The 62466-nt window shown below is 45.1% G+C and overlaps 2 protein-coding genes across 4 annotated transcripts in view; both read left to right on the top strand.

The window, feature by feature from the left end:
* The first annotated feature begins 1909 nt into the window (after positions 1 to 1909).
* On the top strand, positions 1910 to 37878 carry LOC144611939 (E3 ubiquitin-protein ligase MARCHF9-like). The gene is made up of 4 exons (XM_078431287.1): positions 1910 to 2713; positions 17484 to 17639; positions 27828 to 28020; positions 37315 to 37878. Exons 1-4 carry the CDS (start codon positions 2321 to 2323, stop codon positions 37635 to 37637), a joined length of 1065 nt encoding a protein of 354 aa, XP_078287413.1. The 5' UTR covers positions 1910 to 2320; the 3' UTR covers positions 37638 to 37878.
* Positions 37879 to 57050: 19172 nt separating this feature from the next.
* mettl1 (methyltransferase 1, tRNA methylguanosine) overlaps positions 57051 to 62466 on the top strand; it is a 15572-nt gene continuing 10156 nt past the window's right edge. For all 3 annotated transcript variants that reach the window (XR_013549597.1, XM_078431276.1, XM_078431277.1), the window contains exons 1-4: positions 57051 to 57200; positions 57996 to 58168; positions 59269 to 59453; positions 61502 to 61615. Coding sequence is in view for 2 of the 3 variants with exons in the window: in XM_078431276.1 (XP_078287402.1) it covers positions 57106 to 57200; positions 57996 to 58168; positions 59269 to 59453; positions 61502 to 61615 (567 nt within the window). In the remaining variant the exon portion in view is untranslated. The remainder of the gene's footprint in view (positions 57201 to 57995; positions 58169 to 59268; positions 59454 to 61501; positions 61616 to 62466) is intronic.

Below are 62466 nucleotides of genomic sequence, written 5' to 3'. Positions count from 1 at the left end.
ACTCTCTCGCCCTTTCCACAGATGCTGTCTGTTCTGATGAGTGTTTCCAGCACTTTTCGTTATTATTTCAAATTTCCAGCATCTGCAGTATTTTTGATAATGCATATCCTCCATTATCTTATTGGGTGAAGGAGAGAAAGAGAGAGAGACAGTTTTGGCATTGCAATATGGTTCATTGGCCACAACCTGTAAATCTTCATCCAACTGTTCCTTCCTTATAAGAGGGAGTAGTGAGATATGAGGTAGATGCATGTATGTTTTTAATCAGTTTGAAAAGCATTAGCTTTTTTAGTAATTTTCTCCATTGCTCTCCTTTCCAAACCTGTTTTAATTTATTCCACCAGGTGGAAGCCCGAAGGAACTGGGGGTAAAGATTGTTTTTAAAAAAAATCTGCATTGGTTTTCGGCGTTGGTGGTAAATATAAGATTGCACCATATCACTTTGGTAAAAAATTCAGAAGTGCTTAACAGAGTTGTGTAAAAAAAAAGACAATAAATCAAAAAGACATCTGGACAGGTGACCACACCCTTGATCTGAGAGGACAACTTTCTGGTATCTTAGAATTTAAATCTCACAGATGCTCTGAAATAAAATGGATAAACTATGAAAACACTCAGCAGGTCAGGCAGCATCTGTGAAGAGACAGTGGACGTTTCTGGTTGAAAACCCATGTCAGGACTGGGAAAGAGAGAAACCAATTTAGTTTTCATATTTGTTTTCTCTTCCCCAGTTCCCGCGACGGAGGAGTCTCGGGACTTGGAACTGCTCTGCTTCTCTCCACGGGTGCTGCCTGACCTGCTGAGTGTTTCCCAGCATTTTCTGTTTTAATTTTTGGTACGATGCTTTGTTCTGCCAAAACCCAAGATCGCAGTCAGTTGCGAACCTGAGAACATGAGATAAGAGCAATTAACCGATGAATTGCTGGGTCCACTAAATCAAATGTCACTCAGGGGATGCGGGTATTGCTGGTGCGGTCTAACCCTGAACCCCGGGTTAAACTGACACGGGACTACTTGAGATCGCGCGGGAAATTCACACGTGGACGACATCAACACGCAGTCAATTTCTAAAGGGGGGGGGGAGTCGGTGGAGGGAAAATAAATCATAAATGTTTATATATGTAGGAGATCTTATCGAAACGTATAAGATTATTAAGGGGTTGGACACGTTAGAGGCAGGAAACATGTTCCCAATGTTGGGGGAGTCCAGAACAAGGGGCCACAGTTTAAGAATAAGGGGTAGGCCGTTTAGAACGGAGATGAGGAAAAACTTTTTCAGTCAGAGAGTTGTGAATCTGTGGAATTCTCTTCCTCAGAAGGCAGTGGAGGCCAATTCTCTGAATGCATTCAAGAGAGAGCTAGATAGAGCTCTTAAGGATAGCGGAGTCAGGGGGTATGGGGAGAAAGCAGGAATGGGGTACTGATTGTGAATGATCAGCCATGATCACATTGAATGGCGGTGCTGGCTCAAAGGGCCGAATGGCCTCCTCCTGCACCTATTGTCTATTGTCTAACACACCTGATGGTATAATTTACACCCGCCCGGAAGATTTTCACTTCTAGAATGCTTGGGTCTGCAGCAATAGTTGAAGAGACCCCAGGGCTTGTTGTCTATTGTCTATATATGTGTCAGTCTGAAGAAGGGTCTCGACCCGAAACGTCACCCGAGATGCTGCCTGACCTGCTGAGTTACTCCAGCATTTTGTGAATACATACCTTCGATTTGTACCAGCATCTGCAGTTATCTTCTTATACTATGTGTAAGTACCGGAAGCAGAGGTGTGGTGCTCGGGAGGTGGCATTGGTTGATTGAGATGTCCGGGTAGAGGCGCCCGGACTTGGGGTGGTGATTTATTTGGGAGGTGGGTTTGGGAGAAAGGAGGGAGGGAGGGGAGTAGTGGCAAGGAGATAAAAGGCAGGGCTTGGTTGCAAACGCGCACACGCCCGGGCTTTCGGGTCGGCGCAGATGTGCGCGGGTTGGAGAATGTGGCAAGAGATTAGCCGAGGGTGGCCCCTGGTGCCAGCGAGGACGCGGGTGGAACGGAGCCGAGCGGAGCCACGGATGAGCCGGTCCATGTCTTGTTTCTCTCCGTTAGACAGCCGTGCACAATGGGAGGCGCGGAGACAATAGCACCGGCTCTTTCCTAACGCGGCGCGGCATCTGGGAGTTCTGCTGCCTGTTTTAGTATCCGGGCCGCATATATTTTATTATCCAGCAATCAATAATCGACTCCTTTACATTTTTTTTTTGTGTGTGTGTGTGTGTGTGTGTGTGTTTTGTTTTTTCTCGCGTATGACTTAGTGCAAACACCAGATGTAAATGATGTTCAAGTATCACATCCGCATGGTTTGCAATGACCTGAAGGTGCTGGTTTTGATGAGGTCTTTCGCGATGCAGAGGAGCGAGCAAGATTTGGAGACGGGCCGGAGAAGGGGAGGAGGGGGAGGAGGAGGAGGAGGAGGAGGAGGAGAAGAAGCGGGAGGGGGGGGACGGCTGGCCAGGTCGGGATGCGGCTGGCCTCCCTTTCCCAATTGCTCGTCCCGGTCCGACGAGGATTGTTACGGGTCGAACGGTGCCGCGGCTGGAGGAGGATACGACGACAAGGAGAGGAATGGTGCGCTCCAAGCCGGCATGGAGTCCGTGTCCCTGAGCAGCAGCGAGAGTGGGATGAGGAGTCCTCTGTGCAGAATCTGCTTCCAGGGACCAGACCAGGTACACAGCGAGGAGAGATGCTGAGATACCACATTCATCTCGCATAGTCCTATCATTCTCAGCATAGCTACTGTACTGCATCTAACGCTCAGAGTTGTTGACAGAAGACTGAAATAACAAAGCTTGGGCATTATTTTGCAAATGGTTATTTGTTACAGATCTGTATTAAGATGTTATTTATTCCCTCGTGCGTAGACTAAGATGCCCAGGAATGATGAAAGGATTCCTTGCTTTCTTCAGGGAAGGCTCCATTAAAATTAGAGTCTAATTTTGGGCAATAAAAGACAAAGGAAGGGGGGTGGGGGGGGTGGGTGATGTTAGGATAGACTTCACACAAAAGGGTGGTGGAAATTTGGAACTGTCCTCTCCACATACAAAAAAAGTCAATTAAAATGTCAAAACATAATTGGGTGGTAGCACTGAAGGATATGGAGCAGGGGTGGAGAGAAACCTAGAAACCTAAAAAACAGGTGCAGGAGGAGGCCATTCGGCCCTTCGAGCCTGTACGCACCGCCATTCATTGTGATCATGGCTGATCATCCACAATCAGTAACCCGTGCCTGCCTTCTCCCGTGATTCCACTAGCCCCTAGAGCTCTATCTAATAGAGAGATGGATTTAAGATCAGTCATAATAGAAGAAAGGGCCGAATGGCCCCCTCCTAAACCAGTATCATCACGATTTTATAAAAGCATAGTGTTGCTATGCTTTTATAGATTACATATTAACATTCCATGGAAAGCAGGTTGAGCTCTTGAGAAATACGTTTGGTGCTTGCCTGCAATCACTGGTTGTAAATGCACAGCAGGTTAAACAGCATCTAAAATGAAAGATCAGGTTAACGGATAATGATGTGCCAGGGTTGGGGAGGGTACCTGGAGGATGAGAATTAGGTGTGTAGAGGAATGGAGTAAGGGGAAAAGCTGGCTGAAGATTGGAGCGTCCGGCTGGAAGAGGGAGAAGCACTTGAGGATGACGTTGTTGGCTGTTAACGATGGAAGGCAATAGGTATTTTGTCCTTTATTGCCCAAAAGTCTTGTTGCAATAGTACAGGGCTTTCGTGAGACCGTGTCTGGTGGACTGTGCTGTTTTGGTCTCCATATGCAAGGAAGGGTACACTGGCCTTGGTATGTAGATTGACAAGATTGATTCCTAGGATAAAGAGGTCATGCATTAGGAAAGACTGACTAAAATTGGCCATAATCATTGGGGTTTCAGTAGAATGAACCAATCTCATTGAGACAGCAGATTTTGGAAGATATTTTGCAGAATGGTTATTGACAGGCCGTTTTCCCCATGGCTGGAAAGTCTGGAACTGGAAAGAGGCGGGCATTGTCTCAGAATAAGGGGGTCACTCATTTGGCAATGAGAATGATAAATTATTTCACTCAGCTGGGGATTCTTTACAGTTCTTCCACACAGAGGAGAGGTTTGCTTGGGTATAACATTTAAAACGTTACCTGAAACCAACCCAAACACAGGCAAGCTGAACCTGACGTGACCGTGACCAAACCGAACTTGGCCAGCGCATGAGGGCATAATCTGAACCTGATGTGAATAGTTGGCATGGGATGGCAGGACTTTCATATGAAGAAAGACTGGATAGACTCGGCTTGTACTCGCTGGAATTTAGAAGACTGAGGGGGGATCTTATAGAAACATATAAAATTCTTAAGGGGTTGGAGAGGCTAGATGCGGGAAGATTGTTCCCGATGTTGGGGAAGTCCAGAACCAGGGGTCACAGCTTAAGGATAAGGGGGAAGTCTTTTAGGACCGAGATGAGAAAACATTTCTTCACACAGAGAGTGGTGAGTCTGTGGAATTCTCTGCCACAGAAGGTAGTTGAGGCCAGTTCATTGGCTATATTTAAGAGGGAGTTAGATGTGGCCCTTGTGGCTAAAGGGATCAGGGGGTATGGAGAGAAGGCAGGTACAGGTTACTGAGCTGGATGATCAGCCATGATCATATTGAATGGCGGTGCAGGCTCGAAGGGCCGAATGGCCTACTCCTGCACCTATTTTCTATGTTGGGTGCTGAGGAGCTCAGGTTGGGAGGGTCTAGAACAAAGGGTGGTTGCTGCACTGGCTCAGGGCTTCACCTTGGGATTCACTGTGGGCACTGCTCTTGCCTGTTTGCCTGAGTCGGTTTCTTCATGCTCTTGCATACCAGTTCAGAGAGAGCCCTACCTCAATGTGTACACACAAATATGCCACCACCTTATAATGAAGTTAAACAGTGACAGTTTGCCTGACCCGCTGAGATTACTCCAGGATTTTGTGTCCTTCTTTGGTGTAAACCAACATCTGCAGTACCTTCCTACACCGTGACAGTTTTTAGTTTGGTCGTAAAATCAGTGCAACCTATCCTGACCTGAACACGAGGATTTTCCATTTTCTTCAAAGCTGAGCCTTCAAACTTTGGGCCCCATTGTGCTTGGATCAAATAGCCAGAGAAGAGGGCTCTCGATGCTCAGCTATTGAATACCAATTAAAATCGATAGATTTTTGGACACAAAGGGAATTGGGGATATGGGGATCAGAGAGAAAATGGATGAAGTAGAGGATCGGCTATGATCTTATTGAAAGGTGCAAGAGGCTCGAGGAGCTAAATGGTGGAATTCTGTATTTTTTTGTTGAAGGCTGTTCAAGAGGCAGATCAAGTCCTGTTCCCTGAATGGGTGCTGAGAGGCTATCTAATTTAAAAAAAACAAGTTTGATCACTTGGTTCAGTGAAATTATATCAAATATACTGAATGTTTCTGCCTGGTGAGTTAACATATTTTGCGTTGATTCTATCATTATTAATGCCTCACTTTGAGAGTGATTGTTCACCATGTACATGGACGGTTGGAAAATTAATTAAAACTGAATTCAGTGCTGCAATTATCATTATGAAGTTTAGCTGATGGTTCTAGTCCCCTGGAATTTTGCTCTCTGTTTATGAGTTGCATCTGCTGCTTAGTGATGGTGCCCCATATGCGGGTGGGGGGCAAGGCAAATTTAACTTCATCGCCAAAGGGCAAATCCATGAGATTAGGTGAAATGTGGATTTTACTACCCTGTCCCTTGCGGAGAGTGAAATTGGACGGTGCAAAACCAGTGCTACACACAATCAACTTCCGAACGGACAGGCGATTACTTGGTTAAAATCTGTACGTCTGACCACAGACGTGAGACATCTGCATCTTGGTTTACAGGCGAGCCGAGACATTCAGTAATGCCCAGCTACCCGGCATGTGGTTGCACTCTCGTGCTCGATAACTCGCGTAACCTGAGGACCAGTGGTTATTCTGATGCTGGGACAAGATATCCTCTTCGGTCATTGTCTGTTGGCGACGTTAGTAAACATGGTGGACAGATTTCCTGCGGTTGCTATTTCCAGCAAAGTTGGAGGTGTAGTTTAAATGCGAGGGTGAAAGGTTGACCTAAGTGTCAGCTGAACGGGGATTTCTTGGTCAGGTTTAATTCTATGGGTAACAGCATGCTCAGCAATGGTAAATAGTAATATTTGATTCTGTAGAACATGAGGTGAAGCAGGGCAAGGTGTTGTCAACCTTATCATTAATGTGAACTTGATGGTAGATCCTGGCTGGGGGAAATGCAAACGCTACAAATAGCAGTCTTGACATTAGCATATTTTTGCTTCTCCATTAATGGACAGGATGTGGCTTTCACTGGCTAGGCCCCACATTGTTCCTTGCACTGAGTGGCTTGCTGGGCCAGTGCAGAGTCAAGCTCGTTGCTGGGCGCCTGGAGTCACACTTAGGCCCAGACTGGGTAAGGACAGCAGATTTGTTCTTATAAATGACATTAGTAAATCAAGCAGATTTGAGGGCATTCGGGTGGTTTTCACAAATATCAGCTTTTTATTCCAATTTATTTAATTACCTGAATTTAAATTTCCTGGCTTCTGTGGGGTTTGAAGTCGCGTCTCTGGATTGAAGGTCCAGACATCTGAATGTGGGCAGCTTAGTGGGGTGGTAGGTAGTGTTTCTGCCTCTGAGCTGGGCTCAGTTGAAATCTCAGTACTATCTATGTGGAGATAGACTGTGGAAATGCATGTCTCATCTGAAGACTTGTGAGGAACAAAAAAGTGTTTTATTCCATTATGTACGACCTATTTGCACTGTGTGAGTGGATTAAGTCAACATGCGGCTCTTTTCTTGAAGATCTGGAATAAGTCAAATTCAGGTTTGGAAACAAATGTCTCCACTTCTGTCTAATTGTTGAGAAGTTGGACCATCCTATTTAACTCTGCTGAAAGTGAATCTGTTCATTTTGCTTCTTGGGTTCAGAGAAATTCTAATTTCTTATCACCCGCAGTGGACTTTACCAGCAGCGTACTCCCAGAACCATATCTCAATACAGCAGAGGAAGGAGCTTTTCAGCTTATCATGTCTGTGCTGCCCAGAGATTTGCAAATATTTGCTTTTAATATTATAGGATTGGCAGTTGTAATAAAATGGCTGCTAAACTGTTTCCAGCCACCCCTTGCAACTTAGCTCTACAGTTGCATTTTGGCTCATAGAACCATGAGGTCAGAATTAGAGTGTACAGATCTAAAAGGACTAATACTGGAGATGGGTGCACAGGGAGAGATAATGCCATGGAGGGATTGAAAATTTCCAAGGTTGGAGAGTTTAATGAAGATCTACAATAGGTCAGCAAGCACAGGAGAATGGGTCAGCAAGTACAGAATGAGAGGAGATCTTATCGAAACGTATAAGATTATTAAGGGGTTGGACACGTTAGAGGCAGGAAACATGTTCCCAATGTTGGGGGAGTCTAGAACAAGGGGCAACAGTTTAAGAATGAGGGATAGGCCATTTAGAACTGAGATGAGGAAAAACTTTTTCAGTCAGAGAGTTGTGAATCTGTGGAATTCTCTGCCTCAGAAGGCAGTGGAGGCCAATTCTCTGAATGCATTCAAGAGAGAGCTAGATAGAGCTCTTAAGGATAGCGGAGTCAGGGGGTATGGGGAGAAGGCAGGAACGGGGTACTGATTGAGAATGATCAGCAGCCATGAATGGCGGTGCTGGCTCGAAGGGCCAAATGGCCTCCTCCTGCACCTATTGTCTATTGGGTGAACTGAATTTGGTGCAAACTATGACAGAAGGCGATGATCACCTTGTTGGGGCCATACTATAGGCCCCCAAATAGTCAGCAGGTATTAGAAGAAGAAATATGCCAGGAGATTCCAGGGAGCTGCGAGATGAATAAGCTTTTCATGTTGGGGGATTTTAACTTTCCAATGTAGGTTGGGACTGTCATAGTGCAATGGGCTTAGACGGGTGGAATTTGCCACATGTGTTCAGTTTCCTCTGGCAATGTGTAGAGACCCCTACAAAGGAGAAGGCAAAGCTTGAACTACTTGTAGGAAATTGGGAGGGGCAAGTGACTGAAGTGTCCTTGGCCGAGCCTTTTGGCACCAGCCACCACTGTTCTATTAACCTTAAAATAGTTACGGATAAAGACAGGGCAGGCACACAAGTTAAAATATTACAAGTTAAAATTCTAAATTGGGGCAAGGCCAAGTTTGGTGCTATTACACAGGAATTTGCTAACGTTGATTGGAGTAGGTTGTTTGTGGGCAAAGGAACATCCGGAAAGTGAAATGCTTTTAAAAGTGTGATGACAGGAGTTCAAGGCATGCAAGTTCCTGTTAGAGTGAAGGGCAAGGTGGGAGTAAGGAAGCTTGAACAATGAGAGAAATTGGGGCTCTGGTCTGGAAGAAGGTGGGGACATGGGACAGGTATGGGCATCAGGAATCAAGAGTATGCCTGGAGGGGTTTCGGGAACTGAGGGGTATACTTAAGAAGGAAATAAGAAGGCCGACACGGTGGCGCAGCGGTAGAGTTGCTGCCTTACAGCGAATGCAGCGCCGGAGACTCAGGTTCGATCCTGACTACGGGTACTGTACGGAGTTTGTACGTTCTCCCAGTGACCTGCGTGGGTTTTCTCCGAGATCTTCGGTTTCCTCCCACACTCCAAAGACGTACAGGTTTGTAGGTTAATTGGGAGGACAAATTTTTTAAAAAAAAATTGTCCCTAGTGTGTGTAGGATAGTGTTAGTGTGCGGTGATCGCTGGGCGGCGCGGACCCGGTGGGCCGAAGGGCCTGTTTCTGCGCTCTATCTCTAAATCTAAAAAAAAATCTAAGGGTAAAAAGGGGGCAGGAAGAAGCTCTGCTGGAAAATTCAAAGAAAATTCAAGGAAATTTTGTAAGTACATAAAGGGAAATAGGGTTACGTTTTGTTCCTCATGTGATGGCGCCAGTGGGATAAATCACTCCCTGTTCCTGTGCAATAAATGAGAGGAGTTCAGTGGAATGAGCTTGAGAGGTTGAATGGCCCCTTCGTGTTCTTGTGCAAAACAACTTACTTTCCAAATTCAGTCTACCCTTTATAACTCTGCTTCTGCTTGTCAAAGGTTATACACATTACTCTCATGTTTGTGCAGTCATTTAAGAATGGGTTCATTGCACAAAAAATATGAACTGATGAAAATTGAATTACATGGGTAAAAACACAAAGACTCCCGAATTAGGATTTGATTGATTTTTATTGTTAGTTACTATTTGTAATCAGCAGAAAATCAAAATGAATTGTCCTTTATCCCTAGTTCTTTATAATTATAGACAATTACTAGTGATTGCAATTGAAACTTACTTTGTCTGGCACTTCATTTTAATGTAAGCTCTGAGCACCAAACACTTGGTAGGAGGAGAGCATTGCATAGTTGCGGTGGGCCCTTCCTCTTGCTGTATAAATCTGCGTGCTCTGGTGAATATAAATGATCCCACATCTGCTACTTTGAAGCTGACACCCTGACCATCATTCATCCCTTAGTCAACATTAGTCAAAACCAAGTGTGTAGGAAAAAAAACCTGCAGATGCTGGTTTAAATCGAAGGTAGACACAAAATGCTGGAGTAACTCAGCGGGTCAGGCAGCATCCCATTCCTTCTCTCCCGAGATGCTGCCTGACCCGCTGAGTTACTCCAGCATTTTGTGTCTACCTTAGTCAAAACCAAGATGGGTCATCTAATTGATTGTATACACTGGAATTTAGAAGGATGAGAGGAGATCTTATCGAAACGTATAAGATTATTAAGGGGTTGGACACGTTAGAGGCAGGAAACATGTTCCCAATGTTGGGGGAGTTCAGAACAAGGGGCCACAGTTTAAGAATAAGGGGTAGGCCATTTAGAACTGAGATGAGGAAAAACTTTTTCAGTCAGAGAGTTGTGAATCTGGAATTCTCTGCCTCAGAAGGTAGTGGAGGCCAATTCTCTGAATGCATTCAAGAGAGAGCTGGATAGAGCTCTTAAGGATAGCGGAGTCAGGGGGTATGGGGAGGGCAGGAACGGGGTACTGATTGAGAATGATCAGCCATGATCACATTGAATGGCGGTGCTGGCTCGAAGGGCCGAATGGCCTCCTCCTGCACCTATTGTCTATTGATTGCTGACTTTTTGTAGCTGCTCGACTAGTGTAGACAAAATATCTGGTCTCATAATGATTGTGGTGGGAGCGCAGTGGGTTCAGAGGCGGTCTAACTATGTGGCCCTACCCAATTTTGGGCTATTGGTCTTGCCAGGGATAGCTCTTCAGGAACTCTGTTGATGGGGTATGAAGAAATGGGAGGATAGAGGCTGTGATTGATTTATCCGTGCATGGGTTTTTTCCGGGATGGAAAGGCCCTCAATTAGGCTTATCTTCACAGATTTTTCAAGATCCTGGTTAACAATAGGTTGCAGGATGTTGAAGATCTGGTTGGGCTGCATGCTAAATGAGGGAAGAAAGGATCTGTGGACTGGCATTATCAGAGGTGCTTACAGGTGGCAATGGCACAGGACGAGTTTGGGACAGGGAGAAAGGTGGTTGACTAACATAAGGGTTGCTCCCAAGAGGTTGCCAGTAACTCAGGTGTTGTAAAAAGCCCAAGGAGTGAGCGGATAGCACAGCAAAGATGAAATGGACCTCAGGACCCTCATGGAGCTGTCCGCAAACCATCTCTGAGTGACTTGAGACTGATACTTTTTGTGAAGTCCACACTTTGGAGTTATTTGGCCTTTAGCAATTAATCTGTTTATTAGCTTGTGGGAAGGGCAAACAAGCCAAGGAAATAAGTAGACACCGAACAGTGTAGTAGAGCAGAAGGAGTTTGGGGTCTATGGATAAGATAATTAAGAAGCCACAAATACTTGCTCCTATCAGTCGAGGCATAGAATACAATAGGGGGAAAACATGTTAGAATTGTATAAACCACTCCATTTCCTTAGTCTGCCCTTTGAGGGTCAAGCGTGACTTGCTTGCATTCCAGTTCTGTGGGTTCTGAGACGGCTGATAAGACCAATGTAGGACCCACATACTCTGACAAAGGTGGGGAAGAAGGTACTTGACAGGACAGTTGGATGGGGTGGTTTGGGAAGTGATGCACTCCATGTTCATTCTTGCCCCATAGGCTCAAGGTTCTCAATGCCATCCCAAACACTCCTTCATTTTGAGTGGTGTCGGGCCAGAGATTCCCAGTGCACTTTTGCAAGGATCTTTCAGTAGACTCTCGCCTCAACATTCTGGGCTGGATTCAAAGAGATGATCTAAGTATAAATGCAGAGAATTGCAAAGTGGTACACATTAGCAGAACAGATGAGAGAGAGATGATAAAATATCAATCAAGCAGTTTGAAAAGTTGTGCAGCAACAAAGAGGCGTGTATATAATATTTTGTGAGTGGCAAGCTGTGCTGATAGAGTGGTGAGTAAAGCGTACAGGATCTTGGGTTTCACATTCAGATCATACAAAAACAAAGTTTGAACCTTTTATAAACCACTACTTAAGGCACATTGGCCTTTCCAGTGTTGGAATATTGGCCTAGTCCTATGTATTAAGCTTGAGCCGCATAACCTCTTGCTGTATAAACAGTTAGAATGACAACATTTTGTTCCTCATGTGAGGTGCCAGTGGGATAAATCACTCCCAGTTCCTGTGCAATAAATGAGAGGTGTTCAGTGGACACTCCTACTCCTGTAGAATGAGCTTGAGAGTTTTTTTTTTAGATTTAGAGATACAGCGCGGAAACAGGCCCTTCGGCTCACCGAGTCCGCGCCGCCCAGCAATCCCCGCACATTAACGCTATCCTACACACACTAGGGACAATTTTTTACATTTTACCCAGTCAATTAACCTACATACCTGTACGTCTTTGGAGTGTGGGAGGAAACCGAAGATCTCGGAGAAAACCCACACAGGTCACGGGGAGAACGTACAAACTCCGTACAGATGGCGATCGTAGTCAGGATCGAACCTGAGTCTCCGGCGCTGCATTCGCTGTAAGGCAGCAACTCTACCGCTGCGCCACTGTGAATGGCCTCTTTGTTTTTTTGTGCAAAACAACTTACTTTCCAAATTCAGTCTACCCTTCATAACTCTGCTTCTGCTTGTTAAGGGTTATACACATTACTCTAATGTTTTGCAGTCATTTAAGAATGGGTTAATTGCACAAAACACATAAATGGATGGAAATTGAATTACATGGGTGAAAATGCTTAAAAGACCCAATTTAGGATTTGATTGATTTTTTTGTTATTTACTATTTGCAATCTGCAGAAAATCAAAATGAATTGTCTTATCTCTATGTGTAGGAAGGAACTACAAATGCTGGTTTAAACCGAAGATAGACGCAAAATGCTGGAGAAGCTCAGGTCTCGACACGAAACGTCACCCATTCCTTCTCTCCAGAGATGCTGCCTGTCCCGCTGAGTTACTCCAGCATTTTGTTATCCCTAGTTCTATATAATTATAGACAATTACTGCTGATTGCAACTGGCACCGGTTTGAAACTTCGTTTGTTGGCACTTCATTTTAATGTAAACTCTCAGCACCAAACACTTTAGTTTTAGTTCAGTTTAGTTTCGTTTATTGTCACGTGCAACCAGGTACAGTGAAAAGCTTTCTGTTGCGTGCTATCCAGTCAGCGAAAAGGCTATACATGATTACAATCGAGCTGTCCACATTGTAGAGATACAAGATCAAGGGAATAACGTTTAGTGCAAAATAAAGTAGAGTAAATTTCGATTAAAGATGTTCCAAGGGTCTCCAATAAGGTAGACAGTAGCTCAGGACCGCTCTCCAGTTGGTGATAGGATGGTTCATTTGCCTGATAATAGCTGGAAAAAAACTGTCCCTGAATCTGGAGGTATGAATTTTCACACTTCTGTACCTCCTGCCTGATGGGAGAAGGGGGAATGTCCAGGGTGAGACTCGTCCTTGATTATGCTGCTGGCCTTGCCGAGGCAACTTGAAACCAAGGCACTGGTAGGAGGATGTTGAAGATCCATTCTGGCTGGGCTGCATGCTAAACAAGGGAAGAAAAGATCTGGGGACTGTGAACTGGCATAATCTGAAGTGCTTAGAGGTGGCAATGGCACAGGAAGAGTTTGGGATGGGGAGAAAGGGAAGGGGTGGTGGTTGACTAACATAAGGTGTCTCCCAAGAGGTTGCCAGTCACTCACGTGTTGTAAAAAGCCCAAGGAGTGAGCAGATATCACAGGGAAGATGAATTGCACCTCAGGACCCTCATGCCAGCCAGGAGATGGAGCTGGCCACAAACCAACTCCAAGAGACTTGACTAAACTGGTAATTTTTTGTTAAGTCCACACTTTGGAATTATTTGGCCTTTGCAATTAATTGATTTATTAGCCTGTGTGAAGGACAAACAAGCCAAGTAAATAAGTAGTCAGACACCAAACAGTGTAGAAGCGCAGAAGGATTTTGGAGTGAGACACAAAATGCTGGAGTAACTCAGCGGGACAGACAAGGTTTTTGGAGTGAATGGATAAAGTAATGAAAGGCCACAAACAAATACTGGTTCTTATCAGTCAATGTATAGAATACAATAGTGGGGAAGCCATGTTAGAACTGTATAAAACATCCCCATATATAAGATAGAGAGCTGGAAAGTGGGATTAGCCTTAATTACTCTTATTGGCCAACATGAATAAAATGAGTTGAATGGTCTCCGGTGCTATAATTTAATTAATCATACCGTCAAAAAAGACACAAATTGCTGGAAATGCAAAAAATGCATGAAATGTGAAGCCAGAGAAAGGTATATGGGTGGAAAACCCTTTCCCCTTCCATCTATATCCTTTCCTCTGGCTTCACATTTTGCGCATCTTCACTCTGTTTCTCACAGCTTTCTATCTTTTTCTCATCTCTAGTCTTTGTCCATCCATCTGCCAATTAAAATCCCCCCTTATCTGCATCCATTTATCACTTGCCAGGTTTTGTCTCTTCCCCCACCCCTCTTCCAGTTTTCTCCCCCTATGACAATCAGTCTGAAGGGTCCCGACCTGAAATGTCGCCTATCCATGTTCTCCAGGGTGATCTGCTGAGTTATTCCAGCATTTTGTGTCTTCCTGGTAAGCCCGCAGCTGTAGTACCTTGTGTCTAATCATACCATTATATCAATATGCGTTGAATGGGTTTGACTCTCGCTCCCCTGCCAGTCCTGGGGCCTTGGATAAAACGGGCAAATACTGGAAATACTCAGCAGATCAGGCAGCATCTGTGGGAGGAGGAATAGAATTGAAGTTACAATCCAGTGACCTTTGAACCTGAGGCTTTTGCCTCCTTCCAGCCTGGCATATTAAGACTTGCAATTAGCTGGCACAGTGCACAACAGTAGATGGCACCATGGTCTGCATGAGTCAGTAGTTGGGCATCCCTGGGGGCACAGCCCAGCAATACCACTCTTGTGCCCACTGTTTCCTACCCCCGTCGTGACCAATTTTTCTTTGAAATGACCACTGCGTTGTGGTAGTGTAAAAAAAAAAACTGCAGATGCTGGTACAAATCGAAGGTATTTATTCACAAAATGCTGGAGTAACTCAGCAGGTCAGGCAGCATCTCAGGAGAGAAGGAATGGGCGATGTTTCGGGTCGAAACGAAGAAGGCTACTTATGCAGAGAGACCTCACAGTGTCTTGTTCAGTTGTCTCAGAAACAATCCCAAGGCCTTTTGATTCCTCTCATCCTCAGGAATCCAATGCATTTGTCAATTGCTCATGCCCTGTGTAGCAAAACGTCCAACATCAGGCCTGTGTTCCTCTTTTTCTGAGTTTTAAATCCACCCATCCTTATCCACAATCTCACCGAGAGTCCCATTGAGCCTTTTCCATTCCCTTGTAGACCTTCTGAATCTCGAGGAATAGGAAATGTTTTGATATATCTCTTCAGAGGATGGTCTCACTGGTAACAGCAGCATTTCATCTCCATTCTTATTTGTCACTGAACTGAGGATGCAGTTAAGTGCCTGGAGTCACATATGGGCCAGACCGGGTAAGGGCGGCAAATTTCCTCCCCTGAAGGACATTGGTGAATCAGATTTTTTTTTCGCAACAAGTTTCTATTCCTGCTTAACGATGGATTTATTTAATTCCTTGAATTTAAATTCCACTTGGGATTCAAGCTGCCTTCCTCATGGCTGACTTTTCTCTGTCGGTCCCTTGAGGTGGGACCTCCAACCCAGGGTCTGGTCAGGGGACGTGGGCCCAGCACGGTTGTAGTGGTCCATTCTGACCACGCTCTGGTTACTATCACTGTCACATATACCCACACACTAACTCACCAGGCTGAAGTTTATTGCCCCTTATTTGCCTTACACACACTTACATACCACTTGTATATGCAGGATTGCCCGTATTTTGGGGCCTGGAATGCGTTACCAGGGGTGGTGGAGGAAGCAGATATGACAGTGGCGTTTAAGAGGCTTCTAGATAGGCACATGCAAGTAATCGAGGGATTACAGAACAAGGGGTCACAGTTTAAGGATAAGGAGGAAGTCTTTTAGGACCGAGATGAGAACGTTTTTTTTCACACAGAAAGTGGTGAATCTGTGGAATTCTCTGCCACAGAGGGTAGTTGAGGCCAGTTCATTGGCTATATTTAAGAGGGAGTTAGATGTGGCCCTTGTGGCTAAAGGGATCAGGGGGTATGGAGAAAAGGCAGGTACAGGATACTGAGTTGGATGATCAGCCATGATCATATTGAATGGCGGTGCAGGCTCAAAGGGACGAGTGGCCTACTCCTGCACCTATTTTCTATGTTTCTATTTCCCCATCCTTATTGAGGATACATTCCACCCCCCGCGGTGCCCAGCGGTCCCAGAAATCCCCCAGGGTGCCCGTGGATAGAGTGTAGTCCCTTTCTATTACCACCCGGGCACGGACGTAACCCCGGAAAAGGGGAAGGCAGTCGGCTCAAGTGCCACACTGTCAGGGTGGCTGCCTTGTTTTATTGTGTTTGTTGTCATGAACCGTTTAAATGATTGTTTCATTGTGGTTGGTGTGGGATTAGGGAAGACAATCTAGATAAGGCCAATGGAAAGCTCGGGAGCATTTCAGTGCCCCCTTCTTTATCACTCACCAAACTCCTGACCCAACCGCTGCCCAGACATGTGATGCTGCGTGTAATGTGGAGTGTTTGATGGCATCAGGCGGGACTGCAATGTATGCCATCCTTGATTAGCCAGACAGCCCTCACTGTCTGCGCTGACACATGAAGAGTGCCTGTTTTGCATTCGATCCCAGTGGAGGTGGGTGGGTAGTGAGGAGAATAAATCTCACCAAAAAAGATCAAGACGAGTGTGTTGCTCGGTGTGATCTCAAGCAAAGAGTATTTTTTTAATGTAGTGTGAGGATAACAAGGCTGGAATGATTCAGGATCCCTGTGGGGTTGTCATCTAATTGTGCCATCTAGAATGGATAATAATAGACTCGATGTACATGTGGGCTGTGTTATCAGAGTCGGTGTGGATCAGTGCGCTCCGAGACATGTTGGAGATGACAGGAGCAACACGGTTTAGCTCCACCTCAGGAAACAAAAGTGGAATCTGCACCATTCAGTTAGTTGGTGTGTATCAGTGTGCCTCACTGTGCAGCACGCCTCCTTGAGTCAGAAGGTTGCGGGTTCAAGTCCCACTCCAGAGACCTGAGCTTCATTGTACAGGGCTGAGAGAATGCTGTGCCGCTGGAGGGGTACTGCTGCACTGTAGGAGCAGTTGTTTTTCAGAATGAGCCATTAAGCATATCTCCCTTCTCAGATGGGGATTAATGATCCTTTCGCTGCTATTTGAAATGAACAAGAGAGTTCTCCCTGGTCCTCTTTCACAATCTTGTTTTGAAAAGAAACAGATTATCAGGTCATTTTCTCACCGCTGTTTGTGGGAGCTTGCTGGGTCCAAATTGGCCGCCACGTTTCGCACATTGCACCAGTGACTGAGTTTCAGTGAGGTATAAGAAAACAACTGCAGATGCTGGTACGAATCGAAGGTGTTTATTCACAAAATGCTGGAGTAACTGTCATGGAGATGCTGGAGTAACTCAAAATGCTGGAGTAACTGTCAAAATTCTGGAGTAACTCAGCAGGTCAGGCAGTATCTCGGGAGAGAAGGAATGGGTGACGTTTCCGGTCGAGACCCTTCTTCAGACTGAAGAAGGGTCTCGACCCGAAACGTCACCCATTCCTTCTCTCCCGAGATGCTACCTGACCTGCTGAGTTACTCCAGCATTTTGTGAATAAATACCTTCGGGTTTCAGTGAGGCATCATTGGCGGGCTGTGACACGGTTTGAGGATGTGATGAAAAGGTGAGCAGTGATTGTGACCCATTACCTTGCTGTGTGTGGCGCAGATAAGGCGCCCGTCGCTTCTCCCTGGCCCTCGGGTGCGTGTGAGTGAGCTGCTGTTTATTGTGCCTTCCTTTGTTTTGCAGGGTGATCTGCTGAGCCCCTGCCGCTGCGATGGCTCTGTGCGCTGCACCCACCAGCCGTGCCTAATCCGCTGGATCAGCGAGCGAGGCTCGTGGAGCTGCGAGCTCTGCTACTTTAAGTACCAGGTCCTGGCCATCAGCACCAAGAACCCCCTGCAGGTCAGTCGCAGGTGCCCACTGGCATGCTGGAAGTAGGGCAAACGAAACGGGCCTTTGACGCATTTCCTGTGTGGCGATGGTTGTTTCCAGCTTGGCCTCTCCATGACAGATCACGGCTTGAGTAGGGGGTACATCCCATTTTACAGCACTTCATGTGCGGTGACCTACAGTGCTACAGACCAAAGTTGGGATGAGGGACTAGTCCCAACAGTTCCTTGGTCCTGATGACTGAATGGCCTCCTCGTGTGCCATCACTGTTTATGTGCACTGCAGCCCCAGACGACAGTTTCAATCCTGATGGAGCTACCCCTTGATGTGCCAGTGCCACTCCTCCCTGAACCCTTTCCCACCACCTCCCCCCCCCCCCCCCCTCCCCTCCACGCATGGCAAGTAGTGACCTGATATCCGTGGTCCTTCTGCGCATCCTGATGAAAGGTGCTGATGGTAATGGGGAGAACTACAGAGCGAAAGGAAGGAGGTGGGGTAGGGGTGAGGGGGCGGTCAGGGTTTACTAGCATTAGATCCTGTATTTGCACAGCAGCAGGTGGGAGCCGCTCGCAGGCTGGGGCATCTCCCGGTCAGAAAGATAGGAATGAGATGAAGGGAGTGGGGAGGGAACCCATCCCCCAGCCTCCACTACCGTTTACTATCTGCTGACTGCAGTTCTGGCAGCGGATCGATGGCATACGATCACAGCAGCTGTTGAAGAGCATGGAAATTTTGTTTTAAAGTTGTGGAATTGCTAAAATGCCCCTGAAAAGTCAAAAGATTGCCACGCATTGGAGTTCCAGCACATTGTGCCACCGAGCCACAAACCTGTAGTTACTACACTCAGTGCCTGAGCCATGCTCTCTGCCAACAATGCACGAATGCAGCACGCCAGCACTGTAAATAAAGAAAACTATTCAACTCTCTCTTTCTCGCTTACATTTTGGGGAAATACAATATGATCTTGGGAGATTTGCTGGTCGTTGCGTTACTTAATCTCACAACCAACTTTTTTGATGTTCAAAACAATCTGCCGAGAATGTGCCACTGCCTCACAGACCTGAGACCAGGGACAGTGGGGTCTCTTCCACAGTGCGTGCATGAATGACACCTTCCGGCCCACACCCACAGCCGAGTACGGTGTGAACTCCGAACGTTTCAACATTCATTCCTCGAAAACCGCTTGAATGTCACGAGAAAAAGAGGAGGGGTGGGATGCATTGTGTGAGAGAGATTAGATAGAGAAAGAGAAATGGGGAGAGAGAGAGAGAGAGAGAAATGGGGAGGGGATGATAGTCCAGAACAAGGGGTCACTGTTTAAGGATAAGGGGGACGTCTTTTAGGACCGAGATGAGAAAGTTTTTTTTCACACAGAGAGTGGTGAATCTGTGGAATTCTCTGCCACAGAAGGTAGTTGAGGCCAGTTCATTGGCTATATTTAAGAGGGAGTTAGATGTGGCCCTTGTGGCTAAAGGGATCAGGGGGTATGGAGAGAAGGCAGGTACAGGATACTGAGTTGGATGATCAACCATGATCATATTGAATGGCGGTGCAGGTTCGAAAGGCCGAATGGCCTACTCCTGCACCTATTTTCTATGTTTCTATGATAGATAGAGGAAATGGGTTTAAAGGCGGTGGGCAAAAATGGAGAGGGCTTCTGACTGTCAATTGATGCCAGTGTCTTGTTAGTGAACAGGCAAACCTTCCCTGCATTGGCAACATAGCTGTGCTGCGAATGTTGGCAAAGATTTGCTGTTGATGAACTGCAACATAGACAAAGTAACAGACAGATGAAAGGGATTCAAGGAATATTAAGTGTGCCAAGTCTGCAGAAAACATTCCGTCATTTCATCTGTTCCCAGTTATTAACTTTGTTTTTCTAACCATCCCACCAGGGGACCTCAAGTGCAATTTCACAGGCATCAGCTGCCCTTCGGTACGTGGCGTGCTTGCTTACTCTTTATGGGTAGTGCAGTGGATCAACGGGTAGCCCTGCTGCCACACAGCTTCAGAGACCCAGGTTCAATCTGACCTATGGTGCTGTCTGTGTGGAGTTTGCAGTGTCCCTGTGACCAAATCGTTCCCCCCTGGGTGCTCCGGTTTCCTCCCACATCCCAAAGATGTGCTGATTTGTAGGTGAAGTAGCTGTGCTGAATTTCCTCAAGAGCGCATGGGAGGGGTAGAATCTTAGGGTGGGTGACGGGGTGGGGGGTGGGGGGAAGAATATAAATGTGATTAGTATAGGATTAGGCTAAATGGATGCTTGATGGATGGTGCGGACTCAGTGGGCCGAAGGGCCAAATTCCATTCTGTATAATTCTGTCGTGATCCTAGGTGGCAGTTAGGCTGTTTAATTCTGGGTGGTGTTGCCTGATCCGATGGCTCTCCCGGCTTCTCCACACACTCTGTTTCCAGCAGAGAGTGTTGGGGTGGGGGGCTGGGGGCAGGGAGGTGGTTAGAAAGTCAGTGGATTTAAAAGAACCGATCTATTCAGCCTAGGGTCTCCTTCTGTAACCCATGTTACAGAAGGACCATAGGGGAGTATCACTGTGTGAGGAGGGGCATTATGAGAGAGTGCTTCCCTGTGGGAGCGGCTGTACAAAGGATGACTGAACGACGGGAGAGGTAGTATGAGGAAGGGTGGCAGAGGCAACATTTTGGACACAATTTTAATCCAAGGCTCCATCAGCTATGCATGGGTATTAAAAATGCACGTCACTATTTGTCGAAGAACAAGGACATTCTCCCAGCTTACTGTAAGCCAATAGCCAACAACCTGGTCATTTATTGAATTCTTGCTTGAGGGAGCTTACTAAGCGCAAAGTGGCCACGCATTTTCCTTCCCTCTGAATGGCCGTGAAGTATTTTTGGGATACGCTGTGCTCATCAAAGACGCAATAGGAATGCAAATTAAAGCCCAGTTGTACTTGGCAACACAGCAAACACACGCCGTCTTTGTGTGTGAGAGGGCAGGAATACCAAGAGAGAGGATCATCTGGCTGAGATCACGGAGGCATTGCCAAGCAACTTCAGCCACTGCAGCATGAGGTGGCAGCACACAGGATCACTGGCTCTCACCTTATCAACCTTTTGGTCTCTTGCATTCAATCCTGCACCTTCTGTCAGCTCTAAGTGGCATTGTCCTTTAATTGGGCACCATCTCTGCTTAGAACCCCCTCCCCCAAGCAAGCTAAGGGCCATTCACCAAATGAAACACCAGTGTCTTTCATTGGAGATGAGCTTCAGCCCCTGGAGTCCAGGTGCCACTTTCTTCAATGGACTGTTAAAGAGGGCAGCTACAATGTGCCTTGTTCATTAACTCGAAGATATTACTCAAAGACTGCAATGTGAGATGCAGCAGCTGGGACCAGTCTCCGCTTCTCCCGTTTGGTCAGCATGAATCTGATGGGCCAAATAGCTGCTTCTGCCCAATAGATCTCTCTTGCACTGATGATTGGTGATTCTAAAACACCAGTGCTCATGTCCTAGTCAGGCAGAAGCTTCTTGTAGAGGAATTCCTCGACCTGTGCGTATTCTGGAACTTCTGATAATGTGAAGAGATTCCCTGGAGGCGAGATGGAAGGTTGGAGAAACTTATTGGATGTGTGCAGGTGGAGGACAATCCTTTCGACCATAGTCCCCTGAACTTCCCCTGACCTCTATCCCAACAAACAGCCACTCCCTGCTCAGCAGTTCCTTCAATGCTCAATACCGCCATCTTGCTTGGTTGTTGGCGTGACCGCCATCTTGCTTGGTTGTTGGCATGACCGCCATCTTGCTTGGTTGTTGGCGTGACCGCCATCTTGCTTGGTTGTTGGCGTGTGGATTGCATGTGATGAATATTTTTTTAGAAGAGCAAGTGTGTACGTTCCTGCTGGAGCTCACAGATTACCTTCTGGGATTCTGGTGTCCCATCGCATTTTGAAAGACCTTGTGCTAAACACTGCCACACCCGTGCCACGGCGGGTGTCTGATACTGCATAGCAGGCACTACAACTGGCGCTTGCAGTGGGACCGTCTCAGCTGCAGCTGAGGTTAACTCTCTGGGTGCTGACCCATCGGGCTTGTCTCTGTCCAACTTCCCAGTGTGCTGAATCTGGTCGGGGTCATCACTGTGGAGCAGCAGAGCCAAGCTCCCACTTTGCCTCTGCTCTGTAGATCTGCCGAGGGCTCCAGACAGATACATGTTCGGCATAGAACATAGAACAGTACAGCACAGGAGCAGGCCCTTCGGCCCACAATGTCTGTGCCGAACATGATGCCAAGACCAATTCTTCTCTGCCTGAACATAATCCATATCCCTCCATTCTCTGCATGTCCATATGCTTATCTAAAAGTCTCTTAAATGCCACCTTTGTATCTGCCTCCACCGCAACCAGAGTTGCTGCCTTACAGCACCAGAGACCCGGGTTCGATCCTGACCACGGGTGCTCGTCTGTATGGAGTTTGCACATTCTCCCCGTGACCGTGTAGGTTTTCTCCGGGATCTCCGGTTTCCTCCCACACTCCAAAGACGTTCAGGTTTGGAGGCTGATTGGCTTGGTATGATTGTAAATTGTCCGTAGTGTGCGTAGGATAGTGTTAGTGTGCGGGGATCGCTGGTCGGTGCGGACTGGGTGGGCCAAAGGGCATGTTTCCGCACTGTATCTCTAAGCTAAACTAAACTTAGTTTGACAAATCCAAAATCATCATCATTGGACCAAAAACGCTCACCAAATCCACCCACAACTTCACCCTCAACATCGACGGTTTCTCAGTATCCACCTCCCCTCACATCCGGAATCTTGGCATCATCTTTGATCAAACCCTCTCCTTCGACAAACACACTAAACACATCACCAAGACAGCCTTCTTCCACCTCAAAAACATCGCCCGTCTCCGTCCATCCCTCTCCTCCACAGCTGCAGAAACCCTCATCCACGCCTTCATCACCTCCCGTCTGGACTACTGTAACAGCCTCCTCTATGGTTCACCCTCAAAAATCATCAATAAACTCCAATACATCCAGAACTCCACTGCCCGTCTACTCACCCACTCCCCGACCCGTGACCACATCACCCCCGTCCTTTACAAGCTCCACTGGCTCCCCATCCCCCAGAGAATCCAGTACAAAATCCTCCTCATGACCTACAAAGCCCTCCATAACCTGGCCCCATCCTACCTGACTGACATCCTCCACAGACACACTCCCACCCGCACCCTCCGCTCTGCTGCTGCTAACCTCCTGTCCCCCCCCCCCCATCCGGACCAAACTCAGATCCTGGGGGGACAGGGCTTTCTCCATCGCTGCTCCCACCCTCTGGAACTCACTACCTCAAACCATCAGAGACTCCTCCTCACTCACCACATTCAAAACATCACTTAAGACTCACCTGTTCAACACGGCCTTCAACCACTGACCGTCGCTTCTCCTTATCCTTCCTATTTTTGTTCGTTTATTTATTTTTATGTTTTACTTACTCTGTAAAGCGTCTTTGAGTTTCCAGAAAAGCGCTATACAAATGAAATGTATTATTATTATTAAACTGAACCACCCCTGGCAGCACGTACCAGGCACTTGCCACTCTGCCGCTTGCACTGCATTTTTCCCTGAGAAATCACAACTGTCCACCCAAGATCGCAATCTGGCTCACAGACTCCTTCTTGGTCTTCCCAAAAATCCGCAGTGGACATATGTAACTTGTGTCAGTGATTCCTGCTTAAATAAAAATGTGAATTTGCTGAGACCTGATCCCTTGGTCTTGGAGCACAGCTGGAAACCATTAGACCACCTGCCAGACAGACAACGAGCTCCTCATCATTTCCTGTGACTCACTTTAATAGTTATCCCTTAAATAACCCAGATAATATCTTGTTGGTAATCACATTGCTATTTGTGGGATTTTTCCGCGCGCAAATTGGCTGCTGCATTTCCTGGCTGCAACTCAAATGTCAACCCTCCTGCCACAGTTAACCATTCCAGAGTCAACTGGATTCTCTGGTGAAATCCAGTATGCAACAATAGATGGGAAGATTTTGATTTCAGATCTGGCTTCCTTTCATCTTGCTGAGCTCCTCGGTCGGCACGGTGGTGCAGCGGTAGAGTTGCTGCCTTACAACGAATGCAGCGCCGGAGACTCAGGTTCGATCCTGACTACGGGTGCTGCACTGTACGGAGTTTGTACGTTCTCCCCGTGACCTGCGTGGGTTTTCTCCGAGATCTTCGGTTTCCTCCCACACTCCAAAGATGTACAGGTTTGTAGGTTAATTGGCTGGGCAAATGTTAAAGAAAATTGTCCCTAGTGGGCGCAGGATAGTGTTAGTGTGCGGGGATCGCTGGGCGGCGCGGACCCGGTGGGCCGAAGGGCCTGTTTCTGCGCTGTATCTCTAAATCTAAGAATCTAAATCCTCATATCGGGACTGGATTTCATGGGCTTTGGATTCCCACTAGTTCAGGCATGCTTCAGCTGATTTTATTGCCAATACGCACGCATTGTTGGGATCATCAGGATAGATGGAGCAATGCTGTTGAACACATCACTTCACATCCCTGCACAGCGAATAACCATACTGCCTGGCTATGTTGCAAACATTCCTCTTTAAAACCTGTTGCTGGGTTAACATTGGCACCTGAAGACTTCTGCCAAGCACACGGGTCACATTGCTCATCTTGTTGGATCCTCATTCAAACAACCCCTTCCTTGCTCTGGCCCTTCCACAGAATAATGATGAACATCACGTACTAAAATTTGGCTTTGCCGATCTTTCCTTCGGGCTTATTTGTGACACCTTGTCGTGCCCAGCAATACTTTGGGCCTTGCCAACCACTGATTTCTTTTAGTTTGCCATCTTCCATCTGGAATGTCTTATGTGTCTGGGTTATCTCAGTCAGTTTTTAGATCTTCCAACAGCTCAGTTCTTGGGCTTTTGCGACAGAGAAATTATGGGCAGCACCATCTCTCCTCAGGATCAAAATGTCATAGGTGCACGTCCAGTGCAGAGACTTGAGCACAAATTCCAATCTGACCTTACAGTGCTGGGACTGAAGGGCTTTAGACCACCTGTCCTCGTACCTTAGTTTGATAATGACCCTGTAAAGCCCCTAGAGTGTTTTGTTTTAGTAAAGATGCTAAATAAATGGAGGTTGCTGTTGTTTTTTGGATGAAATACTAAACCAAGGCCTTTCTCACATCTTAAATGGCTGTAAAAGATCTTACAATCACTACTATGAAGAATTCCCAATGTCCTTGGCCAATATTTGTCTCTCTGCCTACCTCCCGAGAACATAATATTGTCTCATCTTTATTAGATAGTTATCTGTAGGAGCATGCTGTGCATAAATTGGATGCCACGTTTCCCACATTACTAAAATTATTTCAGTGACTGTGAGGTGTTCCAGGACATCCTGAGGTCGTGAAAGACAACATAAATTCAAGTCTCTTTTTCTTTCAGATATTTGTGAAGTATATCATGTGTACATGAAAATTGCATAGTTAGTTTGCAGTGTACTTTTGGGTCCATAGGTTATCCATCTTCTCAATTCCTCCTGAGTTTGTGCCATTTCTTGTCTTCCCTTTGCTCCTTCAAGGACTTAATATAACCAGTTCTGCCGAGCTGAGTGGCTCTCCCAATAAAGTAACGTCCCGCACACTTTCATCTCAGTCCCTAGAGGAATGCCTGGGGAAATCAGTGCAAATAGGTCCTTTCTCTTCTCAGGAGCATAGAGGTTTGTAAAGAGGTGCTGGACCTTGTTCTTGAACCTGCTGCTCTCTGAATGCCATTTATTGCAGGTTCTGGAAAGAGCGTGATGGTGCCATAGATAGCTCGACTGGAGATGCTGAATAAAGTCTAAGCAATGCTCACCCGTCCCTCAAACTGTGCTTGACTGATCATTTCTAGGATGCAGCATGTCAACGCGTTTCAACTGTTCCACCGCTCAGCAGATGATTGCACTGGTCAGTGGGTTTTGGGGTCGCTACACAATCACCGAAGACTGAGTGGACTTTGTGCTGAACCTCTGTGCTGGCAAGGCTGACATTTTATGGCTCTCCCTCAAACAGGTTAGACATTGTAGTCAGAAGTAAGTGAGTAGGGGTCCACAGGGGGAGTTTGGTTTGGTGCTCCAGGAGCACCTTGGGTTGTCATTGGTAAAACAGGTATGTAGATGTACAAGATTGGGTTCACGTTATGATTTTTCCTTTCCTTCCCACTCTTCAGTCCCTCTCCAAACCTCGCCCACCCTTCCTGCTGGAATAGCCTAGTGTCCCTCCATATTGGCCTGCAAGAAGAGTAGAGACCTGAGCAAGGTAGCAAGGAGCTGGTGGCACCCATGCTTTGTGCCCACAGCGTATCTCAATACCGATAATGTTTTTATTATTACTTATTTACAGGATGTGGGTATTGTTGGCAAGGCTGGCCGTTTATTCCACAGCCCTCACAGTTTCTTGAACTCAGCGGCTTCATGATCACTTTGGGGCAGTTAAGAGTCAACTACATGAGTATGTCTGAACCAGGTGTGGGCAGCAGATTTTCTTCCCAAGAGCACATTGTTTAACCAGGCAGATTTTCACGATGATTCAACAGTTTTATGCCCGCCATCAACAATATGTCTTGTTTTATTCCAAATCTGTCTGAAGGAGGGTTTCGACCCGAAACGTCACCCATTCCTTCTCGCCAGAGATGCTACTTGTCCCGCTGAGTTACTCCAGCCTTTTGTGTCTATCTTCGGTTTAAACCAGCATCTGCAATTCCTTCCATGCAGCAATGAATTTATTAACTAGATTTCAATTTCCCACCTGCTGCAGTGAAATTTCCCTGTGACCTTTCCAGTTCCTTCTGGGTGCTCCAGTTTTCTCCCACATCCCAAAGACATACGGTTTTGTAGGTTAATTGGCTGTCTTAAAATTACCCCAAGTGTATAGGTGAGTGGTAGAATCTGAGGGAGGAGGGGGGGAGTTGATGGGACCGTGGGGAGAATAATATAGTGTTTATGGGTCAGTGTGGGTACGGTTGGGCTGAAGGGCCTGTTTCCATGCTGTATAGCTCTGACTCAATATTTCCAAGTCCGGATGATGTGCAACTTGGAGGGGAATCTGCAGAGGGTGGTGTGTGCCTACTTCCCGTTTAGGGGCCTGTCGAGATTGAGGTAGAGGAGGGCCAGGGGGATGATTTGCTGTCAAATCTCTGCTGCCTAGTGTCTGATATGTCCTTTATTCCCACACATGGTTCATTCACTTCTCTGACTTTTGCTGCCCAGCACCAAGTGTGTGTAAATATGTCATTTCAACCCTTAAAATCCCTCCCTGGGTCCAGTTGCCCAGTTAGCTTGGAAATGGTTAGCGTACCAGCAAGACCTCCCTTTCACTATCATGCCACACTCTGCCTGAGATGACACAGGCACAGAGGGAAAGGAGGTTTAAAAAAAGCAAATGGCATAAGATAAAGGCAAGTGAGGCAGGTCGCAATTTAAGAGGCGAATGGTGTGAGCAGATTGGCAGAGTAGGCAAGAGTGACATCCTTTCAGCCTTTGAGTTGAAATCCAGCCCCAGAAGCTGATAGAGCAAGTCTCTCATCTCTGCTGGGAAAAGGGAATGAGTTGAAGGAATGAATGGAAGTGGGGTAGGGGGAGAGTGGAAATGGGAACCCAGACACAAAGCCACAGCTCATTAGTTCTCACATTTCATAGTGGAACTGCACTGTGCTGAAACATGAGTTCAGGCACCCTTGCTAAGACAGATCCCTTATCCAACCTGTGCTGCACCTGGAGCTGCTTTGCACTCTGCCGACCAGTCCCATCCCAATGCCAATCGATCTGTCATGTTGGAGTGCTGTTTTTTTCTGAGCAATCCTCAGGGCTTGTTCATTCAGCTGTAACTTGAGCCATCTCGCGGGCCAGACCTTATTAAGAGTCCCAAGATGTCATAATTTCATGCGCAATTGCATTGGAATCATGTGATACTAGCAACAGGTGCTTAGCTTTAATGTTATTCTCTTTCCCTCTCATGTTCCCAACCCTGGCCCACTCATTCTCTTGTTTTGAAATCGCTCACTTAATCTTAATTTCTCTCCCCTTCTCCGTTCTAACTTGTTCATTCTGTGTTTTATTTCTGCCTCCCCTGTTTCATCTTGTCTCTGGTCTGTCACGCTATTTTGCCCCCTCTCTCTTTCCACCTTGTATTCTCTCACCTTCCATCTTTTGCGCCCTCCCCCCTCCCATTCCAGTGGCAGGCAATCTCCCTCACAGTGATTGAAAAGGTGCAGATAGCCGCAATCATCCTTGGCTCCCTCTTCCTAATTGCTAGCATCTCCTGGTTAATTTGGTCCTCCCTCAGTCCGTCGGCTAAGTGGCAGAGACAGGACCTGCTCTTCCAGATCTGTTACGGGATGTATGGCTTCATGGATGTCGTCTGTATAGGTGAGCATCTCTGAATCAATGGTCAAATTGTAGATTGTGCTGTGGGCAGTGTCCGTATGACAACAGACATTCAATAAGTCAGATTGCACAAACAATTAAAGCCAGGGTTCCAGCCTCTTAGACATCAGAACATCAGACATTAGACATCAGAAGTGTGGAACTGTTCACATTTCCTTGCCTCCTTTCCCAGGGCTTACTGTGTCTTGTAATCTTGTCTTCATTAGGTTTCAGGTTAGCTTGGCTGGTTGCACTTTCACCCCTCAAGTCAGTAGGTTGTGGGTTCAAGCCCCACGCTAGGACTTGAGCGCATTATCTACACCGTACCTCCAATCGCAACATCATCAGCTTCCGTCTGTTTCACAGGAGGCATTATATACTTGCCCCAAGACAATAATGATGCACACTTGGAAGTTGGGCAGGGAACTTTCCCAATATCCCGACGAAGGTTCATCTCTTGCAACAACACGTAGGCTGGCCATTCATTTTATTGCTGTTTGTTTGATCTTGCTGTGCGCAAATTGCCTGCTGCATTCGGCTCTGTAACAGTGACTCAACCCTCAAAGCAATTTATTCAATGAGCAATGTGATGAGGCGCAATAAAATTGCAAGTCTGCCATTTCTTGTCTGCTGCCTGGTTCCCATCTCTGGCTTGATGGGCGTACACTTGAATGGCCTCATTCTAAAAATTCACAAATGTTGTCTTATTTGGGCCAAACCTTCCTCATTTTTACTGAGCATGTGCAGAAAGGTCTCAAGGCATCATGGGAGTGGGTGCTGTTCCCTCTCTCCCCCAGTTGGATTGTATCTCTGGAGTGAGACAAAACTCCCATGATGCTCTTTATCAATCAAGTGGACTAATGGGCTCGCTTTATGACCCCACTGATCAATCAGCAACATTAAACAGATTCTGCAGTTAGAGTGTGCCCAAAGACATTTGTGATGTTTTATTCTTTATGTCCAATAAGATTTATATGCAAGGCGATGTTTGTGGGCTGCACAATGCTAACCACAGTTTTACAGAGATGACAAAACTGCAATCAGGGAGCACGTATCCCACTCAGCCTGTAATGACCCTGACCGAGGCTCTTAGTGACACCAGAAGGGGCAAGTGGCTGGGGAACCTTCCCTTCCTGCTCCATTGCTGCAACCTGCCACTTGTCAGCCAATGTTCCAGTGGAAGAGGTAACGCTTTTGTTCCAGAGGTTACAATTCCATAGGGGCTTGGGGCTAACAACACAGAAGTGATGGAATGCTCAGGTCACGAGACCAGAATGCTAGTGAGGCAGCACATATTGCTTGTGGTAAGTCAGAGAACACATTGTCTAATAATACAACATAATACTCTGGAGCATATCAGAAGGCACTGTGATAGATGCCCCCCTAATAGAGGTAAATTTGCTTTTAGGAAGGCTTTCCTGGTGGTTTGTTGAGGCTCTGTTTAATGTCACCTCTCCTTCTGGGGCTCCAAGATGTATTCAAACCAAGAAATAACAACTCTCATTTGTATGATGCTCTTAACATAGCAAGAATCTTTCCAGAAGGTTATTAAACAAAATTTGACACTGAGCCACACAGCAGGAGGTGTCAGGGAAAGCGACCAACAGCCCAGCCAAAGAAGTAGGTTTTCAGGAGCAGGGAGTTTACGGAGGACATTTTAGAGCTTGGGACCCAGGCAGCTGAAGGAACAGCCACCAACAGTGGAATGATGAAATTCATGGATGATCAAAAAGCCTAGCATTGGAGGAGCACAAAGATCTCAGAGGGTTATAGGGGCAGGAAATCATGACAGTGATAGCAAGGGATTTGAATTTAACCGGGAACATATTTAGGCTTGGTTTGACAGGAAGAGTACAGCAAAAGCCACCCAGACCGATGAGCTGTGTCAGGATGGCTATGCTTCAGTCTGAGCCCGTTCTTAGATGGGCTGCATTGCACTATCAGTTCTTCACAAGATTCTGACTAGAGTGGTGTAAGAGCTGTTAATCTCCACGGAAGCATTAGGCCCATGCATTGAGACACCATGTTTCGGTACAAGACCATACATATTACCAACAATGCCTTACATTTATAGAAAACAGGAAAGGTCCCAAAATTCTTCTCATGAGAATAACATGACACGGAATCCACATTTTAGAACAAGAGACCAAAGGTCTGATGAAAGAAGTAGGTTTTATGAAGCATTGTAGAACCTTGTAGAGGAGGGAATTCCAGAACCTTGGGAGAACTCCAACTGTTATTCCTTCTGCCCATGGAACACTCTCCTAAATAGTGTCAACACCTGGAACACTGCACACGGTTTGCACAGTCAAGAGCCGCCTATTGCTGGCTAATATGAGATTTTCAAAGTCTGAGGAAGGGTCTCGACCCGAAACGTCGCCCATTCCTTCTCTCCTGAGATGCTGCCTGACCCGCTGAGTTACTCCAGCATTTTGTGAATAAATACCTGAGATTTTCAAAAGGTACATTTGGCATCTCCTCCCCCAGATGGTGTCCACTCATGATCAGTCCAAGGAACATCACCCATGTGCTCTGAATGCTGTCTTTGTTGGCGCTCCCCTTTGACTACATCTCCTCCAGGTAGAACTTATATGTTGTGGAAACTGGAACCACTTTTAAGAATTAAAAAAAATTACCTGAGACATTGGAACGTCAGCATTAATTTTCCATTCCTAATTGCCCCTAGAGTCACAGATAGTCCAGACTTCGTAAGGAGGGCAGATTTCCATCCCTAAAAAACGTTAGTGAACCAAATGGGTTTTTACAGCAATCCAGTGGTGTCATGATTTATATACTTATATTAGCTTATTCCCCTTTAAATTTCAGATTAATGTAATTACCTGAATTAAATTCCCCATTCAAAGTTGTGGGATCTAATCTTGTGTCACTAGATTAATGGGCCAAACCTCTCATTGTTAATCTAGTAATTTAAACCACTGCTTCCATACCATTAGCAACTAGGGCAAAGGAGCATTGGGAATTTCCAAGTAAACCAATTATGTGGGATTGTCTGTGGAATTTTCTCAACGGGCTTCTGTTTTGCTCTTTGAAATTATCAAAAAAAAGACCTTGTTTCTCATTTTGAAGGCTGACCTCCAGTTTAAATAGCCTTAAGTTAAGTCACCGTACCTGTCTGACCTTTCCCAGCAGGAGTTTGTCTGCTGTACACATTGCTTCATATTAGTCAGGAAACTACTTTTCAGTGGAAGCAACGAAGAATATCTGAAAAAAGAGATTCAGCACATCAAAGCTCATTCCTTTACACCTGAATTTTTTCAGGATCATATTGAGATGCATTTTACATGTTTTAGCCTTCATTTTTATTGAAGGATACAGAAGTCCTCTTTGAAAAAAGGAAGAGGAAAATAAATGAAAGATGAAACTGGCACAGCGGCAGAGTTGCTGCCTCACAGCACCAGTGACCCGGGTTTGATCCTGAGCATGGGTGCTATACTGTACGGAGTTTGTACGTTCTCCCTGTGACGGCGTGGGTTTTCTCCAGATGCTCTGGTTTCCACCCACATTCCAAAGACATGCTGGTATGTAGGTTAATTGGCTTCAGTAAATTGTCCCTAGCGTGTAGGATAGAACTAGTGTACGTGTGAATGCTGGTCAGCGCGGACTCAATGGGACAACTTTCTATTTATGCAAAGCCTTCAACGTAATAAAACCTTTGCAATTGCTTCACAGGAGTCTTTCAAACAAACATTGAAAGAGTCACATAAGGACAGACCACTGGCAATAAGTTAAAACCTTGATCATAGAAGACAGTCTTAAGGAGTGTCCTTAAGGAGAGTGGGGGAGAAGCAGAGAGGTTTCAGTGAAGGAATTCGAGACCTCAGAGCCTGAACAGCTGAAGTTTTTCCTCATCTCAGTTCTAAATGGCCTACCCCTTATTCTTAAACTGTGGCCCCTTGTTCTGGACTCCCCCAACATTGGGAACATGTTTCCTGCCTCTAACGTGTCCAACCCCTTAATAATCTTATACGTTTCGATAAGATCTCCTCTCATCCTTCTAAATTCCAGTGTATACAAGCCTAGTCGCTCCAGTCTTTCAACATATGATAGTCCCGCCATTCCGGGAATTAACCTAGTAAACCTACGCTGCATGCCCTCAATAGCAAGAATATCCTTCCTCAAATTTGGAGACCAAAACTGCACACAGTACTCCAGGTGCGGTCTCACTAGGGCCCTGTACAACTGCAGAAGGACCTCTATGCTCCTATACTCAACTCCTCTTGTTATGAAGGCCAACATTCCATTGGCTTTCTTCACTGCCTGCTGTACCTGCCATGCTTCCTTTCAGTAAACCAGCATCCGCAGTTCCTTCCTACACTGGGCATGTGGGAAATTTGGAATTGGAAAATCCACTGTTCATTCTATTGGGATGTTTGGATTCTATTTGGATTCTGGAGTAGTTCCTGAGGATTGGAGGGTAGCTAATGTAACCCCACTTTTCAAAAAGGGAGGGAGAGAGAAAACGGGGAATTACAGACCAGTTAGTCTAACATCGGTAGTGGGGAAAATGCTAGAGTCAGTTATTAAAGATGGGATAGCAGCACATTTGGAAAGTGGTGAAATCATTGGACAAAGTCAGCATGGATTTATGAAAGGTAAATCATGTCTGACGAATCTTATAGAATTTTTCGAGGATGTAACTAGGAGAGTGGATAAGGGAGAACCAGTGGATGTGTTATATCTGGACTTCCAGAAGGCTTTCGACAAGGTCCCACATAAGAGATTAGTATGCAAACTTAAAGCACACGGTATTGTGGGTTCAGTATTGATGTGGATAGAGAACTGGCTGACAGACAGGAAGCAAAGAGTAGGAATAAACGGGTCCTTTTCAGAATGGCAGGCAGTGACTAATGGGGTACCGCAAGGCTCAGTGCTGGGACCCCAGCTATTTACAATATATATTAATGATTTGGACGAGGGAATTGAATGCAACATCTCCAAGTTTGCGGATGACACGAAGCTGGGAGGCAGTGTTAGCTGTGAGGAGGATGCTAGGAGGCTGCAACGTGACTTGGATAGGTTAGGTGAGTGGGCAAAGACATGGCAGATGCAGTATAATGTGGATAAATGTGAGGTTATCCACTTTGGTGGCAAGAACAGGAAAGCAGACTATTACCTGAATGGTGGCCGATTAGGAGAAGGGGAGATGCAACGAGACCTGGGTGTCGTGGTACACCAGTCATTGAAAGTAGGCATGCAGGTGCAGCAGGCAGTGAAGAAAGCGAATGGTATGTTGGCATTCATAGCGAGGGGATTTGAGTATAGGAGCAGGGAGGTTCTGCTGCAGTTGTACAGGGCATTGGTGAGACCACACCTGGAGTATTGTGTACAGTTTTGGTCTCCTAATCTGAGGAAAGACATTCTTGCCATAGAGGGAGTACAGAGAAGGTTCACCAGATTGATTCCTGGGATGGCAGGACTTTCATATGAAGAAAGACTGGATAGACTCGGTTTGTACTCGCTGGAATTTAGAAGATTGAGGGGGGATCTTATAGAAACTTACAAAATTCTTAAGGGGTTGGACAGGCTAGATGCAGGAAGATTGTTCCCGATGTTGGGGAAGTCCAGAACAAGGGGTCACAGTTTAAGGATAAGGGGGAAGTCTTTTAGGACCGAGATGAGAAAGTTTTTTTTCACACAGAGTGGTGAATCTGTGGAATTCTGTGCCACAGAAGGTAGTTGAGGCCAGTTCATTGGCTATATTTAAGAGGGAGTTAGATGTGGCCCTTGTGGCTAAAGGGATCAGGGGGTATGGAGAGAAGGCAGGTACGGGATACTGAGTTGGATGATCAGCCATGATCATATTGAATGGCGGTGCAGGCTCGAAGGGCCGAATGGCCTACTCCTGCACCTATTTTCTATGTTTCTATGTATGCTGGGCTACCCAAGTGGAATATTAGGTGCTGTTCTTATAGTTTGCATTTGGCCCCATTGTAGTAGTGGAGTATGCTGAGGACAGAGAGGGCAGTACGGGAATGGGCAGAGGAGTTGAAATGGCTTGCAACCAGGAGGTCAGGATAGCTATTAAGGGCAGAGCACATGTGCTCTGCAAAATGGTCGCCTTCTCTGCTCTTGGTCTCGCCAATGTAGAGGAGGCTACATCAAGAGCAACAAATGGACCAGATGAGGTTGGCAGCTTTAAAACTGCAGTCTGGAAGCTGACCCAAGGATTAGACCAGGATTCAGACATTCGGGTGAATCTACATCTCCCAAAGTACAAAATGGGATTTATCTTACTCCACTAAAGCAATAGGAGGGTGATGATTTTATAACTGCTGACACTCTTTACTGCCTTGTTAGTGCCACTGGTGGAGGTCACGCTTGTGTTTTCCAAAAATCTTTCAAAAGAGAATGAAATAACTTATTTTCTGCAGGGAGTAAAGGGCAGGGGTTTTATTACTCATTCATCTTACAGGGCCAAGTAAAAATTGTCAGTAAGTGGTAATTCACCCATCTTTTTATAGCGATCTCCCTCCCATGGCATTGTAATGCCCCATGGTTTGTAACTCGCCATCCATTGGAGAGGGAATCCCTACCTGAAAGGGAGCGATGATCAATTAAGCAGGAATGAGCCACCTTGAAAGGGCCTGTGTGAGCCAATGCCAGCAGTGCCTTTTCAAGACTGCGGTGCCTGGTGAGTCAGTGAACAAGCCCTGGGGTCTCTTCAACTATCGTTGCAGACCCAAGCATTCTAGAAGTGAAAACCTTCCGGGTGGGTGTAAATTATACCATCAGGTGTGTTAGACAATAGACAATAGGTGCAGGAGGAGGCCATTCGGCCCTTCGAGCCAGCACCGCCATTCAATGTGATCATGGCTGATCATTCTCAATCAGTACCCCGTTCCTGCCTTCTCCCCATACCCCCTGACTCCGCTATCCTTAAGAGCTCTATCCAGCTCTCTCTTGAATGCATTCAGAGAATTGGCCTCCACTGCCTTCTGAGGCAGAGAATTCCACAGATTCACAACTCTCTGACTGAAAAAGTTTTTCCTCATCTCAGTTCTAAATGGCCTACCCCTTATTCTTAAACTGTGGCCCCTTGTTCTGGACTCCCCCAACATTGGGAACATGTTTCCTGCCTCTAACGTGTCCAACCCCTTAATAATCTGATACTAATCTTTGGTTTTAGATTTTCATGCTCCAGCTTCCTCTCAGTCAAATAACGAGAGCCACGTTTGATAATCTGTGCCAAGTTTCCTCAACTCTTTTCAAATACATGCTGAATGTGAGATGGCTGCTCCCTTCATTGAATTAGCCTCGCAGAATAAAGATCTGGACTACTGCATTTATATAGTGCCTCTGAAGGCCTATAATCTGTCATGATAAATAGACATCTCGTTTACAGTGAAGTCCTGTCACTTGACATAGACTTACCTTTATTTAACCTTACTTAACAAACTGCTGCAGGGCCAATTGCAGCAGTCAATTGCTGCACGTGCTTAACTCCAAAACCACTTTACGGCATGTGGAATCATAGAAAATGTACCACACAAAAAAGAGACTGTATGGCCCACTGTCCCTTGTGCCAATCAGTGCCTTGTATACACTGGAATTTAGAAGGATGCTTGTATACACTGGAATTTAGAAGGATGAGAGGAGATCTTATCGAAACGTATAAGATTATTAAGGGGTTGGACACGTTAGAGGCAGGAAACATGTTCCCAATGTTGGGGGAGTCCAGACCAGGGGCCACAGTTTAAGAATAAGGGGTAAGCCATTTAGAACGGAGATGAGGAAAAACTTTTTCAGTCAGAGAGTTGTGAATCTGTGGAATTCTCTGCCTCAGAAGGCAGTGGTGGCCAATTCTCTGAATGCATTCAAGAGAGAGCTAGATAGAGCTCTTAAGGATAGCGGAGTCAGGGGGGTATGGGGAGAAGGCAGGAACGGGGTACTGATTGAGAATGATCAGCCATGATCACATTGAATGGCGGTGCTGGCTCGAAGGGCCGAATGGCCTCCTCCTGCACCTATTGTCTATTGTCTAAAAAGCTATGCAGCATAATTCCAAGTTCCAGCGCTGAGTCAGCAGGTCATGGCTCCAAGTACATATACATGTTCTGTTAAAATGTAGTGAGGGTTTATGTCTACACCACCCTCTGGTTAAAGAACCTCACCTCAATTCACCATCTAATTCTTTACCAATTTAAATCTGTTTCCTGGTTTTTAACCCTCTGCTGTTTACTGTATCTAGACAGTTAATAATTTAATACACTTCATTTAATTCTTCCTCGGCATTTGTTAAAGAAAACAACCAATGTTGGTGTTTATGCTTCAATCGAGCGCCCTCCCATCTTATATTGTAAATATATCAACGTAACCCTCTGCAAAACATTCTCCCCTTAAATGCATACTAGCACGCAACTAAAGCTTTTCACTGTACCTTGGTACACGTGACAATAACTAATCTAAGCTAAAATATAAACTTTAAAAAACCACTATGCACCATAACCAAACCACTCCCTGTGCTATCAAGTCCACATTTCTACGGTTCTTTGGTTAAAGAATTTTGTACTGAATTCCCAACTAAATTTCTTTGTGCCGTTAGAAATTCTTGTTCCTCTGGACATTTTACACTGACTGTATCCCTTTTAGTATTCTGCTCATTGAAATCTCCTACTGTACCTGCTCTATTAGTTCAGTTTAGTTTAGAGATACAACCTGGAAACAGGCCCTTTGCCCCATTGAATCCACACCGATCACCCACACACACTAGTTCTATGTTATCCCACTTTGTCATTTACTCCCTACACATTAGGAGCAATTTGAAGAGACCAATTAACCTGCAAACCCACACATCTTTGGGATAAATACATTTGCCTACAAATATCCCTTTCTATCTCCCTCGATTGTTTGGAGGCCTTCACTACTCTCTAAGCAGTGGGATTGCCTATTTGTTTTGTTAATTAAACCATGTAGCCTATTTGATGATCTTGTAACATATCATGCCTTCTACTATTGTAACCTTTTTGAAGTCAATATTGCCCCATCCCCCTTTTTCATCCCCTTTCCTATTCCATCTGGGTCAAAAATACCTTATTCATTCAGCTTAAAGAGCCATGGAAGGAGACGTGTCCAGTGGCCCAGTTGATCCTAATCTGAATTTGAATGATAGTGGAGGTCAAAATTAATGATTAGGCTTATGGTCAGAAGCAGGGCTAGGCTTTCCGTCAGAGCCCAGAGACAATTCAAAAAATGTCCAGATATATTAACTATTGCTCAATGGTGATAACATGATGTGTGGGGTTTATGAGCTTAACAGTTCACATGCTCTTTTGCCAGGCCTCATCATTCACGAGGGATCGTCTGTGTACCGTATCTTTAAGCGCTGGCAGGCTGTGAATCAACAGTGGAAGGTACTGAACTATGAAAAAGCCAAGGACCTTGGGGAAGCCATTAGTGGGACAAGCAAGATAGGGGGAAGGAATTCACAGACGAACCACTCGTCAAACAATGACAGGAGTTCCAATCAGCGCACTGGAACCATTTTGAATCATCACTGTGGATATACTATCCTGCACATTCTCAGCTATCTGAGACCGAGCAACCATCAGAACAGTAACAACACAAACAGAGAGCTGGTCATGCGAGTTACAACTGTCTGAGGTTAAATAAGAGAGACCACTCACTGAACCTCATTTAAAACAAAGACAACCAAAACTTTTAAAGTACATGCGACAAAGACAAGTACTGCTTGGGGGCTGTGAGAGTGAATTAAACTGAAGGCTCAGAATGGCAACAGCAGTGCAATGGGCCATGCTGGGCCTCAATCTCTACGCCTGGAGTCTGCCATCTTTATTGTTTTCTAAACCATTTTTTAAAAATAAAAACTTTCTCCTTAAACAAATTGTGTGTGGGGGGGGGGGGGGGGGTGGAAGGGAGGGGGGGGGAGTGGAACTGACTCGGAGAGGAATTGGACACAAGATAGTTTGTTGAAAAAACGCTCAAAAGAACAGCGTGCAATAACGGACGTCAGTTCTAGGATGTTGTGGGATTTTGGCAATAAGTTCCCTGTGTACTTCATCTTTAAGTTAATGCATGTCACTGTTTCTCTTGTCTCCCGTCTCGAATCAGGAGGCAATTAATTTATATGCAAATGGTGGACGGCAAATAAATTTCTGTTTTTCAGGAGGGTGTTTCGGAGAGCTGTAAATATAGATCTGTGAGGATTATTGGGACATCATTTATACAGTCTCCCAACTCGGTACTATGGATTGTGTTCTAATGTACCTGCGGGAGTTTCTATCTTGCTCCAATAATGTCTATACTGATATGTAAATGAGCGTCCTATCTTGGTACTGTGAAGTGTATTTTAATATGTACAAGAGTGGCCTAACATGGTACCGCAGAGTGCATTTGAATATATATAGGAGTGCCCGATCTTGGTTTCACAGATTGCATAAATATCCAATAAATTCAAATTGGTACACCTCAAAAGCAAAGAATGTATTCTAATATGTGCAGGACACTTTTTATATATTAAAATACAATTCGGTATAAAATTCCTTTTTGTCTTGTTTTAACGTCTTGATCATGGCAGTAAATTTTCATCCCGACGTACGTTACCAATATCACACGACAACATTTGAATACCGTCGACCTCCTCCCACCCCAGAAACATTCTGTCGGTGTTGACCTGGATTTTGGTTTTGCAATTATTTGATTTAGAGAGAAGCTTTTTTCAATGAAGGACGGTGGACAGAGGAGCATAAAGTAAGTAAATAAGAATTTCATTGTTCTATCTGGGACATATAACAATAAAACACTCTTGACTCTCTCTATTACAAGCTTTTGAGATGCAAGAAATAAAAGCTCAATGCTATCTGGTAGATATTGCTGGGCACCAGAGTTGATCTCCTAATTCACTTGTTACTTTTTATTACCAATGAGAGACCCTTTTCTCTGCTTCTCCACTCCCCAAAGCTGGAGGGAGAGGCTTCGCAGGTGCCAAGTGGCCACTGGAGGTTTGGAGGTCTGTAGGAACTGGCGAACATAAGGACTTTGCAACTTTTTGCTCAGTCTATTTCTGGCAACCAAATTGACAAATGAGGCAGCGTTCGAGGGAACAGCCTCCAATGACTAAACCCACCATTTTCCCTGAAGCAGAAATAGGTTTTACAGGTGGGCATGATGCAAGGTCAAGTGTGTAGCCAGATATTTGATCTCAAACTAAAAGGACGCTGATCATCATCAGAAATTGACACCATGATTTTCGTGCTGACTTAAGGAGACAACCAAGTGGAAAATAGGTTGAGAATAAACTGCTGGGAAATTATAAGTATAGGGCTCAGTAAGTGATCAATCCAACTCCACACTGATGCCATTTAGTGAGAAAGCACTGAGTACCCTGGTCCTCTGCCTCTCCATTGGTGGGTGTAATTCTTTTTCTATTGACTGGAGAGCAGAGCTGACTCGTGCTCACGGGGCTGGACATGTTAACTATCAGCCCTTGTTCAGTCCACAATGTGGTCCCTGAAATGTGGGAGGTTAAGGCATGGTCTGACGGAGGGGACGAAAGGGTTGGATAGATTAGAGAGAAACATTCCTCAAGCAGGGGGAATGGGGGTTAGGGGGAAGAAGAGTCAGGACATACATTTTCCGCACGGGAGTTGGAGGAGATCTGCAAGTCCTTCTGCAAAGATAGATTGTGGCTGAGGGGTCATTTGAAAATGTGAAAATTGATGTCTCTTAACGGAGATCAGCCTGGTGCTTATTGAAAGGATGCAGGAGAGAGACCATCATTACATTAAAAGATACCTGGATGAGCACTTGAAGTGCCATCCTACAGGGCTCTGGACTGGGATTTGGGGAGTGGGATCCGGCAGAATAGCTGCTTTGTTTAGGCTGTTCAGTTTTTAAAAATAAACATTTCTCCTTCAGCTATTTCTTTCAAGCATCCCTTGCAGACCTCTTGAATCAGGAGAGTGCGTCTGATTGCACGGTGAGGCTCCCTTCTAGAGTTTAGGTATTGAACAAAGTGGCACACGTCTGTAATGCCTTTCACATCTCTTTATGGACATCACAAAGCACTTTACAGCCAACAAACTGCTTCTTGATGCAACGCAGGGGCCACAGGGATTGTGCCAATTTGCACAAAAGATACGCGATTGACTGTATGTTCCAAGGTTGTGAAAGTTTATTTTTCATTTTGTCTTCCACTTGTATCTATCATTGCAATCCCAGGCCCACCCAGTGGCTTGTGCTGAAATTGTAGTTTTATTTATTTACAAGATGAGGGCAAATAGTGCCGAATGCAAGACCAGCATTTATTGCCTATCCCTAATTGCCCCCTGAGTAGATTGTGAACTGCTGCAGTCCTATTCCCACAGTGCTGTTGCTTGGGAGTTCCAGGATTTAGATCCAGCCAGATTGAAGGGATTTATTGGTAGTTTATTTCTAAGTCAGAAAAGAGAAATTGAGTTCTTCCTGGTGTCCTAGAAACATAGAAAATAGGTGCAGGAGGAGGCCATTTGGCCCTTCGAGCCAGCACCGCCATTCATTGTGATCATGGCTGATCCTCCATAATCAGTAACCTGTGCCTGCCTTCCCATATCCCTTGATTCCACTACACCCTAGAGCTCTAACTCTTTAAAATGCATCCAGTGAAATGGCCTCCACTGCCTTCTGTGGCAGAGAACTCTACAAATTCACAACTCTCTGGGTGAACAAGTTTCTTCTCACCACAATGGTCTCCCCTTTATTCTTAGCCTGTGTGGCCCCTGGTTCTGGACTCCCCCAACTTTGGGAACATTTTTTCCTGCTTCTAGCTTGCCAGTCCTTTCATAATTTTATACGTCTCTATAAGATCCCCTCTCATCCTTCTAAACTCCAGTGAAGGCAATACTCATACCTTCATATGCATTGCTAAAATAGATTATCTGTGAGATCATGCTTTGTGATTGGGCTGCCACCTTTCCGAGATATTAAAGAAATGTACTGCATTGGGTTTAAAGCACTTTGGAACATCCTGAAGGGATGTGAAAGGCACTGTGGAAATACAAGTCTTTCTTTCCTCTTTTTCTTGAAAGTGGCAAGGGTATTTTCCAAGTAAAAGCATGGCATTGCTCTTTAATTGCTGTCTTCTTGGTGGGATGCAACATTATCTGACATTTGTTCAAACTGACAACCAAATGGAGATTAGAGGCCTTGTGCTTTTACACAGCATGCAGTAACGTCCCATCATTGCTGTTCCTGATCCATAGCTTTGTTGTAAACAACCTTTGAGGCATGGTGTCATGGCAACATAACTGTCTTTTATGTTGCAGCAATCTTCAACGCTCTCACTGCCACCTGCAGTAACGAAAAGCCTGTGCTTTCTAAACAGATGTGGTTCCAAATTGAATTATTTAGGCCCAATATCTACCCACGTGATTATTTATTTCTATTTGCAGTGTACTTGGATCCTGAAATCTATCCTTTTCTATTGCGATAAGCATTGTTGAGAAGTAAAGGCAGGCTCTTTGAGAACATGATTTAAATCAACTCTGTAAATTTTGTGTTTGAAATAAAAGTAATACGAAAACAGTGCATTAAGGGGAGAGAACCGTGCAACTAATGAGATGTGGGATCCATGTTGGGGCTGAAGCTGATTTTGTTGACACAGTTCTTTCACATGCAATGCTGCTTTTCACCAATAAAGAGTTTTTTTAAAATTCATTCACAGGATAATGAGAGTTCCCAGCAAGGTTGGCATTTATTGCTCATCTGAATCGTAGTGATCAGCCACTTCTTAGAGCTCTTGCATTCCTGGTGTTGGTGGGGGGGGGGGGGGGGATGTGTTCCAGGATTTAGATCTAGAGACGATGAAGGAACAATGTGTTTCCATGTCAAGATCATGTGCAGCTTGGAGGAGAATCCTCAGACAGTGGTCCCTGTTCATTTAGGTAGTAGAGGTGGTGGGTTTGGAAGGTGCTATCTAAATAACCCGGGTGAATAACTGCATTTTGTGGAAGGTGCATATGGCATGCTGGGGTGGTGGAGGGATTGCTAATCAAGAAGGTTGCTTTATCTTGAGTGGTGTTGATTTTGGGTATTGTTACACCCATCCTGGCAAGTGAAGAGTAATCCATCACACTCCTTGCTTTGTTGATGGTGGAAAGGCTGTTGGACGTCATGAGACCTTTTATTAAAATGAGACAATTAAGAGGTGGAGGGAGCAATTTGCACTGCTGGATTTGGTTTGCAAACCCTTTTAAAAAAAAACAAATCCGTTTTTTAAATTAATCTTTTAGAATTAAAAAATACCATCAATAGGATTAGTAGATCTGGGGGTCAGGAGTGGCACGGGGGAGGAGATTTAATGTATTTTTAAGTTTCCTTCAGCAGAAGCTCACATGTGAATCTTTGCATATTGAAAAGTTTGCAGCATTTGTGAAATTGCTCGAAAGCACCTAATAAAACGAGTGACCCATACACAATATTACCCAGAGTGGCTTAACTTCTGACCAATAAATCCTGAGGCTCAAATACGTATTTTCCTTTTTTAGCATCTTGCTGATTGATGAGGACTTAAAGAAAAAGGCTGATGGAATGCTGGCCTTTCTATCCAGAGGCCTGAAGCACAAGAAGTGGGAAGTATTGCTGCAGCAATACAGAGACCAGGAGACATGGTCTGCTTCACCATTCGATCATGGCTGATCTATTTTTCCCTCCTAACCCCATTCTCCTGCCTTCTCCCCGTACCCAAGCTTGGTAGACCACAGAACTAGCAGTTCTGGCACTACATTTGAGGAAGTGTATATATAATCACTGAACTGAAGGGTTAAATTGTAAAGAGAGACTATGGAAACTTGGAGGTATTTATTCACAAAATGCTGGAGCAACTCAGCAGGTCAGGCAGCATCTCAGGAGAGAAGGAATGGGTGACGTTTCGGGTCGAGACCCTTCTTCAGACTGAAAGCATCCCGACCCAAAGCATCACCCATCCATGTTCTCCAGAGATACTATCTGACCCACTGGGTTACTACAGCATTTTGTCTTTTTTTGTAAACCAGCATCTGCAGTTCCGTGTGTCTACACTCTACAGCTGTTTGACTCAAAACTGAATTTGATCATTTCAGGTAACCAGTCTTTCCAGTTTGTGTCAAAACTAGCCAGTTCTGGTTCAGTAGTTGGGCATGCTCGGCGGTGGTGGAGACGGAAAAATTGAGTTACAGTTGAAACCACTCTGGGGAGTAGGGCAAGATCAGTTTTTTGGGTTGGTGACCTATCATGATGGGAGTGGTTGTTGATCTGGGACATTGGTGGTTTCGCTCTCCACAGAACCTGCTTGGCTGAGTGTTCCCAAATTTGTTGCTGTTTTTGTTTCAGATTTCCAGCATCTGCTGCTTTTTGTTTGTCTTTCAATCTGTGGCCAGTTCAATTTTTCCATCTCCACAGATGCTGACTAACCCTTTTCGACTTTCCCAAACATCCTTTATTTCAGAAATGTTCTGCATCTCACAGATCCAGCTTTTGTTTTGTTCTTTTTTCCCTACTCAAAGAAACTCTGATAATCCAAAACACTTGGGACTTTGGCAAGCCGGATTGGCAGATTTTCCTTTCTATTGGATATTATTCCATTCATACCTGAACACACTTTTATCTCATATTTACATGTTATACAGTTGTATAATACCTACACACATTCCTGACCCATGGTATTCCAGATCCCAATCCCAGCTCCAGCCACACACCTGGGCGGACCCTGGCCCCAGCCGCACTCCAAACCATAGACTCTGGCTGGACAACCCATTTGTACTCTGGATAGAAAAGGTTTTGATGGATACAGGTCAAACATGGGTAACTAGCACTAGCTTAGATGGGTATCTTGGTCGGCATGGACTAGTTGGGATAAAGAGCCTGTTTCTATTCTCTGTCCATGAATACACTACCTCCAAAAGGATAGCTGCCATTACCAAGCCTTCACCACCATATAAATTGACACCAATCTATGTCATCCATTTTGTTTTGATTTCCACCCTATTGCAGACTTCCCTCTGTTGTCTGCACCATCCCTCCTTCTCTCCAACTTAAAACATGCCTATTTTCTACAATTTCCTAGTTCAGACAAAAAGTAATTGAACTGAAGTGTTAATCAAAAACAAAACTGGAGAAATCAGATGTAGGGTTCCGGACCGGAAATATTTCTCTTTCCTTGCAAAGTGTTTCCAGCATTATCCTGTTTATGACCTGAAACAGTAACTCTGTTATCTCTCCATTCGATGCTCTCTGACCTGATGACTGTTTCCAGCATTTTCAGTTCTTTTTGTTAAGAATAAAGTTGGGAATCACTTCTACAGAGTGGATGGCAAGAGTATGGAATTTTTTGCTGCAAACAGAACTCAGTTCTTGGTCAATTATTAATTTTAAATCATAAGTCGCTGGCACCAATTCCTGTGGTACCCCACTAGTCACAGCTGCCAACCCGAAAATGAACTATTATATTCCTGCTCTTTCTGCGCATTAATCAAAACTTAGAAATGAAACAAATTTTAAATTGCAAAGGAAGGGGAGGGGGCAGAGAGAACAAAAGGGAAGCTCTGTGTTGGGATGGTGACCGTGAGAGATCGAAGGTTGCAAATGGTGGCAGTGCAGGCTGAGAGAGGGTGAATAACAAAAGGAATGGTAGAGGATCTGTAAATAGGAGGAGGCCAGTGAAATCTAAAATTACCAGAAGAGGAGAGAGAAAAAAACGGAATGCTGGTAACATGAGATACAAGGATGGTGCAGCTGATTAACTGAAACTGTTGAATTCAATGTTACATTTATATATTAATATGCTTAATTATTGGGGGTTGTTGAGGGGGAAATTTGATTCCCCCCCAACACACTGCCGCCCACCACAACCGTTCTTATTGCCACATAAAGGATGTTACAGTTGATATCTTAAAGAGGCACATTTTAAAGAATGTGTGAAAGGAAGAGAGAGGTGGTTTATATCTGTTTTTATGCTTCATGCCATTCTGTAATTTTTGCCATGTTTCAGCCTTGACATAAAACCAAGTTGTTGCTGTTTCTGGTGAATATAACAGGCAATAAACGGCATATCATGGAATAAAAAGGCTGGTGTTAGCTCCCATTTGTTTTGCTCACTCATGTAGGAAAGAACTGCAGATGCTGGTTTAAATCTCAGGTAGACACAAAATGCTGGAGTAACTCAGCGGGTCAGGCAGCATCTCGGGAGAGAAGGAATGGGTGACGTTTCGGGTCGAGACCTTTGTTTTGCTCACTCACTGCATTTGGGTGTGCAGCTTACATTTAATCAGATGAAATAAAATGCTTCTTCTTTGATCCAAATCAATTCCGTTCCAAATCAGTATGAGTAGCTGCACAGCATTTGGAGTCTCTAATCACTTAGATGATTGTCTTTAAAGTGGAAAGAAGACATGCAAAGTGCTGCGGACATGGTGCACGAAGAACTGATGCAAGGCCTTAAGAACACAGTGTGGAATTGCATTAGATATTAATTGTAGGATTACTCTGATATTCTCCCCAGAGTGTCAGGTAGTAATTACCTGACTCAGTTGCAGAGCACTGGATGTTGGTGAATCCCTGGGAGACCTTCATTCAAGGATCAGAGACTCCTATTCCAATCAATGGAAGGCTCTTCACTCTGCCATCTCTCACTTGCAACCCATGGTAATCCAAATGGTACGTGTTTCCCAGCACTGATCGAAACAAAATACATAGGTCTTTTCAGATCTTTCTGTGCTTCTCCATTAACAGTTCTGACAATTGTAGTTTCAGTGGGTACTTCACATCTCTGAGTCAGACAGTTGTGGACGCAAATACTGCAACAGAGACATGAACCCAAAGGCTAGGCTGTCACAAAGTGCAGTGCTGAGGGAGTGTTTTGTTTAGTTTAAAGATAGCGTGGAAACAGGCCCTTCAGCCCACCAAGTCCACACCGACCAACAATCACCCGTGCACTAGTTCTATCCTACACACTAAGGACAATTTACAGAAGCCAATTAACCTACAAACCCATACGTCTTTGGAATGTGGGAGGAAAGCAGAGCACCCGGAGAAAACCCACGTGGTCACAGGAAGAACGTACAAACTCCGTAGAGACAGCACCCGAGGTCAGGATCGAACCCGGGTCTCTGGCGCTTTAAGGCAGCAACTCTACTGCTGCGCCACTGCATTGTCAAGAGAGGCAATGTCAAGAGAGTACCAAACAGTCAGAGGGGCTGCGCAGAGGGAGAAGCTGTGCTGTGGGAGTGCTGGATGTCGGAGGGGCTGCATGAACAGAGCACTGAACTTGCAAGGGGGAGGTGGGGGGGGAGGAGTGCTACACTGTTGAGTTATTTTTCAGATGATATATTAAATCAAGATCCTAACTGTCCTTATAGGTGGATGCAATGGATCCTATTGAGACTCTTGGGGGAGTATCCTTGAGGGCAACACTGATCTCTTGATCAACATAAGGGTCTCGACCCGAAACGTCGCCCATTCCTTCTCTCCTGAGATGCTGCCTGACCTGCTGAGTTACTCCAGCATTTTGTGAATAAATACCTTCGATTTGTACCAGCATCTGCAGTTATTTTCTTATACTACTTGCTCAACATCTGGTCATTATTAAGTTATTGTTTGTCACAGCTTGCTGCCACTTTTTCCAAATAACAACGGGGGGCTGTATTTCATTGGCTGTAAAGTGCCCCAAGGTTGTGAAAGGCAGCAGAGAAATGCATGTAAACACAAGGAACTGCAGGTGCTGGAATTTTGAACAAAGCACAGTGCTGGAGGGACTCAGTGGATTAGGCAGCATCTGTGGAGGGAATGGACAGACAACATTTCAGGTCGGCACCCTTCTTCAGACTGCTGGAAAAGGGGGGGAGATAGCTGGTAGAAAGAGGTGAGGGCGAGGGGTGTGGAAAGAACTAACAAATGCTGGGTAGATCCAGATTTGGGGGGGGGGGGTGGAGTTGATTGGCGGATGAGTCATAGGGGAGAGAGAAAGGCGGAGATAGTAACCAATGTTGGAGGTGATAAGTAGTCAAGGCAAAATAGTGCAAATAGTGGAATTTGATAAGGAAGGGAGGTGACGAGTGAAATGTAGAAACAGAGGAATGGATAGTGGGTAGAAGGGAACAGGGGGAGAAGTAAAATAGGGGGACCTGTCACTTGCCGCCTCTTGCTTCACCCCTTCCCCTCGCCTCTTTTTCCCTCCACTCCATCATTGTGAAGAAATGGCATCTCTAAGGAAATGCATGTCTTTTTCTTTCTCCATGTCCTAGAGTTTGCAGCAGAGCAGGGTTGGAAGAACTGAGCCTCACGATTTAGTCACCCCTTAGTGCAGGCATCTTCGTCCAGTGAGGCCATACCATCAGCCACAGAGCATTTTGCTGTTTCCTTGTCTGTCCCCTATCAGTGTCAAAACTCCAAGGCATTTTCAAATTAAATTTCAATCCAATAAAATCAAACTAGAAACAAATTATAACAAATATTGATTGTGCATGTGGGAATGTGACAGAAACTCTTGATCTGCAGTTTGGATAACAATGAATTACCTAATACTGACTTTGCATTGTTATAAAATGTCACTGGGCTTAACAGTTGGATTTCAGACCCATGCCAGTTAATGATTTTATACCCAGACAATAACTTCCATTTATGTAGCACTAGCAGCATAGCTAATAAATCCCAAAATGTTTCATAGGAGTATCATCCAACAAAATTTGATGTGGAGCCATATCAGAAGATGAAGAACAGGAGAGTGAAAACGCAGCCAAAGAAGTAGGCATTAAGATATGTCTCGTAATGGGTGGAAAGATTGGGGGGGGAAGGGGGGAGTTCCAAAGCTAGGGAGGCCCAGGCAGCTGAAGCCAAGGGCTGAGAGTGTGCTGAACTGCCAGAGGTGCTGAGTTTTGAATGAATGAATGAATGAATGCTTTATTGTCACATCTGACAAGTCACAGTGAAATTCTTTGCATCCGAGGTATGCAAATAGTCACCACATAAAGGGTGCTGACAAATCCCGCGCCAAGTCCTACTTTGTTCTCCCCCTCCCTCCTGTTCCTCCTCGCCAGGTCCTCCTTTGTTCTCTCTCCCCCCCCCCCCTTCACGAAACTTTAATAGCTGGCATCATAGATAGCATCACACGATTAAGAAGATGCGCAGGGGAGCACTCCCTGATGTGCTGTGACCAATATTTACCCTTCACTTGCGATCATTAAAGGAACTCTCTGGAAATCACCTCAACCCCACGCTGGTGTTTATAAGCTCTTTCTGTGCACAAATTGGCTGCCACATTTCCTACATTACAGCTGCACTTCAGAAACGTAATTCATTGGTTGTGAAACATTTTGGTGTATTGTACTTTCCTTATAATCTCCTGAATACTCAACACTAAAACAGAATTGCACTGAAAGCCTGGTGTGTTTAGTAGAAAGCCTGAGGGAGCACATTCAACTCCAGCTGTTGCAGAGTTTATTTTTAAATGAGGTTTCCATTAATAATTATACTTGAGTATTAATGGAGCAGCATCCAATTAATTTTGATGAAGATTCACGGCAGGAACCTTCAGCTAATTGTTTTCCAAAAAAATCTCAGAAAAATGTGTTTTGTTTGAAAGCCATTATCACTCTGCAATCAAAAAAGAAAGCTTGTGTGTAGCCTCCTACTGCAGGTATCCAGGCATCCTGAAGCATATTGTATACAATGAATTCCTTTTTGCGACAGCTAGCAGGCAGATTTATCTCTTGATATTCATTTATGGGATGAGAGTGTCACTGGCAAGCCAGTATTTATTGTCCATTTCTAATTGCCCTTCAGAAAGTGACGGTGAACTGCCTTCTTGAAATGCTGCAATCTTCGATGAAGTCTCGACCGCAGTGTTGCTGGGCAGGAAATTCAGAATCGAGTCCTAGTGACAGTGAATAAATGGCGATATATTTTGCAGATCAGAATGCTGTGTGACTTGTCCTTCTTGCTGATAAAAGATTGCAGGTTCAGGAGGTGCCATGAAAGTAACCTCAGTGAGTAACTACATGTACAATTCATAGACAGTATACATTGCAACCACGGTTCACTTGTGGTTGAGGGAATGAATACTTAGGCTGCTTGATGCTCGTGTGTTGCTTTATCCTGGATGGTATCAAGCATTTTGGGTGTTGTTCGGGTGGCACACATCCAGTCAACTGGAGAGTATTCCCTCATACTGTTGAAACAGTAATGTTAGAAAAATCTTGGGGTATCAGGAGTTGAGTCGCTTGCTGCAGGATATGCAACTTCAGACCTGCTCTTGTAACCATAGTCTTTATGCAGTTGGTCCAGCTAAATGTCTGGTCAGTGGTGACCCCCAGAATACCTACTCATACCGACCTACTCATGATGTTCAAAGGTATGACCACCATGAATCCACCATCACCAACTTTTACTGAAGCCAATTAACTTACAAACCCATGCGGTCACAGGGAGAACGTGCAAACTCTGTACAGACAGCACAGAGTCAGGATCGAATCTGAGTCTCTGGCGCTGTAAGGCAGCAGCTCTACTGCTAACCACTGTGCCACCCTGTTAACTGTTTTTCTTTCCACAGATGCTGCCTGATCTGTTGAGTTTTGTGTTTGTGTTCGCATTTTGAGTTTTTATTCCAAATAGTCTTGCTCAGCCACATCGTACTTGTGAAATGGCAGATGCTTTTCATCTTGGAGTGGGCTACTCAGGGTAATTTCGGGGCACTCTATGCATAGACTGTGTGCCACCTTCTAACAATAATCAGTTTGAGCTTAGGCTCCCATTCTATCTTCTCACAGAATGGTTGCTGGATAAACAAATCTCTTGCTCACTGTCCAGAGAGAGAATTCCTCATTGATATCTGTGTCATCCCAGTTCAGGGTTAATGCTGTTTTGAGTTTATCCTTGTTGCATTTTCCTCTTCTTTACCCTGTCACATGGCCATACAGCAAATAAAACATCTAACCAGACAAGTTAATTGCCAGCAGGAGACTTAACAAATCTCCAGAGGCCTGATTTATGATGCCTGAAAAGCCAAGTTCCATTTTCATTGTTGAATATTTACAGGTGTTTTAGGAATTCATACTACAATGCCATACATTTATTGCTACTGGCAGGGCCTAGACTATTGATCCAGGGATACGAGTTCAAAACTCACTATAGCAGCTGGGGAATTTAAATTCAGTCAATGACATAAATTTAGAATTAAAAGCCAGTCTTTGTAACAGGGACCATGAATCTGCTGGTTCACCAATGTCCATTGCGGGAGGAAATCTGCCATTCTCCTCCGAGCAGGCTTCTATATGACACCAGACTCTCTGAATATGATCGACTCTTCACTGCCTTGTGGAATGATCCAGCCAGCAACTCAACTCAATGTACAATTAAGGATGAGAAACGAATTCCAACATTGGCAGCGACACACACAACCCATGAGCAACTAGAAACACTGAGGCTCATTGGTTCCTAATGTTTGTATAATCCACATTCTTTTCTTGTTGCAAGGCTTTCTCAGATCCTTCCCAATCATAAGACAAAGGAGTGGAATTAAGCCATTGGGCCCCATCAAGTCTGCTCTGCCATTTAATCATGGCTGTTCTATTTTTCCCTCATCATGGTGGCAGAATTCTGATCCAGCCTACATACTTCCCCCATCATTTGGTGGCAGAATTCAACAATTCTTTGGATGAAGGAATAAATTGGAAGCATAAATGTAACTTATTAGGGCAGCACAGTGGCGCAGCTGGTAGAACTGCTGTCTCACACAGTGTAAGAGACCCGGATTCGATCCTGCCCTCGGGTACTATCTGTCGGGTACTATCTGTGTGGAGTTCTCCCTATGACCACGTGGGTTTTCCCCGGTTGCTCCGATTTCCTCCCATATCCCAAAGACATGCAGGTTTGTACGTTAATTGGCCGCTGTAGATTTAGATTTTTTTTTTAGATTTTTAGATTTAGAGATACAGCGCGGAAACAGGCCCTTCGGCCCACCGGGTCCGCGCCGCCCAGTGATCCTCGCACACTAACACCATCCTACACCCACTAGGGACAATTTTTTACATTTGCCCAGCCAATTAACCTACATACCTGAACGTCTTTGGAGTGTGGGAGGAAACCGAAGATCTCGGAGAAAACCCACACAGGTCACGGGGAGAACGTCCATACAGACGGCGCCCGTAGTCAGGATCGAACCTGAGTCTCCGGCGCTGCATTCGCTATAAGGCAGCAACTCTACCGCTGTGCCACCGTGCCGCCCCTAATGTGCCCCTAATTGCCCCTAATGTGTAGGGAGTGGATGAGAAAGTGGAACAACATGGAACTAATGTGAACGGGTGATCAATGGTTCTCACCTCACGTAAGCTGTTTGACCTGTTGATCCTTCCAACATTTACTGCTTTTGTTTTAGATTTCCAACTTCTGCGGTATTTTAGTCCAAATGTTCAGAGAGAACTTGACAGGGTACATGCCATTCAACTGGTTCCCCCTCAGAGGAAAACGGAAGGAATTATTTCAGGATTAGGAATGGCCACTTGAGACTGTGATGAGGGACTTGTTCTCTCAAGATGGTTAATTTTTAGAATTGTTTCACTTTGGAGAGCTGATGAGTTTTTTCACGACTGAGATAGATTTTGGAGATGGGAAAATCAGCCTGGAAAGTGGAGTTGATGCAATGATCAGACTAGCCATGATCTTACTGAATGGAAGAGGAGACTTGAGAGTCCTAATGGCCGATTCCAGGTCTGATTTCATATGCGGCTGTCCAAAGCAATCCTCGTCCGTGATGCAGAAACATGGAACTGCAGGTGCTGGTTTACGCAAAAGGACACAAAGTGCAGGAGTAACTTCAAGAAGGGCCCCGACCCGAAATGTCGTATATCAATGTTCTCAAAACAAATAAATGCATGGGTCATATGTCAGTAAAATACAATTTAACCATTCCTGCTGTTATCTGCAGTTGTTCGTTGCATACAAATGCATCATGAAATATGTATGAGCAGTTTTTCAAAGTGACATGGTCTGGCACTTGCCTTGAATTAAACTGGAGTTGTTTTAATAAAATGACATTTGTCCAACTGAACAGGAGCAATCAAGGCTGAATAAGACTGAAGGGAGCAAAAATAATAGCTGCTCAGATTTAACAAGAACAATGGGATTGTCAAGAGAGCAAATGTATGCTAATATTTGACAAAGTTAGTCCATTTTTCTAATTGTTTTGCGCAAGTTAGTCATCCTGCAAAATTCAATCGCACGAAAGGAAGGGCAGAAGAATCATTTTCCTCAAAATCCTATTGAGGAAACTATTGGATGGACATGGTACATTGAACTCTGTAATGGTTTCTTACTTCATCAATCATTCCCCCACCCAGCAAATCCACCATTAGCAGTGAGATCTTAAGCTATTTTGTCTCCATTTGAAGTTCTCTCCCTCATCTGCTTTTATCTTACTGCCTATTTAAGTGCCAACTTTCCAGATTTGTCCTGGAGTCTCTCGCAACTAAAGATTAGTTTACACGGCAATGTAGGGAGACGAATTATCAGAACATTGACAAAATATTGAGTATTTTAGGCATTACTAAACTGCCGAAAGGTGGAGGCGAGAATAAAGGTAGACACAAAATGCTGGAGCAACTCAGCGGGATAGGCAGCATCTCTGGAGAGAAGAAATGATTGACGTTTCGGGTCGAGACCCTTCTTCAGACTAAAGGGTTGCTTGACTGGCTGCCAATTAGTCACCTGGGTAATGAGGAATTTGATGGGCGGAATGGCCTCCTGCTATGCCAGTAACTTGCTAGAATTCTGCAATTGTAAATCAACCCAAGAAAGTGGCAGACGGTGGACATTTAGGAGGTTCGGTGAGAAAGGAGTATGATGAACCTTTCAATGGCAGGTGCAGGCAAGATGGACGGTACCAGTGATGAATGCCATGGATTCCTACTACACTTTGCATGAACTGGCGATGATCTGCAATGGTGTAGTTGTCCATCAGAGTGAGCTAATTGTGAATGAATGCTCTCGGTCAATATACTCTTGGCCTGAATCAATAAAAGTGAAATGGGATCAAAGTTTCCAAGTGCACATGGAATACTGGCTACCCTGCACATCCGCATGATGGATGCACTGAAAGCGAGACCTTTATCCATGTCCTGAAAGGTTGTTTCTTTGCCAGGAAGGTTTGGGATGAGATATGGGGGTCTTTGTCCAGGTTTGTCCTGAGTAGGTCGAGTAGATGTGGAGAGAATGTTTCCGCTAGTGGGAGAGTCCAGGACCAGAGGGCACAGCCTCAGACTAAATGGATGTACCTTTAGAATGGAGATGAGGAGCAATTTCTTTAGCCAGAGGGTGGTGAATGTGTGGAATTCATTGCCACAGACAGCTGTGGAGGCCAAGTCATTGGATATTTTTAAAGCGGCGATTGATAGGTTCTTGATTAGTAAGAACGTCAAAGGTTACGGGGAAAAGGCAGGAGAATGGGGTTGAGGAAAAAATAAATCACTCATGATTGAAAAGTGGAGTAGACTCGATGGGTCGTATTGGTTGAAGAGTCCATGGGGTGCGCAATGACACCCACCATCACTACAGTGCAGCACGGTGGCACAGTGGTAGAGTTGCTGCCTTACAGTTCCAGAGACCCGGGTTCGATCCTAACCTCGGGTGCTGTCTGTACGGAGTTTGTATGTTCCCCTGTGACCAACATGGGTTTTCTCCAGGTGCTCCGGTTTCCTCCCACACTTCAAAGACGTACAGGTTTGTAGGTTAATTGGCTTTGGTAAAGATTGAAAATTGCCCCTAGTGTGTTGGATAGTGTTGGTGTAGGGGGTGATCGCTGGTTGGCGTAGACTCGGTGTGCCGAAGGGCCTGTTTCCGCACAGTATCTCTAAACTAAACGCACTATCATGCATTACCCCCAACCATCCCCCCAAAAAATCACCTTATTCATCCCCTGATAGACTCATTGGAATCGATACCGAGACTTCACAGGTTCCAATATGGGGTTTATAAAAGTCCAAAATGCAAAAGGAAGACGAGTTTGAGTACCTGGAAAAGATGATGTTTTGGGAGTTGTAGAACTAGGGATATATGCAGCCCTGCCTATGCAGCAGAGACTGCAGTGAAGCGTTGCAGCATCCCACCGACAATGCCAAGTACCAGTCTCGGCTGGTGCCACAGTATCCACATATCAATCACCCTACCCCTGGGACTTAGGACGACAACACGGTCTTCACTTGGGTGGTTGAGTTCTGGCAAGTGAAGGGGACCTTGACTAGAACATGACACCAAAAAATAACTATGATATTGTGTGATATTATCAAGACCAACTGGGATAAATAAGAGCATTGGAAAGAAGAAGGTTAAGGGCACAGGACGACTCGTGGAAGCTCTTCCAAGCTAAATATTCATCATACTGGGGAAATACTGCATCATAGTGAGGGCAGATTGCAATGATTAATGTGCAACACAGAGATTCCCTCCTAGGGAATAGAAATCCGTTGCTCAGTTTCATGCCAATGGCTTTCAATGTCTCATTAGTTAACAAAATTGGATAATTTGTGTTCTCGTCAGCTACTGTTTCTTGGCCTTTTATGCAGGAAATTATTCATTTTCTCTGTTAATGAGAAATGAAGAGCAGTTTGCTGAATGTTTCCTGTGTTCCCGAAGATTGATACATTAACATAACTTTAAAATTCTTGACACCATATTTACATGCTGCCGAGCGACTGGGAATGGCGAGGAATTTCTCCTGTTTCAAGGCTTCTCATGTCTCCAAAATCTTTTTATAGGATAGATATGGGGGAGGTGTTTTCCCTGTCTGAGATGTGTAACACCAGGATTTATAGCCTCAAAGTATATTTAGAAATCCCTGCTCCAGTCCTGGTGAACCGGAGAGGCAAGATTGCATACAGTCACCACATGAATCCCTAACCTCAGAGCAAATTATTTCAAGTCTAACTTTGTTAGGTTTGTGCAGAGATTTAAGAATAACTTGAAGACATCCAAAGATGGAGTATTTTTAAAGATGATCCAGCCTATATGAGGAAAGCTTCACTATTAGCTGGGATCTCTGGACCACAACAATACCATGAAGCATCACTCTGGTTCAGAGTTAGTGCAGACTCCACAAAATCGCAATGGCTCTTCTAACTGAGAACTGCTGCCAAGCATGTAATGAGATCAGGTTAAAAATGTAACTTCCTAATTTCACACATCACAGATCGACTAAGTGCATACTGCTGAACTACGAGTTCCATTCAGTCAGATTTGTTTTTAATATCCTCCATTGATGAAGTTAGTTCAATGATGGAGAATGGAATGGTTCTTTCTCTCCACTGGGAGCTTTCTACCTGAGCTTTTTATGTTATTTTGAGATGCTGCTTCAATGGGCTAGAATTGGAACTGATGTTTGTGACCTGAATGCAAAGATTTCTTCCTTTTGCTTTTGTTTGAATAAAAGATCAGAACCTGCGATTTCCATTGCCAAATAGATGGAAACACAGCTAGTTGTGTAGTTGTCCAAGTAAGACCTCTCCCGCTCTCTCCTCTTTTTAAAACGTAACTCTTTGACTTGACTTTATCTCTTCATTTTGATGTTTTTATCCTGATAACCCTTAAGCTATGCTAAATTTTGTTGTTTGTTCTTAGTCAAGAACAATTCAATTTAAAAAAATCTCGTTTTGCTTTGCAATCCATTCCTAGTTTCTCATCTCCCTATGTCTAGAATATTCTCCACCCCAAGTCTCTACCCTCCCTACTCCTGGAATATTCTCCAGCCCCAGTCCCTCCCCTTCCTATTTAGGAATATTCTCCAGCCTCTACTCACAACCAAGATATCTGGTCTATTACAAGTTAGAGGCAGATATGGTTAAATAATAAAATAGGTAATAGTCCGAGATGAAAGTGGGACAAAAATAAGACAAAGTCTGGGAAATATACAATAGACAATAGGTGCAGGAGGAAGCCATTCGGCCCTTCGAGCCAGCACCGCCATTCAATGTGATCATGGCTGATCATTCTAAGAATAAGGGGTAGGCCATTTAGAACTGAGATGAGGAAAAACTTTTTCAGTCAGAGAGTTGTGAATCTGTGGAATTCTCTGCCTCAGAAGGCAGTGGAGGCCAGTTCGTTGGATGCTTTCAAGAGAGAGCTGGATAGAGCTCTTAAGGATAGCGGAGTGAGGGGGTATGGGGAGAAGGCAGGAACGGGGTACTGATTGAGAGTGATCAGCCATGATCGCATTGAATGGCGGTGCTGGCTCGAAGGGCTGAATGGCCTACTCCTGCACCTATTGTCTATTGTCTATTGTCTATTGTCTATCAGTACCCCGTTCCTGCCTTCTCCCCATACCCCCTGACTCCGCTATCCTTAAGAGCTCTATCTAGCTCTCTCTTGAATGCATTCAGAGAATTGGCCTCCACTGCCTTCTGAGGCAGAGAATTCTACAGATTCACAACTCTCTGACTGAAAAAGTTTTTCCTCATCTCAGTTCTAAATGGCCTACCCCTTATTCTTAAACTGTGGCCCCTTGTTCTGGACTCCCCCAACATTGGGAACATGTTTCCTGCCTCTAACGTGTCCAACCCCTTAATAATCTTATACTTTTCGATAAGACTATTGGGCGATACAGATGGGCGAAGAAGAATCATTATCTGAAAAGAATATTGTGAAAGCTGGGATGCTACAATTAAATTGCTGGTTACCTGAAATCACTGAGCTCAGTGTTGATTGAGGCTAGCAGAAGAGGCGCTGTTCTTTGAGCTTAAGTTAAACTTCTCTGGGACAGTGGAGGAAGTCCAGATGGTTATTGGAGCAGAATGGGGGATTAACATGACATTAAAGGACCGTTAACCCTGTTTTTCTCTCTCCACAGACGCTGCCTGACCGACTGAGCGTTTCCAGCGCCTACAATATTTTTTAATCTATGACACAAAATATGTCACTTTTTCCCCCCTTTGCAAGAAGCTCCACTTTGATTCCTCTGCTTGTGCGGGACAGCGACGGCGCATCTCCACGGCAACGGGCTGCTGGAGCCGCTCACGTGGCCTCGGCGGGGAGCGCGCTGATGACGTATTTTGGGCGCGCGGCGCTGCGCGGCTTCCCTGCCGCGAGAGCTTTGCTGCTGGTTGCTGCTCGTCTCCGCTCATGGAGTCGGCGAGAATGGCGGTGCCGGCTCCTCAGAAACGTTATTATCGACAGCGCGCTCACTCCAACCCGATGGCCGATCACTCCTTCGATTAGTGAGTAATAGTTGTGGAGGAGGAGGTGTAATTGAGGACTTATGGATAAGGGAAGGGAAAGGGAAGCATAGAAACATAGAAAATAGGTGCAGGAGTAGGCCATTCGGCCCTTCGAGCCTGCACCGCCATTCAATATGATCATGGCTGATCATCCAACTCAGTATCCCGTACCTGCCTTCTCTCCATACCCCCTGATCCCTTTAGCCACAAGGGCCACATCTAACTCCCTCTTAAATATAGCCAATGAACTGGCCTCAACTACCCTCTGTGGCAGAGAATTCCACAGATTCACCACTCTCTGTGTGAAAAAAACGTTCTCATCTCGGTCCTAAAAGACTTCCCCCTTATCCTTAAACTGTGACCCCTTGTTCTGGACTTCCCCAACATCGGGAATAATCTTCTTGTATCTAGCCTGTCCAACCCCTTAAGAATTTTGTGAGTTTCTATAAGATCCCCCCTCAATCTTCTAAATTCCAGCGAGTACAAGCCGAGTCTATCCAGTCTTTCTTCATATGAAAGTCCTGCCATCCCAGGAATCAATCTGGTGAACCTTCTCTGTACTCCCTCTATGGCAAGAAAGGGAAAGGGAAGGGGGAAGGGAAAGGGAAGGGGGAAGGGAAAGGGAAGGGTGGGTTGGTTGGTTGTGAAGGGGAGGGATGTGCAAGAGGGCGAGGAAGGGTAGGGGGATGAATGTGTGTAAAGGATGGGGGAATAAAATATTTGGTCCTTCATAGGATGGAGATGGTAGTTCATTGAGGATGTGATTTGTTTTTGTTTTCTTGCGTGTGTCTCCAGCCCCGTTAAGCCTGAAGAAATGAATTGGTCTCAGTACTATCCTGAATACTTCAAGCCACTTTCTGAGAAAGATCATCACGATGTCGACGATGAGAAAGATATGGCTGACAAAAAGAATTTAAAGTTTCAGGTGGAATTTGCAGACATAGGATGTGGCTATGGAGGCCTACTGGGTAAGAGTGTGTTACTGGAGCAATGTTCGTGGTCTTTGTCAGTCTGGATATACTTTATCGGGATTTCGATACGGCCTTTGATAATCGACTAATGAATAAGGTCAGAGAAGGCAGAGTCGGGGGGCAAGTAGCAGAATGGATTACTGGCTAACTTAAAGATAGAAAGCATGGAGTGGGAGTAAAGGGTAACTATTCAGTGAAAGTACTGGAATACAATTACCCATCAGAGATGAGTGCTTGGAACGACACCATTCAGTTTACATTAACAGGGCAAAGAAGGCAAGAACTGTGTATAGGAAGGTTAGGCGAGGGCCTGGGTGGGCCATAAATAATGGCATGAACTGGTTGGACTGACAAGCCTATTTTTGTGCTGAACATTTAGTTTTAGTTTAGTTTTAGAGATACAGCGTGGAAACAGGCCCTTTGGCCCACTGAATCCGCGCCAGCCAGCGATCACCCAACACTAGTTCTATCCTTTACAGTAGGGACAATTTACAGAAACCAATTAACCTGCATGTCTTTGGAATGTGGGAGGAAACCGGATCACCTGGAGAAAATCCACGCAGTCACATGGAGAACATACAAATTCCGTACAGGCAGCACCTGTAGTCAAAATCGAACCTGGGTCTCTGGCGCAGTAAGGCAGCAATTCTACCGCTGCGCCACATTCATGAACGAAAATTGTTACATTTGGGTTAAATCTGGGAGCATATAGTTTACAGTATGGAAACTGGCCTTTCAGCCCAACTCATTCACACCAGCCAGGTTTTATAACTCGGTCAGTCACATTGGCCTAGTTTGGCCTGTGGTGTGGGCTGTGATCCCACACAGTTGCCACTCAGTTTTGTTTTAATGTCGCTTGTTTTAGTCACCTGTGATACCCTCGAGATGCTTTTTTGGTGCCACATTAAGCCGATTATCCTCAATCCTGCAGAGATCCTGTGTGCTTCATTTGTATCAGGTGGAGGGTGGGAAACACTGTGGGTAGTATTATTTGGTGCTTTGCTTAAATTGGTGCTTTACAAAAGTTCTTAATTCCAGGAAATTCAGCACCAAAACCAGGCTCGACACTAATGAGACATGTTTTTGTTTTTTTACAGTTGAGTTATCTCCTCTCTTCTCCAATTCCTTAATTCTGGGGCTAGAAATCAGAGTGAAGGTATCTGACTATGTCATAGATCGTATCAAATCTCTCAGAGCTTCAAACCCTGGAAAATATCAGAACATCGCTTGCATCAGAAGCAATGCAATGAAGTACTTACCAAACTTCTTCAAGAAAGGACAGGTACAGCGCTTGGCTCATTCCGTGACTGATTCTGGCTATGCAACTAGACTTGTCTACTTACATAAACTTAACTGGCACAGGTTTAAGGTGTGAGGGGAAAGACTTAATAGGAACCTGAGGAGCAACTTTTTCCACACAGAGGGTGGTGGGTATATGGAATGAGCTGCCAGAGGAGTAGTTGAGGCAGGTAGACACAAAATGCTGGATTAACTCAGTGGGACAGACAGCATCTCTGGAGAGAAGGAATGGGTGACGTTTCGGGTCGAGACCCTTCTTCAGACTGATGTCAGGGGAGTGGGCGGGATAGAGATAAAATGTAGTCTGAGACAGTAAGACTGGTGGGAAAACTGGGAAGGGGAGGGGATGGAGAGAGGGAAAGCAAGGGCTATTTGAAGTTAGAGAAGTCATAATGTTCATACTGCTGGGGTGTAAGCTACCCAAACGAAATTTGAGATGCTGTTCCTCCAATTTGCGCTGGGCCTCACTCTGACAATGGAGGAGGCCCAGGACAGAAAGGTCAGATTGAGAATGGGAGGGGGAGTTAAAGTGGTGCTGCGCAACCAGGAGATCAGGTAGATTAAGGCGGACTGAGTGAAGGTGTTCGGCGAAACGATCGCCGAGCTTGCGCTTGGTCTCGCTGTTGTACTGGAGTTGACACCTGAAACAGCGGATACAGTAGATGAGGTTGGAGGAGGTGCAAGTGAACCTCTGCCTCACCTGAAAAGACTGTCAGGGTCCTTGGATGGAGTCGAGGGGGAGGTAAAGGGACAGGCGTTGCATCTCCTGCAGTTGCAGGGGAAAATACCTGTAGAGGGAGTGGTTTAGGTGGGAATGGATAAGTTGACCAGGAAGTCGCGGAGGGAACGGTCTCTGCGATAAGCAGAAAGGGGTGGAGATGGGAAGATGTGGCCAGTAGTGGGATCCCTTTGGAGGTGGCGAAAATGTTGGAGGATTATTTGCAGTATACGACGGCTGATGGGGTGGAAGGTGAGGACAAGGGGGAATCTGTCCTTGTTACGAATGGGGGGAGGGGGAGCAAGAGCGGAGCTGCGGGATATCGAGGAGACCCTAGTGAGAGCCTCATCTATAATGGAAGAGGGGAACCCCCGTTTCCTAAAGATTGAGGATAGTTGAGGCATGTTCCATAACAGCATTTAAAAGACATTTGGACAGGTAGGAAAGATTTAGCGGGAGATGGGCCAAACATGGTGAAATGGGACGAGTGTAGATGGTGCAACGTGGTCTGCATGGAAGAGTTGGGCCAAAGGGCTTGATTTCTTGCTATATGATTCTGGTCACCCAGAAAGCTCAACTATTGATCTAGGCGCAAGTTCAATTCTTCCAGAGCAGCTGGGGATTTCTATTTTATGAAAACTGCAATTAAAATGAGAGGTTATGGTATATTTTGCATTGACCCATGGTGGCAGAACAGGTCTCAATTTAATGTTTAAGGGGGCACTCTCTGCACCCTCTCGTTGCTGTAGCTAGTTTTGATTGTCTATCCAGGCCCATGTGGTGGCACTGGTGTGCTGTATTGTTGTAAAAACCCATCTGGTTCAGCGATATCTTTTAGGAAAGGAAATAAGTGACCTGGCTTCTATGTGACTCTCAGCTACCCGCTGAAATGGCCAAGTAGGTTAAATAGTGTAAGAAAATAACTGCAGATGCTGGTACAAATCGAAGGTATTTATTCACAAAATGCTGGAGTAACTCAGGTCAGAGCCAATTAGGAACAGGCATTACATGTTACCTTTGGTAGTGATGCTCTTGCCCAACAAAATCTAAATTCTTGAGCTATTGCCCTAAAACATTACATTTTGAATTCCCACCCAAGTGAATGTTTAGCCACTGGATATATTTAAGGCTGAGAATAGATTTTGTTTGGAAACATAAGTGAGTAAAGTGGTATAGGAGTGGAGCAGAAAAGTGAACGAGATACAAAATCAGTAGGGCTGAATGGAATACTGTTGTTTCCTACATTTAATATTTATCCATTTTCCTTTTCTGTGAAGTACATTCTTTTTGGTTTAGACTTTTTCTATTTACAGCTGAGCAAGATGTTCTTCCTTTTTCCGGATCCACATTTTAAAAAGACGAAGCACAAATGGAGAATTATCAGCTCAACATTGCTGGCTGAGTACGCTTACATTCTGCGTGGTGGGGTAAGAGCCCTTTTGTTCTGTGTGTAATTGGAAGGTGTATACTATCAGGGTTTAATTGAGAGAAAGGTGCAAATGAAGTTCCCCATACATGCAGAATTTCTAAAAGAAAGAAGACTGTATAAAATAAAAAAAAACATTAGTGCAAAAACATAATTAGAAAAAAACCAAGTCCAAGGAAGAGCAAGAGATGGATTGTAATGTTCTGTTGCTATTATTCTGTATGCCAGTATATTCTTTCTTAAACAAGGGGACCAAATGTAGAATTTAGTTTTTTGGGACAAATCAGGCATTTATTTAAGTTCTATAGCAAGTCCAGATCCAGTTGCTGGGCCCTGTTTTGCTGCTATCTGTTAACTCTCCATTCCCTGCGTTAAATGGCTCTGCCAGAGTGGGGGCATCTTCAGCTGTCTCGGCACAGTTGCTCTGGAATTAGCTTCCTATTAGCTTCCTTGAACCTTTCTCTTTTTTCTTTGATAATCCTGCTGTGCATCTTGGGATGATTTTATTTTGAGCTTTTAGGAACATAGAAACATAGAAAATAGGTGCAGGAGTAGGCCATTCGGCCCTTTGAGCCTGCACCGCCATTCAATATGATCATGGCTGATCATCCAGCTCAGTAACCTGTACCTGCCTTCTCTCCATACCCCCTGATCCCTTTAGCCACAAGGGCCACATCTAACTCCCTCTTAAATATAGCTAATGAACTGGCCTCAACTTCTGTGGCAGAGAATTCCACAGACTCCCACTCTCTGTGTGAAGAAATGTTTTCTCATCTCGGTCCTAAAAGACTTCCCCCTTATCCTTAAGCTGTGACCCCTGGTTCTGGACTTCCCCAACATCGGGAACAATCT

The sequence above is a fragment of the Rhinoraja longicauda genome, chromosome 42 (genome assembly GCF_053455715.1).
Source record: "Rhinoraja longicauda isolate Sanriku21f chromosome 42, sRhiLon1.1, whole genome shotgun sequence".
NCBI lineage: Eukaryota > Metazoa > Chordata > Chondrichthyes > Rajiformes > Arhynchobatidae > Rhinoraja > Rhinoraja longicauda.
This window is presented reverse-complemented; position numbering and strand designations above follow the sequence as displayed.

Coding starts and splice junctions, on each gene's coding strand:
- LOC144611939 (XM_078431287.1), top strand. CDS start 2,321: ATGATGTTCAAGTATCACATCCGCATGGTTTGCAATGACCTGAAGGTG. Junction 17,640..27,827: donor GCACCAAGAACCCCCTGCAG/GTCAGTCGCAGG, acceptor CTCCCATTCCAG/TGGCAGGCAATCTCCCTCAC. Junction 28,021..37,314: donor CATGGATGTCGTCTGTATAG/GTGAGCATCTCT, acceptor CTCTTTTGCCAG/GCCTCATCATTCACGAGGGA.